Source organism: Miscanthus floridulus, chromosome 16 (genome assembly GCF_019320115.1).
Source record: "Miscanthus floridulus cultivar M001 chromosome 16, ASM1932011v1, whole genome shotgun sequence".
NCBI classification, from domain to species: domain Eukaryota; kingdom Viridiplantae; phylum Streptophyta; class Magnoliopsida; order Poales; family Poaceae; genus Miscanthus; species Miscanthus floridulus.
The window spans coordinates 105741168-105793979 of NC_089595.1; the positions used below are offsets into that span (position 1 = coordinate 105741168).

Consider the following 52812-nt stretch of genomic DNA (forward strand, 5'->3'; position numbering starts at 1 on the left):
TTTTCATAAACATTTTCAAGGGTGTTAGCCACTCAACTTGCCACGCCACTCGATCCTAGCGATGATGCAAGGTTAGATCACTCGAGTGGCACTAGATGACCGATATGCAAACAAGTTTGCTCCTCTTAATAGTACGGCCATCTATCCTAAACTCAGTCATAAACTTCTCTACACACCTATGACCGGTGAAATGAAATGCTCTAGGTTATACCTTTACCTTGCGCATTCCATTCCATCTCCTCCAACGTCGATGCAACACATGCACCAACATGATCAACAATGATATGATCCACTTCATATCATCACGTGATCATATTGGTTTATCGATCTTGACTTTACTTACTTTTCATCGTTGCCATCGTCTATCGGCGCCAAGTCTTGTTCAAGCTTCATCGCCACGTGGTCCATCACTCCAAAGCCTTCGACTTGCCCTTCACGCTTGCAACCGGTCCATCAAGCCAAGTCTTGTCTTGATCTTCTCCACCTTGATCACATGACTCAATGTCATGTCTCAGGTGCAATGAGCTCCTTCATCATCACATGTGTGAGCTTTGCAACATCTCCTAGCTATTTTCACCTTTATGGCATATGTTGCTCACACACATGTACCTATGGACTAATCACCTATGTATCTCACATAAACACAATTAGTCCACCTAGGTTGTCACTCAATTACCAAAACCAAACAAGGACCTTTCACCATGGCCAAAGCCACTAGGGGCTCTAGAAGTCCCTTCGACCTACCCGATGAGCCCGCTGGAGCACCGTGATGCTCACACGCACCACAAGTCCAGCCTTTGCCGCTGCAACCGTGCCATCCCCGTACATCGATGAGCTCGAGCAGGCATCGCTGTGGCCAGACCCCTAGGGAAACTTTGGCCACCACAATAGCCCCACCATTAGAGTCACCGTACATTGGAGAAGCCGTAGCACCACTCGAACGCACCCCTCCGCCTTCGGCTAGGCTCACCGGCGAGGTACGCCACCGGTGGGAACACACCGCTTGGAGAAAGGGAAAAAATTTCTTCCTTGGACTGCCCACTCATACACCCGATGCACGTAGAACATAGAGAGATGAGGAGAAAGGTGGATGTGGTTCACTGGAAGGAGAAGCGGTCCACCATAGACTGGCGCATGCGTCCACCATGGACCACGAGCTATGGACTCGAGCCTGGGCCGAAATCCGGAAGGTGCCGTGGCACTCTGTGCCGAGGCCACGTGGCGGGCTAAGCCCGGCCCAAATCTAGCCCTGTCTAGGCCCACCAAAGCCTAGTCGAGACCCAATCCGATTGACCGTTGACCGGTCAGCGTTGACTATTGACCGAGCCCACAAGTCAGCGACACAGAGCTGCTGGACCCACTTGTAAGAGGATGAAACAGCCGAGACGATGTTAGGATGATGTCATGATGATGTCAGCTACTGACGTCAGCAACTCTGGCCCCACCTGTCAATGACTATGATCCGTTGACCATTGACTTGCCCGTTGACTTGATGTTGACTTTGACTGGACCCAAATGTCAGCGACATAGAGACTCTGGGCTCACATGTCAGGAGGTGACGTCATGCTGATGTCATGATGACATCAGCGGGACCCACCTGTCAGACACGGTTTAGCTCTGATGACGTCATGCTGATGTCAGCATGCCACGTGAACCTGTCATAGTGTGACATGTGTTAGCCCTGAATTAATCAGCCTTAATTATTTTCAAAGATGATTTAAACTTCGGAAATTCATAACTAATTCATACGACCTTAGGAAAATACGAAACCAGGACCAAAATTCATCTAAAATCGAGCTTTACGCAATGAACCCATGATTAAGTGCATTTGACTCTTTTGAATTTTCATTGCTTCTTTGTGCTATTCTATAGACGTCGCTAACGCGACTAATTCGATCGTATGTAGACTCGGAGGAGAACCAGACGAACGAGGATCGTGAGTACCATGAGGAGTGCGGAGACGACTACACTGAAGGTGCCACATCCCACCCAACCTCGTAGCACCTATTACGCATGGCTAATATAGAACTGCTATTGCTTTACTTTATTATTATATTCACACTATGATAGGACTCGCATGGTAGTATGCTTACTTGATGGCCTTTACCTTGACACAGCCTTACCCCTGCTTACCCTGCTATTAGGCTAGACACACGCTTGTTGCTATATTTCATTGCTTATTACTTCTACTATGCTTGTACTACATTGATGCGTGGTGGAAACTAGAGTTATCTAGACTATGGGGAGAGTGCTGCGTGTGTGACTTGGGTGCGTAGAGGGTGAGGGTTGTGTCAACCAAGTTGGAATATACGATGAGCCTGGGGCAAGTCTTGTTGCAGGGTGCTACCTAGGCACCCCTAGAAATGGATACCTATGGTGGGTAAATGGTATATGAGGTGGCCCTGGGTGTGAACCTGTGATGGGAGGAGCCCGGGGTGGAGGTGCTGTGGTGGCACGGTAAATGGAAACCCTGATGAAGACATTCTAGCTTAGTCATCCCTAAGGACTTACTAGTACTCAAATTCACCGGGAAGCCTTGCGTATCACTCGCCCTATATGGTGCGGGACGGCCGGACTACTTGGTAGGATATTGCCACTACTGCTAGGTTGATAGCGGACAGTGCGAGGGAGGTACGGGGCGCGAAGGATCCCCCCCCCCCACCCTTCCGAGACTTCATAGAGACCTTGTGGACCCAGCTCATGACTCATAGTTTCAGCCACCATAAACTAGACTTGGGGTGTACTAGGGTTGAATGGTAAAGTGGCATTATCCTAGGCTAGCAAGCGGCCGGAATCAATCCAGTTGACGACGGTCAGCGAGGAAGGCGGATCTTGTGATTATGTAAAACCTCTGCAGAGTGTATGGTTGATCGATCGATACATATGCTGACTTGTCGGCTATGGACCTTTCCTGGGTTTCGCTTAAACTAGATAGTGAGATGAGTCCTTCTCTTCTTCCCCCGTGAGAGAGTGTCGGTCGTAGCTAGGGGTTACGGGCCTTGAGACAGTGCTAAGAGGGAGTCGGCCTGTCGACTGAGCGATGGTATAGTGATGGTGTGGAGATGGTGATATATCGATCCTAGGATTGAAACTTGGCTCTGGACGAAAATGGGGTGGAATGGGTGTGGGAATGGTGTTAAAAACTTGACCAACTATTATTAAACTCTTGATACGCTAATACATAGGAAACCCCAGCCTTATAGGTTCCTTTTGATTATATCCAACTTGCATCCAATTTCTACAAAGCAATGCTCATAGGGTGGGAGTGGCCAGTACAAATCATACTGATAAATTTTGACACACAGGTTCTGCTAAGGAGTATGGCTCTAAAGAGTTTGATGCTACACTTAGAATGTTATTAGGAACAATGTTCATGTTGACCATATTGCCTAATTACAATTCCAAGTAATAGTTTGACTTGTGTTGACCCCTGGAGCTCTGTTGTTTGAATGTTTAAAAAGTACAGCTTAGAGTGTTTGCATGTCTGAGCAACCTAAAGCAAAGTTGTAGCAAATTATATAAGAAACAAAAGTTATTTTATGACCAACTCATGAAAATATGTGGAACAGTCTCAAACATAGCCCACAAGTCAGATTTGAGGGCTGATTCCTGGTTCCTTCGTGAACACAAGGAGGACTAGGACCACCTCGTTGATGAGGCATGGTTGCATAGGGACATGACCACCTAGCTTCAACAGAGGGTGGCCGAGTTGACTCCCCTTGCCATGGAGGCTGACAATCTTCGACGGTGGGAGGCCGAGGCCCATCGGGATGCGAAGGACGCCGAGAAGTCTTTTGAGGAACTATCGGAGAGGGCGTAGCAGGACGAGGAGGAGGCCACCAGAGTGTGGAAGGAATAGGATGAGCTGCTCCAACGGGATGCCAAGACCCGCCAGTGGATCATCGACCTCCTGGCCGAGGCCGAGAAGGAGCGGGATCTCAGGCTAGAAGCTGAGGAGAGGTCCGCAGCCCTAGAGCAGAGGGCGAAACTAGACACCGAGCTAGGTCACCCGACTTCACAAGGAGCGAGATGAGCTATGCCAGACCATGGAGAGGCTCCACTCGGAGCATGGTGTGGCCCACAGGGAGCATGACCAGGCCATCCGAGAGCATAACGAGGCGCAATAGAGGATCAGCTCCCTCTAGGCCGAGCTTGGAAACGCAAAGGCCTAGAAGCTAGAGGCCAAAGGCGCTGCTGCCAGACTAGCCACGAATCTCATAGAGGTGAGGAGTCTTCTTTAGGCGAAGAGCGATGAGCTTGATGTTTTGAAGGTTGCCCTTGGCGTAGTCTGCGATGACCTGTAGGTGGTGCAGGCGGAGGGAACCAGCTCGCTTGTGGCCCGTGCCATAGATATCACGGTGCGGGTGCGCTAGCTAGAGAAGGAAGCTCTTTGCTCAGGGATCACCCAAGCCTTTGCCATCGCCCACTCGCATTACGATGAAAGCATCAACTTAGAGGCGATGAGCCTCGGTTTCACGCCTGGCTATGAAGCCTCCAAGCTAGATAAAATAGAAGCGGTGGTGACTCCTCTTGCGGAAACCCTAGTGAGCAAAGTTGAAGACATGGTTCTCCTCTAGAGGGGGTAGTTAGTCAAATAGGTCTAATGGATATTATCTATAATCTGTGGACAAGTGTCGGTGCTTTTATATTTTGAAAATAGATTCGTAATTTCATTTCGTTTAAACAAATTCGAAATTTCATTTCGTTTGGTTGAACTTGCTTTCTTCCATTTTTGCATTTCAAAAAAGGGGCTCATGCAATCTGCCCCTTCCATTCGTTAAGACCATAGGGCCCAAGGTGTGTAAGAGGGAAACTTCGATTATGCTAGTGAGCAAAGTTACCGTAGCCGTCGGGGCATGGTTTTTTGCAGTCTGACTAGGCACGCTCGATTATTTGTTCCCACAAACCTTGCCCCTAACCTTAACATGAGGAAGAGGTCCGATGCAGCGACTGTTTCAAAAAAAAGGGGGGTTTATACCTTTACTAGCCCCCGAGTGAGATCCGACCCCTTGCGGTTGCTGGGGTCGAATGTCACTGAAGACCGAAGAGAGGATAGCGAAACTACTCTTGTATTCACACTTACCCCTTCCTTAAGATTTTAGCTATCATTCTACAACCATGCATTTGGTCTCCTTGCTGTCCAACCTTCCTTGAGCCCCCGCGCGTGGTGGGGATTCGGTCAAGGGTTAGCTCATTTTTGTGATTGTCGTCCCGTCTGTGGTTTTCACAACCGGAGGGGTTGAGGCGACGTCACTTGCCTCGATGGCTCGAGTGATGCGCTTGATGAGCTTGCTAACGGGGATGTTCAAATGGAATCTAGTCGCGTCGCTCATGATAGGGTCGGCAAAGCCCTCGGGTGGCATTCCGTTGCTCCTTAACCTGCCTTCCAATAGATTCCCCCTCAACGGGGATTCTATGGGTTCGGTTAGAGGCTAGATCAAACAAGAAGGTTGAGATGACCCTATCCGCCTCTATGCAGGTTGGGCAAAGGCTGTTGAGGCTCATCTGCATTTTCTCCCCTAGCTCTTGTTCGATGTGAAGCGGCCTCGGGCCCTTCGTGGGCCAGCCTTCAAATCTCGGTCTCTCGATCTAGGATCAGGTGGTTTGAGCCCCCGAGCCCCTTGGGGTCTGATAGGGGTCGGCTGTGTTTCACGTGTCACCCCATCCTCAATTTCTGCAATTGGAGGGGCTGAGCTAACGACACTTTCCTCGATGGCTCGACTATTGCGCTCCATGAGCTCGCTAACGGGCACATTCGAGTGGAATCTAGGTCCGTCATCCGCTGACGGGATCGGTAGAGCCCTTATGTGACATTCCACTACTTCTTAACCCACCACCCGGTAGATGCCCGAGCCGTTCGATAGGCTCGGGTGGCCCATTGGCCTCTCCTCGACAGAGATTCTGTGGGCTTGGCTCGAGGTTAGAATCGAACGAGAAAGGTCAAGATGTCCCTGTCCGCTTCTAAGCGGGGTCAGGCAAGGCCACTGGGGCTGATCTTAGTTTTTCTCCCCTAGCTCTGTTTGACATGAGGCAGCCTTGAGCCCTTCATGGACTGGCCTTTAAACCTTAGTCAGTTGCCGCTCATATCGAATGAGGCGACTACCGCTTTGTGACGCGACGCGAAGCGTTGAGATGCAGCAATTGCATATGCAACGCTTGGATATATGGGATGAATGCATGATATAATGGAAACGAAGGCGAGGGTCGGTGATGCTACCTTGGTGGCATGAGGGACGGGGAGCTCTTACCAGACATGTCCATGTGGGGTTTGGGTCCGACGTTTGCGACGGGGCTGGTGTAACCTGCACGAGCATCGCAATTTTTTGTTTCTGTCTCTCGACAGCGATTCGAGCCGTTCGATCGACTTGGGTGACCTAACAGCTTCTCCTTGAAGGAGATTCCACGGGCAGAGCCCTCCAAACCCTTCTCGAGAAGGTGGATGCTAAAGCTTGGGGTGCGGGGACAAAGAATTCGATCACGCTGGTGAACAAAAATGACGTAGCTGCTGGAGCGTAGGGTCTAGCGGTTCGACCAGTTTTACTCAAAGTTTACACCCACACACCATACCTTTGGTTTTAAACGTAAGGAGGGGTTGAGTGAAGAGAATGCCTAAACAAGTAGACACTCTCAGCAGCCCCCGAGCGATATCCGCGCCCCTGCCGTTGCTGGGGCCGGAGGCTCGGTAGTGAAATTGATACGTAAAGTAAGTAAATAAGGGTGCTTATCTTTTGGCGTCCGTTTGGTTCCTCAACCCTATCGCTCGGCGTTCGCCTGGGCCATCCGATTGACTCAGGAGGCCCATTGATCTCCCCTTGATGGAGGTTCCATCGTTTGGCCCTTCCAGGTCCTATCTGGGAAGGCGAAGAGCCGCCTGCATGCGGCTGTGGCTTGTTTCTCGTGCCCGGCGTGTGGTAGTGGTGGGCCATGCCCAGGCCACGTCCTGTTTGACCAGGCACCGTCTCGTCGAGTAGGGCACGTCCTATCGGTCAGGACGTGTCCCATCAAATTCCCATCCACATTGAATATGGGAAGGGAGAGAGGTTTTCGCCTCAATCCTTCGCCTTTCTCCAACTGCTGCATCTCCTTCTTAAATAGGGGAAAGGAGAGGGTTCTTGTCCTGTTCCTCCACCTATTCTTGAGCTGCTGCTTGTCACTGGGCGGTTCTTGAGTTCTTGCGTCCAATTTCTCGGGGATTCTTTTCTCCTGTTCTGATAGAGGGCATGGGGTGTTCGATTGGTCCAGTCTTGGCTAATTTTTGTCTGAAAATTTTCCCAATTTGATTGGTGGGGGGAAACCCATAAACGAATGAAGAGAAAAAAAAGCAGTGCCGGTTCTTTGTCGCTGAATGGTGCCACTGCAATACCGAATGGGGGTGCGGAGCCTTTTGCGAGTTCCGGCCTGATTCTTGCCTTTTGAAGTTTTTTATAAAAAAATCTTTTTTTTTGAATGTCAAACGGCCACATGGTTCGTTAATTCTTAAAGTAACATTTCTTGTCGCTTTATTCAAAACCATGTTCTTCTATAATTTCCAGATTAGTTCCTTGTCCGTTTTGATGAACTGGGTTTCCTTGAGGGATTTGACCCACTTGCAGATTCGGCTTGGTTTTTACTTGGTATTTCGTGAAAAGAAAACTTGTATTTGTTAAGCACACTATTTGGATTTTTTTTGTGTGTCCTTGCTATAAATATGAACTACTAAATGATTGTAATTTTAACTTACTAGGATTTTGATGACTTTGATGACGAGCTTCTGGACGAGGATGAAAGAAATGGATATGGTTCTCTGTTCTTGAGTGATCTACAGAAACTGTCTCAGTTCTTGAGTGATCCACAAGATCTCCCTTTGGCCGGCAAAATTGTGAACCGCTCATCACACAGGATTATTTTTCACTGCACCACAATTGGCAACAGCTGCTAGATGGCAAGACGACATACCTCCGTCCGCCAAACAATAACCTTTTTCACGAGAAAAAAGTCTACATAACCTTCCGACTTTTGCCTACGTATCTATTTCACCCGTGAACAATAAAATCATTTATTCAACCCCCTAAACTACTATAAACTAGGCATTTAATCCCTCCTAGCGGTTTTGCATCCTGGTTTTGCCAACGTGGAAGTCTCCCATTGATAGCCTTGCAGGCGGGCTCGTTCGCGGCCAGCCGTGAGGATCACTTGCTTACCACTTCAAAAGTAACGAACCACCCACAATTAGAGTTATACTAAAATCAATTTCCCGGTTATTCTAGAAGTTAACTCTTTTAGTTGCGTGGCTTCGGGTACACTTGTAACAATTTTGACCGCCCAATAACCAATTTGATCCCAAGGAAAACTGTCATTGTTGAATCTGCATGGATTCACTATCCGCATCGCTTGCCGCAAAAGTTTATTAGCGGGTTTACGGCTAGCCACTAAGCTGCGGACCTTGTGGACAAACGCTCCGCGGACACAACCCGCAAGATCCGCAACAACTCTCTGCAAATACGTTCTTCCTAGGTAAACAAGAATTTTTTAGCCACTGTAAAATTATACAAGGCTAATTGAGTGTTCTTAACTTCTGTTTTGTCCTTGCCAATTGGCCGCGCCCACGCAGGCACCGCGGCATGCTGCTGCTGTCTGCCGTTAGTGTAGTTTATGTTTCTCCCACAAAAAAAACTGTTTCTCCCACTTGGTCCTCGTCCTGTATGAAATGAACACAAGGATAGCGGTCTGAAGCAGAGTTCCGAGTGTCATGCCCAACCAAATTTCCTCCAGATTTCATTTGATCAGAATGTCATGTAATTATGTACAGAGGTTACACACATTGATCAGAATGAACTTTCGAATTCCATTTCTTTTTTTTTTTGTTTTTATCATTGCATCCATGCTTACTAGCTTGAAGCCGAAGAGCGCTGCCAGCGGGATGCCGACGAAGTAGTAGCTGCCTATGTTAACGAAGGCGACGAGCGGCTGCCAGCTGGCTCCGATGGCCACGCCTGAGAGCACCGGCTGGATGCTGTTGAGGAAGATAGAGCCGGCGAGGAGGCAGCCTAGCCTGCAGGCCTCCCTCAGTACGTCGTCGTCAGTAACGACAGGTTTCAGGAGAGGAGCATGACATCGATAGCAGCGGCGACGGTACTTGCAGGTTTTTACGGGTCTGTAGCAGGCTTTCGCTTTTGTTGCGGGCTCGGCAGGCTCAAAGGATAATAGTCCACGAACAATTAGCAGCTTAACCGTAACAGCCACAGACAATTCTTTTGCGGGGCGATCCGGCGGGTAATGTTAAGAACCCGCCCCGCCTGCATTTCTACCCATTGATATGCCACGCGTGATAGAAAGGCGAGCCCGAGCCCAGGTACACGTACATCCACCTGCCGGAGCTGAACGGCCGCAACTCGAAGCGTTGGTCCCCTGAAGTCGACGGCGGCGGCGGCGGCGGCGGCGCTTCCCAGGAACCTCTTCTACTTGTCTTTCTTCTTCCTCTGTGCTTCTTCTTCCTCCCGCTTGCTGCTGTTTACGCATTCCAGGGACGCCAGCGCGCGCCAGGGACGCAGCGCGCGGTGCGGCAGCGCGCCCAGGAGGTGCAGGCGGCGCGCGGTGGGACAGCGCACCCAGGAGGTGGCGAGGTGCAGTTGGCCCAGCAGCGGGCCGGGAGGCGCCGCGACGACGGCGTCAGCGGCAGCCTCGGCCGTCGCGGCGCGGCGTGGGAGCAGCCGCACTAGCGGGCTTCTTGCTGTTGGCAACGAGGAGGAGGCAGAATAGCGGTGCGGCGACGAGGACCATGAGGCTGGACTCAAAGTTTTAAATCTTCCGCTATCTGTCGCTATAATCCGCTATAGCTTTTTAAGTCAGGGTGTCGCTATTTGTGTTCATATACAATTTAGCCGCTATATCTTGTATAGTCTGATTTAGCTCTACTATTAGCTGATTTAGAGATACACCGCTAAACACCTTAGCCCACTGTTTAGAACTATGGGCATTGAGAGCCAGGTTAGAGCTGCCCGACTGTGCATGCATGGAGTAAGTTACGATGGCAACATATTTGTACATGGAGCCCCTGGGCCATCCCTCCGTGGCGATGCCGACGATGAGCGAGACGAACGCGCACGCGGCAAGGATCATGAGTGTCACGTCCTGCAGCGCCTCCCAGTCTCCCAGAAAAAGATCAAGAAGCCACGGGACTTCACCGCCTCCGCGAACTATTTGACGCCAAAAACATCCCGCCGGGTCGCGAGCTTGTCCGCGGACGTGGCGAGGCCGTCACTGGAGCTGTGGGCCTTCGTGTACTGCGGCGCCATCGTCCCGCCGTCGTCGCTCCTTACCATGCACGTGCACGCTGCCCTGCGACCAGCCTAAGATATAGTTCTGGGCCCTCGACTTCTGCGGTGTGGAGCGCGGCATCGAGCTGTTGGGTCTCACGGAGCTCTTTGCCGCCGTGGAGCGGCTCCCAGACGACGCGCCGAGGTCTGAGACCCGAGCACCACCGCCTGCCGCAGCCGCCAAGTGTGCGCCGGTCCTGGCCAAAGCCATCGCCCGCCACCCCTGGCCGCAGCAGCCGCCCACCGCCCCTGACCGCAGGCTTGGACCGCTTGGTCGGGCCTCCGGCCATGGTTCACAGCGCGTATCAAGGCTTCCTCTGGGCTCCGACTGCTCCCTGCGCATCTACTCTGCTCATTGCCCCTCCTGCGATGGCGGCGGCAAGATTCGGTGGGACAGGACTACGCCTCGCCGCCGGAGGGACGGGTTGCCCGCACCTCGCCGCCTCGCCTCGACGCCGGCACGCGGGAACGAAGCCTCGTCGCCACTGCGGCTCTGCTCGCGACACAGCCTCACTTGGCCGCTGCTACCGCCGCTACGGGCCGGCACAGCCTCTCGCTGCCGCCGCTCTTGCGCCGTGCGCGCTCGCGCAAGCTAGGAGGCCGCCGCCGGGTCAAGGCGCCTGTATTTGGGTGCGAAGGGGACTGACAGCTGGGCCCCGCCACATGAGTCTCTTTTGCTGCCGGGTTGGAGTGCCAGGTAGGCAAAATCGGGTGCCAAAACCATCCAGGGGTTAATTAAACGGTATGTGAAACTTTAATGTGTTTGTTAGACGATTTTAAAGTTCGGGAGTGGAGTAGTTCTCGTGTGAAAGGTGAGAGGGTTAAATAGACATTTTCCTTTTCCCTTGAGTACAACGATGACTTCCCCTTTAAAATCCCAAAACCTCTTCAGAAGGCACTAGGATAGTAGGATGTCAGGTATAAATGTTGTGGCTTCATAAGTTATTCAAGTGGATTCACTTGTTTATTCCTTGAATTGTTTTTGCTTCAGAATGAAGTTTTTTTGTGTGCTCAATGCAATGGTCTGCCATGAAATTTCATATCATCATCAGTGACTATCACTAAGTATTCAGAAGTGTTACCTTTGTAAAATGTTCTCCGTTGAATACCTGTGATGTCCTTAACTCCTGATCATACCCTGTTTATTGTGTTTGTAGATAAGCTTTCCTCTTCAATAGCAATATAGCATGTGATGATGATATACACTAAACTTTCATTGAACTGTTTGCAAATTGATGTACTTTGCAACTAATGAATAATGTTTAGGTTATATCATGCAGAATCATCTTGGATAGTTACCCATTCATTGAGTCATCCCAAGTCATGGCTTAAACATTCCACTAGTGGTTTTTTAAATATATGTTACCTAAAAACAAAGATTTTGTCTTTCTCACTAAAATAAATCTTATTTTTATGTCCTGAAAAAAAATTAACCTAAATATTGCCATGAACAGATATATGCACCATGTGGTAAACAACGGCATTTGCAGAGTTAAAATATCATGAACGTCAAACAAAAAGTTCAGTGTGCCTCAAACAATGTTGAAAGCTTGGCTACCAGAGACCCTGTTATGGATTCATGATGTTTAGTGCAAGCAGTTTAATATAGCAGTTTAAATCTTATAAATCAACTATTATGCCAGTGATTCTAAGTTTCTAACTCTTACAATCATAGGAGCCACTATCTGTTTTGCTTCGTGAAGCTGCAAAAAATTCTATCATCCAGCAAAAGTAGAAGGTTTGTTTGTACCTAAGCTTCACTCTAGAAACATCATCATTGTTAAATCCTTTGTGCAGACCTAAAAGTCATTCTTTATGCAGATACTTAGTGAACATTATGTGTGCATCAGACAAATGCAAATAGATGGGTCGTGTTTTTACAGAGTTTTCCTTTTCTCGTACTTAGGTACCGTTTAGTTCCACTTCATTTTGCAAAATTTTTCAAAATTTCCCGTCATATCGAATCTTTGGACGCATGCATGAAGCATTAAATATAAATAAAAAATAAAACTAATTACACAGTTTAGACGAAATTCACGAGACGAATCTTTTAAGCATAATTAGACTATGATTGGACACTAATTGCCAAATAACAACGAAAGTGCTACAGTACCATTTCCCAAAAAATTTCACCATCTAAACAAGGCCTTGGTAACTATCTCAGTTATATTGTTCATGACAACGTTGTTGCTTTTTTTCTTCTGCATAAAATCTTAACATGCTTGGCTTGTAATCAGGAAAACCTTGGGCAAATGCAAGGTAGTCAATCTGAGGTCACTCGCTTAATGAAATGTGTGGCAAAGTCCAGAAAGAATTTCTGTCGTCTACAATGGAATAATGCGTACTTCTCAGACCCTGAAGCGTTTTTCTCAAGTGTTGTTTCTGTAAGTATTATCCCAGCTTACAAAAGCATGAATTTTTATTGCCTGATCATCGTTATCCTGACTTTTCCTAGTGATATGCTTATCCAGTTATGCACAAAATAATCATGTGGGAGTGGTTGCCAAAAGAGTTCTGGTACCCCATGGCCTGAACCATAGAGATTATATGTAATGTGTATTTGTTCAAAGGGTCGTATGTACTCTGATGAGTGGGGATGAGGCTGAGCTCTGTTTTATGGCTGGGGCTAGGGGCTTTCCTGCAGCTAGCTGCGGTCTTCATCTAAGTTCTCTGGGTATTCATGTTTGGTTGTTCTCTTGTTCGTGTGGTTTGTATGTAACTTCATAGAGGTGTAAGGGTGTTTCTAAAGTGTGTTTTACTTTAAATTTCTCTTATTAATGCACTGATACACGATTCACCTGGGTATTCTAGAAAAAAAATGTAATGCGTATTTCTCTGGAAGATAAGTCTTAAATAAACTGTAGTACCATAGAATTTTAAGTAGTTGATTATTCTCCATTTATGGTGCTGTAGCAAATCATATTTCATTAATGATGTGCTTGCTTTCCAAGTTAGCCTTGCGGGAATATACGAGCCCTAGAAATAAAACGCGGTCAACTTTTTTGTTTGGTTAATACTGTCAGAACCAAGCTAACCAATACGGCAATACTACTCTCTTCTGTTTGGTCTTCAATTCTTCATCATAGCCGCCGAGCCTGAGCGCCGCACTGCCGCGCCCCGTCCCGCGTGGTCGCGCAGGGACGCAGGCTGTGCGCCCACGCCGCCGGCGCCGGCAGAGCAACGCCCTCCGCGGCTCCGCCCTGTGTCGCTGGAGGACCGAACCTGCTCATCAGCCATGGACGACGCTGTTGGAGAGGAAGAAGGTTCCATCTGAGGCTCTCCACCGCCGCCGCCGCCTCCAGGTCCTCCGCTGGCCGCCGCCTGCAGGTCCGCTGCCTCCCCCAAGTCTGCCGCCCTCAGATCGGAGTAGTCTGCCCTCAGCAGGCCGCCGTCTCCGCGTGTGTCTGCGACTGCGAGCTGCAGCGGCCGGACTCCTTACGAGTTCCCCTTGCTGTGGATCAGAGGAAGGAGTCTGGGACTGGGGAGATCTCGTCGCTGGTTCCAATCCCTGGCCAGAAAGCTGTCATCGCCAGCTACGGAGCTCCAACAGATCTCCGGCATGTAGGCTCTGCCTCCCTCCGTCGAGGTGCCCCCTACAACACAGGGGCAGTCCGTCCAGGTTGTGATCTGTAGCACAGGCACCCGCCGTCATCCTCTAAGTCCAACCCAAGCACTCGCAGCCGGCATGTGCGGAGTCATGTCGTCCCCCTGTCCGCCGTGCTCCAAGCCTTCGGCGCCCTGTGTGGAGGGTCAGCCTACACACACCTCATCGTCCGGCCACTTCGTGCAGCCGACGTCGTCTCTATCATCCACGTCGTGGGCGGATCGCAGCCTTGCCTTCAAATCATGGGCTCATGGTAGATGTTACCGTTGTCTTGCCCGTAATCACTAGGTGAGCTCCTGCCGGGACTCCTTCCGTTGCATCCGATGTCGTCGTCCTGGGCATAAGGAGCGACAGTGCCACCTCCGATCCCCCATCGGCTGAACAGAGACCTAGCTCCCCTTCCCAGCGTAATTGTCTCCATGATGCTCGGAGCTGGGCAGATGTTGTGGCTTCGTCTCCACCAATCATCGTCCTCGATGTGCTACATGTGGTTGTCATTGTCGCGCCAGAGATGCTTGAGGAGGTGGTGCACCCACTCAAGGTTGAGGCTTCGACCATCAAGTTGTGGCTTGCACGGATGGCCAACCACTTGGAACGTGTAGAGCCACCAAACAAGGATCCCTTTATTACAGATATGGCTGATCGTTTTGGTCCTTGTTCTCCAGTTCGACATGTTTCGGCTCCATCTTTCTTGACTGCTTGCACGCCGACTAGGGATCTCATGGTACCTGATGAGAAGTTGATTACCAAGGCGGCCCCAGCCAGTCGAGATCTTCCCGTCACCAATGCTGCGGACGTTGCTCCAAGCTGTTATTTCCACCGGAGAACTTACCACTGCAAATGTTGCTGGGCAATCAACCACTAATATTTGTGACCCTCCTATCATCGTTGAGAGAGCATCAGAGCCCGTAGCTAACTCTGTTTTGCTGCACATGGGATCTCCATTGAATTTGGCCACATGGAACATGATGTGTCTTCTGAAGATATTGTTATGGTGGAAGATGCATCCGACGAAGACGAAGATGAGATAGACACAGATAGGATAGCTGAGGACCCTATTGTTGCCATCACCGCAGCAGATGGATCCACTCAGTCTATTGATGATATCAGGATAGAAGAGCCCAAGGCACCAAATGATCCACCAAAGGAGGACGTGGACACCATCGATTTGAAGATCGAAGATTGTACAGGCCCTCCTGTACACGCACCACCACTGATGACACCAGTGATGAGACGCCGACGCAAATCTTATGAGAAATCATTGGTTCGGCGAAGCACCCGCCTTGCCAAGAACAAAGTTCTAAAAGACCTAGGGATTATTACAAATGACGGGAAGCTCAATGAGAATGCAATCCTAGAATATGCAGAATGCATGAAAGAATTGTTGCCACCGGATCTCCTCGAGTCGCTCATGCGTACAGAAGGTCTTGCTTTCTGGGAGGTTGTAGCGGGGATCTCTTTGCCTTTTTCGCTAGACTGCACTGATGTTGTCGAGGCTTACTCCTTTTGTTGTTAGGTTATTTTGTTGTTGTTGTGGTTGTTAACCTTGGTGGGTGCTTTGGGTTGCTTGCTTTCTTTGTTGTAGTTGTTGCCTTCGTCGTCATCGTTGGGGATTGTTGATACTTCGTTGTATTGCCCAGTCTGGATTTCTACTTTTTAATATAATCGGCAGCTCTCCTACCTGATTTGTTTAAAAAAAATACGGCAATACTATGTTTCTCATTTACAAAGCGCACTCATTATTCTGCATTTGTGGCTTTGATAACAGTTTTGCACTGAAAAAGTGCGTCCCTTGGCGCTGAAGCTGGCTTTCTACAAATGAGGGCTCTATCCTTTGAACTTGGCATCCCGTTGCACGTGGCACTTGTGGACACAACCGTGAACAGTAATGGGACTGTGCAAGTAAGGTGCTTTGACTTCTTTATTCAATCAGAATCAAGAGTAAGCACAAGCTCAGGACCTCTCGGTTCAACCAGAAGTTACTATCTGTCAAGCATTACTGATAACCATCCAGAGCAAGGAAGGGGTAGCAACTCAGTCGGCTGGAAGCTTATTATCGTCTGGTCGCATGCCTTTGCTGACCTTACTGAGTAGGAATGGTCAATGTGACATTCTTTATCGCAAGTGAACAGTTCTGATTATGAGGCAGCCTCTAGTGAATGGTTCTAACAGGAACTCTGTGTGTGATAATATGGATTTAGCTTTGCTCGGTTTAGACAACCTTACCTAAGGGGAAGAACATCCACCCCTTGCGTCGCTCGTCAATCGCTACGGAGGGGAGTTAGCTCGAGGCATTAGTGATAATCTACTCTAGTATGGGTGTTTGATTGTGCATCTGCTTCGAAATTGTATCTGGTTATTACATTTGTTGGTCCAAAGACAAGAGATACTGCGGCAGCATCTCCAACAAGTGTAACCAGACCCAGGAGATTACGCGGGACCAGGATTGATCCGATTCCGCTTGTGGCTTTGCCGCACCCTTCGTAGAGCAGGCCAGTTTATATGATGAACAAGAGTGCACCTGTTAGCACATTAGACGGTACAGGAAATGAAAATGCTTTCTCACTTCATATGAAGGGAGAAACATATCCGTCGCTAACTTTCTTATCGAGTAGATATACATATATTGTGCAACACAAAATAATAGTAGCATATGAAACAACCATGCCATAAACAAAATTTTGGTTGTTAGTGAACATAATGTATGTCAGTTCTAAGTGCAAATTTGTTGTCCTCTGGTTCAAAGCCAAGGAAGGTATCGGTGTACTCCTGTACGGGAACATCTCTTTTCTTGTGGAATATGAGCAGAAACATTGACTTGCGATACATATAGACTCCCTTTTGAATAGCCTCATTTGGTATTGATAGTCACATACACTATCTAGCTGCATCGTATCGAAAGGAAAACCACAGTGTACTTCTCCCTGTTTTATTTGAATTTAGAAGCAGGTACATTCAGTTAGCTGGAAATGAACACCGTAAACAAGAAGGCTTATGTGAGAACATGCATGATAACTCTCACTCTAGCCTCTGGATGCAGTACTATTTCGTACAGGACAACAAAAGCAGACGACTAGTTTACCATATGCGGCAGATATTTACCTTGAGCACCTCTTGCTTGTCTTACTTCTTCCTTGAATTTTGATGTGAAGCACTGCATTAGAAAGAAACAACAAATTGATTCTCGTGGATCTAGTTCTAGTGGGATGATTGTGAGACATGATACTGTTAAGTGTAAATTTAGAAAAAATATGACATACAGAAAGAACTTTGTTAGAATCTAGTAATTACATCAATCTTTTTGTTCCCAATCTCATGAATATAAATGAGAAATGAGAGAGTAGCTTATAGTGATACAGTTTTGATACTATATGTGACAATGTCATAAAAGGACAGCAAGAGTACAGTTTTTCAAGTTTTTTTTTTTATCTTGTCCGTTTAAGAGTACAGCTTAATACTTTCCCCCCATGGCCTTCCTAGATCCATGTAAGTTATCAGACTCAAATTTTCATAAATAGGAGACAATTTTAAGCTGAACATGATGCCAACAGGAATATCTAAAGCTCCTACTTATATGAATAATGTCAGAATACAAATGAGGGTGGAATTCCATTACAACGAATTAAATAGTACATTTGCAGACCGTAGCATAGCTCAAGAAGTGTGGAACCAATCTTAGACGAATAGGGGCAGGCACTGTCATATATGAACTGCAGTTTGGTTTTCTTTTTCAATTTGTATGAAGTCAGGCTAAGCAAAATTTTGAATTCTTAAAATTCCTTGCCAAATTGCAAGCATGCCATTTGGATATGTATAACTAATGTTCATATTAGCCAAAATTTGGATATGTATGGAACTGATAATGATATTATTTATTTACTAACTGGAAGCTTTGGTTAAGGATAAATAAAGATAATTAAAAGACACCAACCTCATATTTACTAGACCTCCATTATGATAGCTCATATTCAATAGGCCGCCTTCTTTTTTATTGAAGAGATGGTGGAGACAGATGCATAGAAGGGGTTGATAGCAGCAGGGAACAGTGAGTAGGGACGGACCAGTTCAGACTTCAGAGAGTGGCTTGCTGCTTGTGGCACACTGGCACGGGACTACGTACGTGAGGACGTAGACATGCGCGCGTCGTCGGTCATGGACCCCTACGGCCCTACGCCATCACTTCACTGTGGCAGCCCAGCAGGGCCGGACCGTACGTCTTCCCCATCTCCTTCCCCAGGTTGCCTCCAGCCGCGGGAAAAGCTCCCAAGCCCCGGCAGCATCGGAGAAGTGGCGGAGCCGCCTGGGCCCTGGGGTGTCAGGACCATGCTCGGATGCTCCAGATCGCCGGTGACACCGCCTCACCCTCCGTCTGCCGTACCGCCCTCCTCTGTCTACCTGTCGCCGTCGCTCATCGTCGACGGCAGCCGCCAGCGGTGGTCCGGTACCAGGGCAGGCGCCGGCTACCAGCTACCGGCCGCCGCGTAGTCTATTGGACTCGGAACGCGCCGATCGCAGTTGGGCCGGCCCAACAAAACGAAGTTTTTTTTTTTAAATTCACATTATTTCTCTCAACTTTTGGGAAAGTCCGTTTTTTCTCTCTAAACTCTAAAACTAGGTAAACCACTTCCCTGAAAATTTAAAACCATTCCTTTTAACTCTCTGACCGGTTATAAACGGTATTTAAATATGGTTTTGTCTTTTTTTTCTTTTTTTTATTTCAGTTGAATCTTTGAAAAATCATACTAAATCACTGAAAAATCTTAAAATAAAAAATTTATTTTTGTTGGACTCCACTTGAGTATTTCTACATAATGAACATATAATATGATATGATTTAATATAAATTTATTTGTTGTAGCTTTAGATTTATGCTTTTCTATAATTAATTTATAGCTGTAGTTTCTATGATCCAATTATGGTGAAATTTTTTGGTGGGCTAATTATTGTACTTGAATTATAGTAAAAATTTCATACTCATTAAATTATGTATAACTTAGTTATAAATTTATAAATAGTTTAACCATATTTATAAATGGAAAAAGTTTATTTTTGGCACTCCAACTATGGCTGCAGTTTATTTCTAGCCCTCTAACTCGAAAACCAGACACGCACAGTCCCTTAACTCTCAAAACCGTTTAAAATTGACCCTCGCGCCCATTCAACAGTGGTTTCAGCCCCAATCAATCTGCCACGACCACGGTTTCGGCCCAGTCCTCGTCCCTTCAGGACTGTTGCGCGGTCAACGAACGAGAACAGAGAGGGAAAGAGAGAGAGAGAGTGTGCGCACAGGACAGAGCAGAGCGGAGGGGGCAGAGGGCACTGGGGTGCCGCCGGCGGTCCTGGGGCCTCGGCGGAGCAGGCTCCGACGTGAGCTGGGCGGCAACGGTGCTCGACATGGAGGCGGCGGCTTGCAGCGGCCCAAGGAGGCGTCTGTCTCGGCGCGACGGCTACGAGCGGGCATAGCGTTCCTGTGGCCTCGTCGCGTAGGGCTCCGTGGCCCGTGCGGCTCGGCGCAGCCCCCAGTGCCGCGTGGTGGGCCTCCTACGTGACGGCGCAGCGGCTCTGGCGCACCGTCGGCCTCGCGTACCCCACCACTCGCCATTGACGGCGGATGGCCGAGCTCTCCCCACCGCTCCGGGCTGATGGTGACGTTCTTTCGGCAAGGTCCCCGTCGACGGCCGCTCATCCACCGCTGGCGTGCCGAGACGCCCGACCACGCCACCGCCACCGTGGCCTTGCTAAGCCTCTCGTCCTCCTCGTCCTCGTCCTCGAAGGGGAGCTCCCACTGCTTCTCGGGCATGGAGCGCTGCAGCAGCACGATGGCCTCGAGCGAGGACTCGAACTCAAACTCCGTGTCTAGCTCCGGCGGCGGGTCCGCGGGTGGAGGCGGCAGCGGCAGCGGCGGGGCGAGGGCGAGCGCGGGCGCGGAGTGGTTCCTGAGCGCTCGGATGGTGTGCGCGCACGTGGCCGGCGAGGGAGGAGGAGGAGGCGCGGTGCGCGACGACGGTGAGCTTGGGCGCGAACCGCAGCGACGGGTGCGCGTCCGGGGGTGCGAGGTCGGTGGAGCCGAATGAGGTGGCGAGCAGGCGGTTGCCGGCGCTCAGCCCGATCACCGCTGGCGTCGTGGTCATGGCGTCCCCTTCACCTGCGCACGTCGTGGCCGTGCGTGAGTACTGAGTACGTATGTATGTAGCAACGCGAATGACGAGGAAGAGCCGGCGGCACGGGACAGCAAGCAACAGGAAGTGCGTGCAGTAGCAAGCGGGCGAAGACGGCAGCGAGGAACAACTGAACTGAGCTTACTAGCCTCAGTGGAGGAATAAAAAAAAGACAAGTGGAGGCAGAGAAGCTATGGCCACCACACGCCCGCTGGGAGAGAGACGGAGACTGACGAGGCGAGGAGAGAGAGAGGGAGGCGCTTGCTGGCCCGCTAGTGTTTTACTACGAGGCCGCAGGAACGCCGTGCCCGCTCGTAGCCGCCCTCGCCTGCCGCGCCGCCGCGACTGAAGTCGTCGTCCCGCCTTGGGCCGCTGCGAGCCGCCGCCTCCATGTCGAGCGTCGTTGCCGCCCAGCTCACGCTAGAGCCTGCTCCGCCGAGGCCCCAGGACCGCCGCCGGCGCCCCAGTGCCCTCTGCCCCCTCCGCTCTGCCCTGCTCTCTCTCCTTCCCTCTCTGCTCTCGCTCATTGACCGCGCAGCAGTCGCGAAGGGACGAGGACTGGGGCGAAACCGTGGTCGTGGCGGATTGACTGGGGCGAAACCGCTGTCGAATGGGCGCAAGGGCCAATTTTAAACGGTTTTGAGAGTTAAGGGACCGCGCGTGTCTGGTTTTTGAGTTAGAGGACTAGAAATAAACTGCAGCCATAGTTGGAAGGCCAAAAATGGACTTTTTCCTTTATAAATCTATAACTAAGTTATTTATAAATCTATAACTAAGTTATATATGATCCAATAAGTATAATTTTTTTATTAAAGATCAAGCATACAATAATAAATTCACTATAAAAAATTCATCACAATTAGATTATAGAAACTGCGGCTATGAATTAATTACAGAAAATCATAAATCTAATAAAGCTACAGCAAAACATTTATAGTAAAGCATACTATATTATATGTTTACTATATAGATCTATTCATATGGAGTCCAACAAAATTAGATTTTTTATTTTATTATTTTTCAATAATTTACTATGATTTTTCGAAGATTCAGCTGAAATAAATAAAAAAGAAGAAGATAAAACCATATTTAAAAATCGCTTATAACCTGTTAGAGGTAAAACAAATGGTTTTAAAAATTCAGGAGACGATTTTTCTGGTTTTAGAGTTAGGAGGAAAAACAAAATTTCACAAAAATTGAGAGGTAATGTAGACTTTTTTTTAAACGATCTGTTGAATAAGCCTGTTTATTTAAATTTATCAGTCGGTTTATCAACAGTATTTTACTCTCCTCGTAAAACAGCCGGCCAACGTCTCTAAATCAAGAGACTTTTACCTCTGTACCATTATAAAAGATGGTCGTTTCCCACATGCCACTAAAAAATTGAGCCGCACCCATACGTCATCCACCTAAACTTTCTTGTATCCCAGGCCATTCCATCCACTTTGCACTCTAACGGAGGGAAACGGCATGGAGAAAAGACCTGCTTGCCCTGAGGCCATAGAGGCGGATCAAAATCACCATTGTCCTTCTGTGCCACTCCATGGCCGAGCTAGATAGTTGTGTTGGCGCAAAAAAAAACTGAAGTATGTACGTGATGCATGAACATATGAATTAATGTGCATCTTTTTTTAATGCCAAAAAAACTGGAGTATGTACGTGATGCCAACACAAGAAATGAACACAATATATAATAATAATATTTAACACAATATATAATAATAATATGGTTCATAGACCAACATTTGGTCACTGGTTTTCAACGCATTAGCTAAAGTTTTTAACATGTCACCAGCATTACAGCAGGCACATAAGTGCTTCATCCAGACATTAAGTTCTAGTTAAGCCAAAATGAAATGATGCCAGCAGGCACAGCAAACAGCAGTAGCTCATGTACTACTCATCCAAAAGCAGGCACCAGGCACAGCTTTAGCAAAACAGCCACAAAAGCAAATGAGGCCAAAAGACATCCCCACACAACAATCAGGCAGACACCTTTCATTCCAGCATTACCTTCTTGCTCCTGGTATTTGAAGCTGGACTGGCTGGGCTTGCTGGTACAAGGGGAGGCTTCTTAGGTGTCAGCTTCTTCTTCACTGCTATCTTCTTCCTTGGTGAACTCTGGGGCAGAACAACCTCCAATGGTGGTGTCTGCACTGTTGCAGTTGATGCCTGGAGGGAGACTAGTTCATTGGAACCAGTTCCAGACCTGTTACTATCAAATACCAGTTATTGGAACAAGCTTCATTACAATGGGAAATTGTAGAACTATAGGAAAAACATACCTGCCAGATAGGGTGTTTGGAGTTGTTGATGGTGCAGTGCTAGCTGATGCCTTCTTTTTCTTGGAAGTTGTTGAAGAAGATGATTTGCTCTTCCTCTTCTTTTCTGCAGCATTGGCCACTGCCTCATTGTGTGGGAATACCATCCCTGTTGATGGAGTGGCCACCACAAGGCTAGTCTCTGTATTGGTACTAGCTGCTTTTTTCTGCCTTTTCTTTGGGAGACCTCTGCAAAAGACAATTATTAATAGAAAATGTAGTTTAGTTAAATGATAGTTTTATTTATGTAGATGTATTTGATTACCTTTCTGCCTCCATTGCAGCTATGTCTGCTGGATCCCCATTCTTGCAAGTGTACCAGTGATGCCCCAATTCATGGCATATGGGACACTCATGTTTTTTCTTCTTCTTCCCACTTCCTCCCTCCAGAGCCCCTTTCATCCTATTTTTCCTTCTTCCTGCTGTTGACTTAAGCAATGGAGGGTGCATGAAGAACCCATGTGTGGCTTTGGGCCACATGGACTTGTCAGGAATACATGGGACAGAGCCTGCATAAGCTTCTTTGAATTTCTGGATAGAAAAGTACTCATCTACATGGTCTTCTAGTTTTGCTCCAGGAATTGAAGTGATGTACGCAATAGCATGTTTGCAGGGTATTCCTGACCCTTGCCAAGCATTACATGAACATGTTCTATTACCTAAGTCAACCACAAACCTAAATGAACTGCCCCCCTTAGCACAAACTTCTGCAACACCTTCAAGTGAGCTTGTGATCACTTCTATGTCAAGGTTGAAACTGTCTTCTCTCAGCTTCTTCACAATATGAGGTAAAATCTTGCCTTCAAATGTCCTTGCCACCCTCTTCCTATGATTCCACTTGATTAATATCTTCTGTCTAATGGTGTCCATCAAGTCATCCAGGTGCTTCCCTTTCTCAGGCTTTATCCAATTATTGAAGGACTCAGCCAAGTTATTAGTGACATAGTCCACCTTTGAACTAGTGAAGAACTGGCTCCTAGTCCACTTTTTCTTGTGAGTCTCTTGGAGATATACCATAGCCTCTGGTTTGGCTTGAGCCATTGCCTGATAGTGTTTATTAAACATGTATGGGCTCCATGAATATGCAGCTGCCCATAAATGATCATCAAAAATCTTTCCACTGTATCTCTTCTTGAAATTTTGTACTAGATGATACATACACTCTCTATGTTCACATCCTGGAAAAACCTCACTAACTCCATGCATCACTGCCTGTCCACAATCTGTACTGAAAGTAAGTCCATCTGGGTTGCCTATTGCTTCCTTCAGCCTCTCCATGAACCACACCCAATTCTCATTAGTCTCTGAATCAATGACACCAACTGCTACTGGGAATATCCAGTTGTGCCCATCTACTGCACAGGCAATGCACAACTGGCCCCTAAACCTCCCAGTTAAAAATGTACTATCTACTGCAAGATATGGTCTGCAACCTCTAAAAAAACCATCAACAGAAGCCTTCAATGCAAAAAATAGCCTATTAAACCTTATCTTGTTGTTGATGGTGTGGTGATCAATGACAAAAAAAGTACCAGGACTGCTTTCCTCTAACTGAGCCTTAAGTCTAAATAGGTTATCAAAGCTTTTGTCCCAAGGCCCATACAGCTTATCCATGGCAAGGTTTTTACCTTTGTACACTCTCCTGTAGGGCACCCAGATCCCAAATTCAGCATTCAACTTCTTCTGCAGTTCTTTGGCACCCAGAGTCCCATCTTCCTTCAGCCAATCAATCACTTGATGACACACCCAAAACTGTGTGACTCCTACACAGACTTCAGTCCTCCTGGCACTCTGACAGTCATGGCCAAATGGATTCTTCTTCACCTAAAAAAACAGTCCTTACAATCATTAGGCCCTAAAAAAATAAATGAATGTACATTTGGTAAAACAAAATACCTTTACAGTACGCCCATCCTTGGTAGTTGATGCATGAATTCTCCACCGACAGCCCAATTCTTCCTTGAAACTGCAGCTTGCCCTAAACCTCCCTGTGTCACTAGCCTCAATGTCATAATGGATCTCACGTCTCACAGCATGAGTAGCTACAGCCAATCTAAAAGCATTAATGTCTGAATACACAGTGCCTACTGCCATAGGAGGGTCCTTCTTATCATAGTCAGCATCAGGCATTTGTTCAGGCTGTTTATCTTTAACAATATCATCTACATCCTCTATTTCATAATCTTTCTCATCATCATGATCATCAACATCAGACTCTTCATCAGTGTCTGATTCATAGGCCTCAGGGGTAGCAGGCTGTCTTGGCTTATGAGGATTGGAAGGTTCGGGATAATCAGGACCAAGGTCGAGATACAATCCTTCATCATCAACACCCACATGCTCATAGGATGGATTTGGGTTTTCAAGTGATTCATGTTCAGGCACTACAGACACACTCCTGGGTGTTTTTGCTTGGTTCAGCTATGCTAGGACAGTGGACTGAAGGGGTGACTGGGGCTTGAACAGAGTGGGCATTGTCACCAAACTCCCAATCAGAAAGATGAGGCTCACTAGTTGGGCTAGTATATGCAAATGTCAAGTAGCAGCACTTCGAAGCCTTGTTTTTGGCAAACATTTCAACCAAGTCTTGGTCTTTGCAGACTTCAACATGGAGCTTACTGTCCAGACACAAATAAAACATTCGAGCTACATCACCATGCGTGGGAGGACACTTGTCGACAATGGACCCAAACAAATCTCCGAAGTTAGTCCGGTCAGCATTCACAACCATGTCCAACGAGTACCACCGACCACGCGCATTGGGAGCAACAATCCGGATTTCTAGGTTGAAGCTACTGTCTGCGTCCATCTTACATAGGAGCACGCAATTTTTGGACACACTAAACATTCAGAGTAGAAGCCGTGTAAATTTCCTCATGCAAATAAATTAGCTCAAGCTAGAGGAAATACGTTGAAGCTTAAATCATTAGATAAAGATCGTAAGAAAGGATATTCATTATTGCATCACTATAGCTTGACAATGACATGCATATTTATCATGACTAAAAACCTGTTGCCCTACTGCTTACCTGCATGAGCAGACGAACAGAGTACACACGAGCTCCAAAAATCGACGCCACAAGCACCTGGGATGGGTATTCTTGCCTCCCAGCCGCGACGCCTCTAGGGTACTGCCACCGCCGCTGCTCACCCGCCGCCGCTGCCGATCCGAACTCCGCCGCTAGGGTTTGGGGAAGAGACGAGAGAGAGGAATCGAGAGAGAGAAGTGAGATGGCGGTCAATGCCAGTCAATTTGCCCACCGTATATGCACTCCAGTCTCAAGGGGTAAGATGGTCAGTTCTCCTGCTCGGTCCCACATGTCAGACCTGTCAGATGTTACAAACCGAATAGAAGGTGGACGGAATGGCATGGGGGACAAGAAAGTTTAGGTTTTAGTGGCACGTGGGAAACGACCATCTTTTATAATGATATAGAGGTAAAAGTCTCCTAAATCAAGCCCGAAGCCTCAAACTTCAGCTTCCTTTCTTCCCCGCAAAGAAAGAAGGCAAATAGTTCTAGCGTGAGAGGCGGAGTTGCGGTCTTGCGGAGAGCATCGACGATGCAGAGCAGCAGCATGAAGAGGGAGATCGGCGAGACCCACGACACCCTCCGCTTCGGCATGAACGCCGGCGTCAAGGCCGACCTCGCGCCGCCGCACCCGCTCCAGTCCACCATCCAATCGGTAAGGATTCGTCGCCCTCCTCCGTTTCCCTTTGTCGGTGCCCTCGAAACCCTAACGCTGAGCCTGGGATCCATGTTTGGGTGGGACGCGCTCCCCCCGTACAGGAGACCAAGTTCTGGGCGGACAAGAAGAAGTTCGGGACAGATGCCATCTACGGATCCGCTCTCAACATTCGCAAGGATCTCGATGCCCAAATCCTCTCCAGGTTCTTCACTTTCCCCTTTGCGGCTGTTCTTACCGGAAAATAAAATTTCCTTCCATCAATCCGTTCGAATTCAATTTAGGAAGTAGTTAGTGGTTGATGGGAGCACTAAAAAAATGCTCATCTGGCTGCTGGAATTGACAGTCCCGAGGGAAGTTTAGGTGAATTCCTGAAGCTTTGTTACCTTCCTCATGATATACATAGTCACATACTAGGAAGGTCGGCACACTTTGCTGCACCCATGTTTGTTGGCATCCAAAGAAAATTGATTTGATTACTTGCGTTGTAGGTTGGGTAGCTTAAGAATAAAATTGTGTTAATGCATGTATTGTGTACAGCTGTTCTGATATTAATTGCATATTTAGTACTCCATTCATTCCAAATTATAAGACGTTTTAGCATTTTAGATACATAGATTTTGCTATGTACTTAGATATACATTATGTCTAGATACATAACAAAAACAATGTATCTAGAAAAGCCAAAACGTCTTATAATTTGGAACGGATGGAGTACTTCGGTATTAGTATAGCAGTAAGTAAATTCATACAGATCACAATATAGCAGTAAGTATAACAGTACTTTTGAATAGCTTCATTTTGTGTGTGAGGTTTTCTGTTAAGTCTTAGTATCGTAAGTACCACTTTCTCACAGATAAAATACGCACGTTTGGTTGATAACTTGATATTCACTATAAAATGGGTCTCTGAATGTCTAGACCTTTCTCTTCTTCAATGTGCAATCATATGTTGCAATTCAGCAATTGTTTGTGTTCATCTGGTCCTTCTTAGTTCTCACGCCAACTGTGAATGGACGAAAGAGGGAGGCAACTAAGGAAATAGGAGTGCGCCTTTTATTTCATTTACCTTCATCCGTCGACAACTTAGGACATTTAGCTTAAATTGTTTTCTTGGTGATTAACCAGTTTAGCTCTCTTGATGCCTTGCTGATGGATATTCTGTGATGCCAGGTTCCAAAGGCCCCCTGGTGCTTTGCCGTCATCTCTGCTTGGATATGAGGCACTGACAGGTTCCCTGGATGATTTTGGATTTGAAGATTATCTTAACAGTAAGACATTCTATCATTTGTTATTGATGTGTCATTTCCTTCTCTATCACATGTATAAGCATTTTCGCAATAGTTTATGACCACCTTAATATTCTTAGCCAGAGAGTGCTGTTGTTTTTAATCATCTTAACCTTCTATAATTCGCACTAATTTTGTTGTACTTAGGAAGACCCTTTGAAGTAAAACTAATTTATCCGGCTTAATTGAAAGTTAGGAGTTCCTATAAATCAGGAGTAGTAAATTTACCAAACCAATTATATAGCTGTTGGATGAACTTTGAGTCTTGGAGAGGTTATCAGTAAGTTTTTTTGTTGGAGAGGTCATCAATTCAAGAGCCTTCAGATTACATGATTGTTTGCTATTGTTTTACTTGATTTAATGATGTATGTACTAGGAAAAAGTGTTATATGCTTTGTAACACAGTCTGACCTGAGCTTATCTTTCATAGCTATAAGCCTACAATAACTTTCTTTGTAGTTAGGATCAGCATCTTTGATAAGTGATAAAATCTTGTGTTTCATTTGTCAGTGGTCATTTGTGCTTACTGCTTTATAGTATTTTATCTATGTATATTTTGGTCAGACGCAATTAAAGTATAGCACTGAACTTTTCCCCCCTTTGTAGTATGTGGGTATTTTTCCTATTGCCACAATTGTCTTTGAGTTGTGCTAATTTCCTTTTTCTGTTGGCTTGCAGTGCCTCAAGATTCTGACAGTTTCCGTCAACATGACATGCACCACGGAATGGAGGTTCGCCTTGGTTTGTCCAAGGGACCTATCTGCCCTAGCTTCAATTGTGGCAGAATGTAGTTCTGCTGCACGTTCACCTCTCAGTCCAGTACTTTGGTCAATAGACCATACCATATTAAGATGGTGAAATATGATAACTGGTAGCTTGCATCTGTTCAATGTTATGTTTCAATGAACACCGAATTTAATATTTGTCCAGTTTGAACTTTGGCACCACCGGAAAAGTACCCGTTCGGCTTACCCCATATTCGGCTTGTTCGGCTTCTTTTTTCAGCCGGAACAGTATTTTTCTTTCACAGCAATTCAGCCAGAACAGTGTTTTTTAGCCAGTTTTAGCCAAAATTCTGCCAGCCGAACGGGGCCCAACCACCTACTTTTTTCGGATTTCCTTGCCCCTGCAAGCCCAGCGACCCCAAATTTCTGTTTGTTTGATGTGGGTTGTCCATGGTTGCCAAAATGTTTGTTCTCTAGGGCATGGTTTTATTTTGGGACACAAATGGAACACATTAAGCATGCAGTCGATTCCTTGATGTACCTCGGTATCAATCTTCACAGGGGCTTAGGTCGTGCTGAGACTGGTTAAACAACGCTACTGCAACCAAAGCCCTAATATATTTTTTAGTTGTGACACATCAGAGATGGGGTTTGGATCATCCATCTTCAAGGAAGAATACTACTGTGGTTTGCAGCATGATGGAATTGTTTCGAGAGTCCCAGTTACTGAAGGCTTTCTTTGGTTAGTTGCTGTAATTGATATTTGCATTGGTACAAAACTACAAATAGGGTTGTTGAATAGAAATTTTATTTTACAATCCATCTGGGAGATTAAACTGAAAATACAGACTTCAAGTGGAAGGCTATGGACTTGCAACGCCACCTATTTGACACGATGAATGGTTCGTAGCATTCCAACACAGACATAATAAAAGGAACATGTGTCATTTTATTTGGCCAGTTGCTGGATACCAACAGTTAATCCCAACATCACAAATTAATCTGTCCATTATGTTAACTGTAATGTTGGTGCTAGCTTCCTGATCACTGGACTTGTGATCAGCATAGAAGATAGTCAAATAGGAAGGTCGCTTAGACAAGATCACATATGTGGCAGGATAATTCCCATTTGCCCACTTAGTTTGATTCTCATCATTTATCCCCTCCCTCACACAAATATGGAGGAATTACAAATCACGGCATGTACTCATGCAGTGCACAGATTTTGTTTCCTTCCCTTCACCTGTATGGTAGACATGGTATTGGCTGATGGCCTCCTTCACTTCACTTGTATATGCCAGTTGTCAGATATGCTACAGACGTACCTGATGTTTGCGCTGCAGCCTGCAGGTGCCTGTTGTAGCTTGTTCGTCAGGCAAAAGCGCTGCTTGACGAGGGGTGTGGTTTTGGGTTCTTCCATATCGCTACCTCTGCCGGAAACGGAGTCCATTTGCCAAGCACTTGAGCAGCAGCAGCAGCACTGCCTTCCTTCACCAAATTCGTACCCCCAAAGTATTCGAGCGACAACAGCATATTGCCGAGATGAAGCAACTCTGGGATCTCTGGGAACAGTGGTGTGTAGTAATCGATAATGTAGGTCATTATAGCTGTGAGACATTGACACAAGGTAAAATTTGCATTGTTCTGGTAGAGCTAAGCGATACGCTGTTAAATACGTGCACTTTAGTACTCCAAAGTCCAAATGTGCCATAGTAGTTTAAACGGAGCTTTGGACATGGTTGGCTGGTTGGCGATTCAGCACAACCAGCCTGAAATTGCTTTGGAGAACGAATGTTTACCGGTTTGCATTGGCCCTGTTCGCTTGAGCTTATTCAGAACTACTTTTCAGCCATGGAACAGTATTTTCCTCTCACGACATTTCAGCATAAGTCAAATTTCAGCATCCGCGAACAAGGTGGATATGTTCTAATCCCAACCTAGTTTATCCTTGTGAGATTAAAATTTAGCTGCTCTCCACATAGCAGAGTGTTAGCAATTTTTAGAACATAAATGCACTTGAGATCTTTTTTTTTAGGGAGTGGAATCAGTGCATATAAATAATTTTTTTTGAGCAAAAGTGCATATAAATAATTGACACGTTACATGGTGTGTATGGCCCAATAAAGTGTGATATGTGATAAATTCAGGCCCAATCAATCTGTCGACGGGCTATAAGAAAGGTCGATAGCAACCGCCTCAACAATAGGGCCCGACTGGAGGATGAACTGATGAAGCCCAGGTAGATGATGCGTATAGAAGCGGAGTGGGGAGGCCCACTCGCGCAGCGGCGCCACTGCTAATCATCTGTTTACCACCCGCCGCCGCCCTCGCTGACATCGATTGGCACCGCCGCCGCCTGGCAGGAAGGTAATCCCTCCACCGCTCTCTCTTCCCTCTGTTCCTCCCTCTCTCTGTCTCTCAGCATGGGTTTAGCCTCGGCCTCAGGGTTTAGGCACGGGTTCCAGCTATTGTACTTGCGGTCCAAATCTCACCTCCGCCGCTGCGCCTTCCCCGTGGCTGTGAGAGTGAGACCGGAGTTTGGGGGATTTGGTATAGACTCGCAACGAGATCCATTGCCGGCGACGAGCCCCAGCTGGCAACACCCGCCGGCGACGCACCGTGAGCCGCTGACGTCCTGTTGAGTCCTGGACGCTTGCACGCGCGCGCGACGAGCTCCGTGTTGAATCCTGTGGGGTTCTTCCTTCTGGATCCCTTTTTTTTTATCATTGTTGGATCCCATTTTGATTGCCTGCGAACTAGGGGCCGCGTGAAAATCATCCGTCAACCGTACCTGTTCTGCTGTGAGGTATTCTTGCTCATTGAACCACAACCACCTACTGTTCTTCTCTGTCGCAGGGGCGGCGGAGTCCAGTAACACTTCCTATCCTCATGTAGTTTCGGTCCACGGATATTAGGCCCAGCAACAAAGGGACTAGGGCACCTGCTGCTGCTCCTCGCACCCGCACACGGCGCACGCACGGGAGTCCGCTCGTGGCTCCTCCGCCGCCTCCACGCCACGCCGCCATCGGCCGCTGGACGGCCAGAGCGGTGGTGACCTCCTCCTCGCCAAGTCTCTCGCTGCAGGGTGGGAGCAACCGAGCGGCAGCTGGCAGCCACGTTTCCCTTCTCCCTCCGAGTCCGGCCCTTCCTCAATCCCTCTGGAGTCCGGACTCTGGTATTTCTCTCGATCCCTCACCCTCTGGTAGGAGAACACTAATCTACGCATAAATAGAATCTCTTTATCTAATTCATTTGTACTTGTAGTCTTGTGGATAGTAGACTTGTATGTCATATCTATTTTAATTGGATTGAAAATTGAAAGTGCAATCATGAATCTAAAAAATCACAAGAATTGAATTCCCGTTTGAAGAAGTTATCTAAACTACCTAGTAGTAGTACTGGTGGTACTGTAATGTTACATTCAAATTAGAAATGTTTGCTCAATATTTAATCTTCGTTTTTTTGTCCCTTTTTGAATTTACATTTTCATCTTATCCACATCCACGTGTAATGTTCTTAACAATTGTATTGCATTATTAAACATGTAGTTCAATCGTTGTATCAACTAGAAAATTTTTCTTTGTTGGGTAGTTTTCGCCGCGGGGTAAAGGCGGGTATTAGGTAAATCCTGGGTCCACAACTGTGTGTCCCAGTGGTTACAAACCGAATGTTTTACTTCTTTATCAATTGTACTTGTTTCTAGAATTGGTACTTGCCCAAAAAGGCAAAAACTATTCCTCACCTGACGTTTGTCCTGATTATAGGAATGATGTGAGGGCAGTATTTTCTGCTCGATTTTTAACTGTGTAATCTTAGAGGAGATCCATCACTTGTTGGCTTATGTATCTCCACCCAACTAAGCAAACCTTCCTGCTAGGCTGCTACTGCCGTTACAATTTTAACATAACCTTGTTATTTATTTAAAGTCCAAATTACTCCCCTCAATTTTGACATATGTCCTGATAACCATCTAAACTAATATTTGGTTCAATTTACTCACTCCAACTGTTTCAATTGTTCCAATTTACACCTTTAAAAGATTGGCACATCCGTCTATCCTCAGCAACCTTCTTTTGTACCATTGGTAGTATGAATTGGTGGAAGCATCGGTAGTACTATAAAATTGGTGGAAGCACTGGTAGAGTGAATTTGTGGAGTCACATTGTGACTGCAAGAGCTGAAACATTTGGTCTTTATTAGAACTGCCTCTGTGATCTGTGAATCATCTATTTGAGCAAGTACGCAAAATATGTTGATGTTGATGGTCAGATTAATTTGATATGTGAGTGCGAGTTGTATGCAGTGGCCAGCACTTGTCTTGCCTCTGGTATCAGATTATGTTTCATTTGGTTACAGTATTTGGTTTTCAAGATTTAAATTCACAGTACAGCCTTCCCTTTGAATAGAGAAATATGTGGATGATTTAATTTCTTTCTTTGGACTCAACTTTAAATTAGTTAGGTAGTATTGTTTCTATTTATTTTTGGACTGATAGTTGAACTAAGACCTTGCATTTTCCTGAAGGGTATTTTAAAAAGAATGTTTATACACCCTTGAATTGTTGCTGTTGACATATACTTCCAATTCCAATTGAACTTGTGTTACCGTGTAGTAATTAAAACATTATAGAAACGATCTTCTGACATGGTTCACTTGTGTGCAATCCTTAGCTAGGAATAAATGTCAGCCAGATCCTATGCATAGTCTGAACTCACATTGGAGTAGTTCTTACTGAATTCCAACGTTGTCCCTACCTTTTCCTTGATCTTGCAGATATAGGGCAGAGTGTTTTGTGTGAGACTACCAAAACTTGAAAATGAACAAGGGAAAGATTTTTAAGCTTGCTAAGGGATTCAGAGGAAGGGCGAAAAATTGCATAAGGATAGCAAGGGAGAGGGTGGAAAAGGCACTGCAATATTCATACAGGGATCGACGCAACAAGAAGAGAGACATGCGATCTCTTTGGATTGAGCGCATCAATGCTGGTACACGCCTCCATGGGGTATGCATCATTTACATTCGAGGCTCATTTTCTATTCTTAGCCCAAAGTTTCTTTTCTTGGTCACGCTAAAACAAACAATTCTCAGAAAACACCAGCTTTGTTCATCTCATACAAGTAGAATAAGCTGCCAGAGCTTTGAATCGTTCCAAATGTAGACGCTGCAGTGCCCATGCTTATTATAGCTTCTTAATTGTTTGTCCAGGTGAACTATGGCAATTTCATGCATGGATTAATGAAGGAGAATATCCAACTCAACAGGAAGGTACTCTCAGAGCTGTCAATGCACGAGCCATACAGCTTCAAGGCTCTTGTCGATGTATCTCGCAATGCATTTCCCGGCAACAGGCCTGTTCCTGCTAAGGAGGGGCTAGCAAGCATTCTGTAAACGTTTCGTTCCCAATAATTAGGTTACATCGACATCTGAAAGTACCTTTCTGCTTGTAACGTAACGAGGAGGTTGTCACGGGCATTGCACGTGTTATTCCCTGTTTTTTTCCTCGTTTGGTGAGCTGTTGGGACATATCTAATTACATGTTTTGTACCTCATGCCCCTTACTTTTTAGTTTTCTGAAGAACGTGTTCCATTCGCTCATGAAAACTTTGAGCAGAATCAACTGTAGATTACGTTTTGTGCTTCGTTGATGGGCTTAGATTCTGGGAAGAGGCCAGAGTAAGTAGCCACTCATTTTCAAGCTCATGGAAAATGTATGTGGTCTGATACTGCAGAACGCAGCCGCGGAGTAGGTATTTTCCTACTGAAAATCGTGGCATTATCACATCTCTTAACGGCATGTTCATTTTGGTTTATTCGCTCGTATCTGGCTTATAATTCACGACTTGAATAGTGCTTTTCTCTCACACCAAATCAGTCAGCGGTACTTTCAGCCATGCTTATAAGCCAATTCAGCCGAAACGAACATGCTGTAAAAATTCGGCCCGTGGGCTGCCTCATCGTCTTCTAGAAGAATCATGGCCCCCTTCTGAAATCGTGGCATCATCACATCTCTTGCATTATTTTAAGCTCTCTCTCTCTAGCATGGAAGGTTTTGCGCGTTCACATAATACATTTAGGCCTTGTTTGAATACATGTGTATACATCTCAATCCACATGTGTTGGAGTGAAATTGAATAGAATTTAGTTTAATTCCACTCAAATCCACTTGAGATGAATACACGGGCATCCAAATCAGGACTTAATATCATGCGAAACCTTTGCATGAAAAGGTTATTCTCCTTCCTTCACATTTCTTCTGATTTACACACTTTCTCTTTGGTCATTATAATTAGCTCTTCTTGATATAAACCTTTTCCTTTTTCGGCCATATATATCGCCATTTCTAAATTTGAAAGGTTTTGACTTTTGAAGGATATCAGTATATCACCATGTTTTCATGTCTGCTTTTTAAGTGCGTTACAATTAAATATATTGTATTTAGGGCATGTTTGGTCGTGTCGTCTAACACCGTTTGCCTATCGGCCAGCTCCCCAAGTCTTGGTTTCGATCATCGACGGTCTGGATTGATGCTAGCGGAGGAGCTGCATGTCAGGCCGCCAACCAAACACACACTTGGGTCTTCGTTTTGGTCCCAGTAAAGGAATGATCGCACCGTCGTCAACCTTAGGCCGAAGGCCCTTGCCATCTAGTCCGTCTCCATCACATGGGACCGGGAAGCTCTGAGTGAGCTTCGCGTGTGAGACCAATCAGTCTGGTCGTCACTGGTGTTAGGTAGGTCGATGACCATCTCAGATGGCCCAAATGAAAGAAAGAGAGTCTTCCTCTCGATAATCCTCGTTGTATTTGTCTGTGCGGCGTGTATGGTCCGTCGTTCGATGGGCTTCTATCGTACCCCGTTGTACGTGAGCTGCATGCAAAGAAATCTGCCAATGACAGGCTGCCTGAAGCTGGTCAAGGTTTGAACGAGTGGAGACGGGGCAATGCTAGGCCGGCCGACGGTACCGTAGCAATGCATGGTCCAAACAGCTTAACTGCGCAGCTTATGACAGACTCGAGACGTTTTTGGGGTACCACCCCCGCTACACGCTAATCTGGACCCGGAAAAGCAGACGTGGGGGCTGCTACGTGCTACGTGCTACGTGCCTACTCGGAGTACATCACAGCTTCACAAGACTGACATAAATACGTAATGTGGTACCAAAACTGACCAAAGAGGCAGAGAACAGTTGCCATTCAATTGGAACATGGAAATTCTACAGAAGGTTCAAAGGAAAAAAACAAATTACTAGTAAAACAGAATGCGATGGGAAGGAAGATACGTCCCTCTAGCCTCTAGCGATTGGATGGACCCTAGATCCTACTTCTTCGGGTCCCAAAATAAGTGTCATTTTAGGTTCTGAATAGGTCAAACTTTCTTAAATTTGACTAGATTATAGAAAATATTATCAATATTCATAGCTCTAAATAAACTTATTATAAAAATATATTGAACAATAAGTCTAATAATACTTATTATGTACCATAAATATTAATGATTTCTTGTATATCTTTGGTCAAAGATAAAAACTATTTGACTTCTCGAGAAGTGAGAATGACACATATTTTGAGACGGAAGAAGTGGTTGGTAAATGGACCATACAAATGACTTAATGGCTGCACATTTTGTGGTTTTACTTTATTTTAATTAGTCCATGAAGTTGTGTGCTCCTACATGGCTATTGATTAACATCAAGAGAGCTATGTCTTAGAAATTCAGAAATAAATTTAGAGCCATCACAACTTGATGTGTTTACTTTTGCTCTCTCTAATTTATTTATATTCAACAGCGATATTATATTCTTGTAGATAGTTTCTTATCTTTGCCCAAATGAATAAACTTTAGTTAATGATTACTCTATATACCTTTCAACCTCTATTCATGGAATCATATGGGTGGTTGGTTCTTTAGTCGCTCCTAAAATTTATGTCACATCGAATGTTTAGATACTAATAAAGAGCCATTAAATATAGATTAATTACAAAACCAATTACATAGATGGAGGCTAATTTTCGAGACGGAATTTTTAAAGGCATAATTAATCTATCATTAGCGTATATTTACTGTAGCACCACGTTGTCAAATCATGGACTAATTAGGCTTAAAAGATTCGTCTCGCAAATTAGTCATAAGTTATGCAATTAGTTTCATAATTAGTCTATATTTAATACTCCATGCATGTGTCCAAACATTCGATGTGACAGAAATTTTAGGAGTTCCTGTAGGAACCAAACAGCCCCATAGTGTGGCAGAATCGTCTAAAATAACATATTTACGGAGGCGCTTGTCTTCCACTAGACAATAAGCACCCTGAAGGTGAGCTACATCAGGCAAGTTCTAGTCGAGCACACCCCATTAAAGAACCTGAAAATCCACATTTTTCAACATGATCATAAATGGGAGAATAAAGATTACAATATTTTAGCCATTTCTTAAATCACTTTTCGTGCATCAGTCAGAGTATAATATTTATTGTTTATAACAATGGAATATAACCATGTTATCAGAGTTTCAGCGAAAATAAAATCATTTAATGACAAGTCAAATATTAACATGATGATTCGTTATATACATCATAACAGGTTATAAGTTTTTTCATTGTAAAACATTTTAGGTGGAAGTTTCAAATAAACTCTATGTCCGCAACGTTAAGGAAATCCTCGCTGAGCCCTACTAGGAGGTTTCCACACACTCGTGTCAGCTCCACATGTTCCTGTCACCTGCAACAGGGTAGAACAAACCCTGAGTACTCAATTGTACTCTGCAAGACTTACCCGTCAGGAGGAAAGAAAAGACTTCAAGGATATGCAAGGCTATCTAGCTTGTGGGTTTATTGCATCTGCAGGAAGCAGTTACTAAGCGTGCATCCTTATATTCAATTTCATTAGCAGTCATCATTAGTTCATTAACTAACCATTCTATGTAAGCACATGTGCTACTTTAAGCAGGATGGTAAGCAATCAGAATCATTTTACCATATTTCATATTTCAGTTCTTACTATAGGTGCTAGACTGTAGACAAGTCGTACCGGATTACCCGACGATTCATGAATCAATGTGCCCAGCTAGGTACCCTCGAAACACACACCCCTGCTTGTACCCCAGGTACAAGCAGGACCAACCCACCACTCTCCTGTCAAGGGGTCCAGGTCCCCGTCCAAACTTAGGACTCCAAGCCCCCACATCTGAGTCCCGGACTTCAGTGTGGTGCTTAGACCTTCCACCATCCTCGCCTCCAATTAGTCGGTCCGGAAAGAGTCAGGAACCCACGATAAGAGAGCAACGAGCCTTTCCTGCTCCCATAAACAAGTATATATTCAGGATAATAAGTCTGTGACCTGACTAGAATCTAATGCAGTGGATGGTCCTTAACCGACACAGGCGAAACAAGCGCAATTTGAGGCCTCGCTCGAATGCCAAACCAAGTCCTAGATCCAAGAACCATTCCGCCCGATCTCCAATTATCATTCATATATTTTCTATGTGATAGTAATATAATAACAACAATACTCGACTTCTACCGAAGTCCTATAGCATAGCAATATACACAATCATGATCATACTAGTAAAACTCATAGGATAAGGTATATATATATATGTAAGTGGTTTCATTTAACTCCTTAAACTTAATGCACAAGCATAAAATAAAGTGCAGAATAATAGGGGTTATTCATCGGGGCTTGTCTGAGTAAGATATAACCAAAAGTTAGCATTTCATCATGGTGACACGATCATCAAGGCACCATCTTTATTGCTACCTCGGTCAACTCCACGATTCCATCATTGTTCCTAGTATGATATATGTGGATGCAACGTAGAGACGCAATTAATCAATGGTAACAGCAACTCTATAATATGATTACGCTCCAGCGAGTTAACGAGCTAGCTTAATGACTAATGTACTAGTCTACGTATCCACGTCGCCAAGTAATGCTTATTCCAAAAAATGTTTTCATTCTACAAACCCTCAATTATTTTTGATATTTGATTGATTAACAATATATTTTCGGACTAGGGCTCATTTAGTTACCTTAACAAACTAATTCCTATGGGGCTACAAAAATTACAGTGAGCACCTCATATTGTTAGCAATCTACTATAAAAATTTCAAGGCCTAGTACTTCTACCAATTCATCACTAATAATTCCTACAAGTTCTTGTTTCACCCATTTTAAGTGCTTCAAATTAATTAGTCTACTCTAAAAAATTCTATGAAACTAAGTGAACAAATTACATTATCAGATAGGTCATGATTTTAGGAACCTAACAAAATTAGTTTCACTAATTTTTGGTCAGCTATACAAATTGATATTGAATTTACAAGTTTCTCTTAGAACTAAATTAGAAAATACTCGAGAAAATGAAAAGGGCCAGTGGCCAAACGATTCAGGTCCAGTGGCCCTGACTTGGCCCATGCGAAACGCGGCGCACTGCGCAATAAGCTGGCCCATGATGGGATCCCACGCGCCCATGGCTATTTTGCATAAAAGACCTTGATCTATTCATTTATTACGTGGCCCCCATGCGCACTATTGCAGAAGAGACACGCTTTGCATCTAACACCCTCTAAAACTCATCTTTACAATGGCTCGCCCCCTAGCGCGTGCGTGCGGGCGACGTAGGCCACCGACGGCCCACAGTGGTTACACCGATTAACCTAGTTACACTCTGATGAGATAGGGAAGCCGATCCGGGCTCTATGGCCAAATGCACAAGGGAGGGTGGTGGTTGGGAGCTTAATGGTGCACTACCAAAGCCGGGTCTCGACGATGGACAAAACCATGCGGCGGCGTGACTGTTCTGACTAAACTATGTGCATCCAATAGAGTAGGGGTGGCGGACGAGTATCAATGGCTCACCGTGGTGCCCGCTGCGGCGACGGTTGGGGTAGAGGAGTGCCGAAGAGGACTAGCCACGTGCGTGCAGTTAGGTCAATGGCGCTCTAAGTGTGACACCATCGCGTCACCGTGCCATCGACAGGCTGCCAGGCCAAGGTAATGCGAGCATTGGGTGAAGGGAGTCAAGGCGAGTCCAGAGACAACACCAATTGGAGCTTTCTCCCCACGTATTGGGACTTACCCTAGCCCATCTACTACGGTGGCTTTCATGGCCAGCGGTGAGAAAACGCCAAATTGGCCATCGATAGCACTTGGCCGAGGATAAGGAAGATGGAGCACCTAATTGACTTCCTAAGTCACTCTCATGCATGAAGGCCCGGGCTGTAAACGTCTAGAGCTAGGTGGACCGGTGGGCGGCGACGCGATGCTCTGGCTGGGCTATGTTGTGGACAAGGTGCACGAGTGGGTTAAAACGGAGCGGCACGGCTCGGTTAGCAGCAGCATGCACACACGCTCATAGAAGACGGGACCTATAAGATCGACATGACACATTTGAACCGAAGTGACCGGACGCGAGCGAGGCTCACCCACGGCTGTTAGCGAGTCAAAGCAAAGCACGACAGCGAAACATCCTATTGCTTCTATGGTCAGCCACCATTGTGACACGGCGTACAGGGCTCCAAGGCACAGACGGGCAGCGGTAGGTAGAACGAGGGGCAGAGCGAGCGCCATGTCAACCAACGACGGCTACCAAGGCACTGGCCTGCCCCTGCACGTGGTGCAGCGGCACAGCGGTGGTTGCAACGGCACGAACAGGGAAGGACAACTCTTGGGCGACATGACAGCAGCGACAGCGTCGGCCAGGCAGCAGCCAGCCAGGGCTAGGCCAACTGCTGGCATGCAGAATAGTTGCAGCCGGCCCTTGCACGGCACAGCCGACTCACAGCGCAGGCCAAACATAGTGACACCAGGGTAAAGGGCACGGATGACCGTGGCCACAGGGCTGAACAGCCTAACTAATGATGTGCACTGAATTTTAAAGCTCCGACCAAAACCAACCCAGCTCGGTTGAGACCAAACAAATTTGCCGAGGCTCAAGAGGGTCCTAAAGGCTATCCCAAGGAACATCAAACACAAACTTAGATGAACTACCGAGAGAGATAGAGACACGCCAAAATAGGTTCGTCAAGCCTAGGCACTGATTCACGAACGGAGCTGCCTAAACCTGACCGCAACGTGTTCTAACGAAGTTTAGGCAATTTTTATGAGAGCAACGTGATCTCCAACATGACTTCGACCTACACCATGCTCATGTACTCACTTTGGTACAACCAACAGTGCAAAATTATGAATCTAGTGTTTAAGAAATTTAATCAAAATTTAAATGCCAAAACAGTCATCGTCATTAGGTTTTCAGACTCAATCATTTTAGTTCTAGAGGTTGGAATTAAATTCCAACTTCAATTCTTGAGCTATCAAAAATACTATTGAACAACATTTATTTATTGAAACAAAAGTTGTTTTGCCATCTACCAAGTTTGTACTTCCAACTTTATTTAAGTGTCACATACATATTCTGTAGTATTTTTGCTTAATAAAAATTGGTTTTAAACCCTAAGTGATATAACATGACTATTGAATCAACTTTTGTTTAGCACTTTTGTTGATCATTTTGAGTTACGAAAATTGATCTACACACTTTATCACATGCATTAACACATAAATATGATGCTCATGATATAGTTTAGCAAGTTGTTTAAGCGGTAACACCGAGGGTGTTACAGCTCTACCCCCCCTTAAATAAAATCTTGTCTTGAGATTTGAAACACGAATCAGAAAGGGAGAAATACGATTACACTTCGCAGATCTAAAATTACATGAAAGATTATACGACATCGAATGCTAAACCACACAGGGATTTAGAGCTATATGGTTAAGAGCAACCTAGTACCACCAAGGCTTAATCTAGAAGTCAAGATAGACGAGGGCAATAGGAGGAACAACAAGAAAATGATTATCCAAAACATGGCGTATGTCCAATAGATCTAGAAACATGAGACTAAGAACTCAAACATAGTGAACCCTGAGACCAACTAACCAAAGGGGACTTGAATTTACTTAATAGAAATCTAGATCCCTTCTTCTTCCTGGATTACGCCATCACCTCTGACTACGACCCTAGTTCCATGAACGACGACTGGATCTCATAGCTCTGCTTCAGGATTCGAGTGGATGGGGATGAAGAAGAGAGCAAAGGCCAAGGGCATCTTATAGTGGTGAATGGAGGTGGGGTGTAGCGTATCAGGAAGTGGAGGACGACGTGGAAGGGAAACACTGACTGGTTCACGCTGTGGGGATAAAGTTGGCCATGGTGCACTCCCTAGCGCGAGCGAGCGAAGGGAGAATAAGGGAGAGGGGAGGGGATTTGCTCAGTAGGGAAGGCATGTGGGCGACCATGTCCCCAAAAGAAGAAAAAGGAGGGAGAGGGGGTTCGGTATGGGGATGAGGGCGTAGGATTCGAGAGCCGATAGGAGGGGAAACACACAGTACACGAGGGTGATGAGTGCGGCACTGATGTCGTGGCCACGTGAGAACGGGGTGCTAAAGGGGCCCGACATAGACGGACGTTCGCAGGGCATGCGGTGACAGCGACCTGACGTGCGTAGCATGGTCTATCTAGACATAGAGCTTGGGACTTGACATCCTCTTAGGCTTTTCCAAGCACTCACTACTACCTTGAGGCTAACTTTCCATGCTGCTCTTCTTTTTCTTCCCTCCCTTATCCACAATATGCACCAACCTTTTGTATGAACTGAGATCGTGACATACATGCTTCCTCCAAAACCACATTCTCTTATTTTCTTTGAGGAGGACACTATTTCATCAACCCGTTGTGGATTTCCTATTCAAACACTCAAATATTTTCCAAGGAGAATAATCTATAGCAAGAGTGGTACAGCGGTGTAACCTGACAAAGGTACTGGTCAACAACCTCAATACCAGCGTATGCCAAGCAGCGTCTCCCTGTGGCAGCTGTTCCATAGGGGCCCTCAGTTTTGTCGCGGCACCATAAACTATTAACTAGGCCCCTTTACCAACTTACACGTAGTGAAGAAAAAAATAGTAGGGTCATAGACCACATAAATAAAGGAGTATTGCAAGGGAAGATTCAGACAACAAGGGTTCCTTTCGCAACAAGAGACAAGAAATTCAAATTCAACAACGGACTTGATTTAAAAAGATTCATGTGTTCTGCTAGGGACATCCACAATTAGTCGATACAGTGTCCTATGTTATCCAATCAGGGCTGGTCTACTGGCATCTAATGGTAACTTCTCTTATAACCCACTTAACATCGTTCTTGAAAACCCTAAGCGCGTCTAATCAAGACTTAAGGGTAGATGGATGCAATAAACACAGCGAAATAAATAAAATGCACATTCTGAATGTCCTGATGCTGGTACAACATACATGCACTTACTCTCCTATTCTCGACACATCATTCACCTTCCCTATGATCGGACGACCTCAACAACTACGGATGAAATACAATGAAAAGATTACAATACTAGAGGACATCGACGAAAGATACTACTAACTATAGGTACATCATCCCAAGACAACTAATCTACTTTGCTAGATAATATATCTTCATTTCTGGGCTCGACAGATTCTCCTACCACCCTGGCTATGGATCTGCCTCCTCTCTTGGCAATAGCTGAGTGAGAGGAAGCAAGGGTTCTACTTTTGACACTTTTGAGGGTGGAGGTGCTAGCGGTACTGCAACATTAGTTCTCCTTCTGACACTTCCAAGGGTGGATAGGGATTCCCTCCAAGATCAAGGAATCCTGCCTTTCAGCAATCAGCATCCTCCACTTGGCCCTAGTGACAAGGTAGGCCTCTCCCAACTGATGGGCATGCCGATCTTCAGCCTCCTTGAGGGCTTCTGATATGGTAGTCTCTCGACTCTCTGCGGCTACCATACTTGCGTGCGCTTTGGCAAGCTACACCTAGAGCATCATGGAGAAGATCTCGACTTCCTCGGCTCATCGAAGGCACTTCCTTAGCTCCGACGCTTGCCGGTCATACTACTCATCCAGAGCAAGCAGGTATGTGGTCAAGTGCACCACCATTGGACTATCTTTTTGTGCATTCTGCCCTTGCAAAGCCTCCATTTGAGCCCTCCATGCTCGTCGATTCTTTTCCAAAGGTGGAAAGAACCTCATGGGGGTACGAGCAATGGGCTCTTCATAGATCTGGCAAAGGTACCATAAGGCTTTGTGGGCCACAACCTGGTAGGTGTCGATGAAGCAAAACCTAGTTGTAGTCACATTCTAGGCTTCAGTGATGCCGGGGAACTCCTCACTCTTCCCAATGTAGACGGTAACTTCACACTGCTCAGTGCCATGCTTTTCATACTCACAACCCTCATACTCAGGATGGTCTTTGACTTTGAGCTTTTGAAGTATGGCATACAGGATTTTGGGAAAACCCTCAGTGTTCAGGTAGTAACTGCTAACTCAGACTCCTACCATCCCTGGTGGGTGGTTACAAGGAAGGATTGAGCAAAAAGCTTACTCAAAAGGAAAAGCTAGACGAGCTGGAGTACACTAGGTGGTGGTACCACTGGCTAGGCCAGGCTCTGCTTATAATGGCAGAGCGGTCAGTGGTCCTAGCGCGGTCCACCAAGGTTCCTACGCGAGATCACTATGAATGAATCAACCAAATTTTTTGCACATTTGAGGAGAGCGATGTCCGATGCCATTAATGACTAATACGGTTGTAGGACAAGAGTTTGGCAAGAGCGTAGAAAAGAGTACGAGGAGACACGGATCATGGCAGGCATGAACCATAGGTGAACGCGGAGCATGAAGCCACAATGCTATAGTAACTCCTGAACAGGAAGGAGTTAGTCGTGCACCATACGACTCGCAAGACATCTACGAAGGACGCATTTACCAGCAATACGGTCATGACGATTTAAAATAGTAACATCGTGACTGACTTAAAGATCATATACTATGCGAGAGTCAGTCCACCGTAGAAAGCCTAGTTAAACCTATTCAGGATGCTTAACTATTGCAATAGGGCTACTTACATACTTCGTGGTTAAACACCCTCACTTTTTGCAAAAATAGGTTGTTAAATTTTAGTTTAGAAAATGATTTTAAAGCTTTATTTCCTCATTTATGCTCTGATACCACCTGTGGCAGAATCACCCAAAATAACACTTACGGAGGCGCTTGTCTTCCACTAGACACTAAGCACCCTGAAGGTGAGCTACACCAGGCAGTTTTCTCAAGCACACCCCATGGGAGAACCCAAAAATCCACATTTTTCAATAGGATCATAAATGGAAGAATAAAACATACAATATTTTAGCCATTTCTTACATCACTTTCTGTGCAACATCAGACTATAATATTTATTGTTTATAACAGCAGAATATAACCATGTTATTAGAGTTTTAGTGAAAATAAAATAATTGAATGATAAGTCAAACATTAACATGATGATCCGTTATATACATCATAACAGGTTATAAGTTTTTCCATTGTAAAACATTTTGGGTGGAAGTTTCAAATAAACTCTATGTCTGCAACAATAAAAAAAATCCTCGCTGAGCCCACCAGTAAGTTTCCACACACAGGTGTTAGCTCCAAATGTTCCTATCACCTGCAATAGGATAGAACAAACCCTAAGTACTCAATTGTACTCCACAAGACTTACCCGTCAAGATAAAAGAAAAGACTCCAAGGATATGCAAGGCTATTTAACTTGTGGGTTTATTGCATCTGCAGGAAGCATTACTAAGCGTACATCCTTATATTCAATTTTATAAGCAGTCATCATTAGTTTATTAACTAACCATTCTATGTAAGCACCCGCGCTACTTTTAAGCAGGTGGTAAGCAATCAGAACTATTTTACCATCTTTCATATTTCAGTTTTTACTACGGTGCTAGACTATAGACAAGTCGTACTGGATTACCCGGTGGTTCGCTAATCAATGTGCCCAGCTGGGTACCCCAAAACACACACCTTCTTGTACCCCAGACATAAGTAAGACCAACCCACCACTCTTCTATGCAAGTGGGTTTTATTCAACTCCTTAAACTTAATTCACAAGCATAAAATAAAGTGTAGAATAATATGGGTTATGCACTGGGGCTTACCTAGGTAAGATATAACCAAAAGTTAACATTCCATCATAGTGACACGATCATCAAGGCACCATCTTTTCTGCTACCTCGGTCAACTCCACAATCCATCGTTGTTCCTATTATGGCCCTGTTCGCTTCTCTTATAATCCATCTTTTTTAGCTTGTTTTTTTAGTTGGAACAGTGTTTTTCTCTCACAACAAATCAGTCGGAACAGTATTTTGACTTGTTTGTTCAGCGAAGCGAACGATGCCTATGATATATGTGGATGCAACGCAGAGACACAATTAATCAATGGTAACAACAACTCTATAATATGATTACGCTCCGCGAGCTAATGAGCTAGCTTAATGACTAACGTACTAGTCTATGTATCCACGTCACCAACTAATGCTTGTTCTAAAAATCTTTTCATTCTACAAACCCTCAATTATTTTTGACATTTGATTGATTAACTATATATTTTCGGACTAGGACTCATTTGGTTACCTTAACAAACTAATTCCTATGGGGTTACAAAAATTACAGTGAACACCTAATATTGTTAGAAATCTACTGTAAAATTTTTAGGGCCAGTACTTCTACCAATTCATCACAATAATTCCTACAAGTTCTTATTTTACCCATTTTAAGTGCTTCAAATTAATTAGTCTACTCAAGAAAATTCCATGAAACTAAGTGAACAAAATACATTATCAGATACGTCATGATTTTAGGAACCTAACAAAATTGGTTTCACAATTTTTGGTCAGCTACACAAATTGATATTGAATTTACAAGTTTATCTTAGAACTAAATTAGAAAATGCTCGAGAAAATGAAAAGGGCCGGTGGCCAAACGACTTGGCCCACGTGGAACGTGGCGCGCGCGTAGCAAGCCGGCCCATGATGGGATCCCACGCGCCTGTGGCTATTTTGAATAAAAGACCTTGATCTATTCATTTATTACGTGGCCCCATGCGCACTATTGCAGAAGAGACATGCTTTGCATCTAACACCCTCTAAAACCCGTCTTTACAATGGCTCACCCCCTGGCGCATGCGCGCGGCGGCGTAGGCCACCGACGGCCCATAGCGGTTACGCCGGTTAACCTAGCGACACTCCGATGAGACAGGGAGGCCAACCGGGCTCTATGGCCAAATGCGCAAGGGCGGGTGGTGGTTGGGAGCTTAATGGTGCACTACCAAAGCCAGGTCTCGACGATGAGCAAAACCATGCGACGGCACGACTGTTCCGGCTAAACTACGTGCACCTAGTAGAGTTGGGGTGGCGGAATAGTATCAGTGGCTCACCGTGGTGCTCGCTGCGACGGTGGTTGGGGCAGAGGAGTGCCGAAGAGGACTGGCCACATGCGTGCAGTGAGGGTCGGCGATGCTCTGAGTGTGACACCATCGTGTCATCGTGCCGTCGACAGGCTGCCAGGCCAAGGCAGTGCGAGCATCGGGTGAAGGGAGTTAAGGCGAGTCCAAAGACAACACCAATTGAAGCTTTCTCCCCACGTATTGGGACTTACCCTTAGCCCATCTGCTGCGGCGGCTTTCATGGCCGACGGCGAGAAAACACCAAATTGGCCGTTGATAGCGCTTGGTGGGGATGAGGAAGATGGAGCGCCTAATTGACTTCCTAAGCCACTCTCATGCGTGAAGGCCCGGGCTATAAACGCCTAGAGCTAGGTGGACCAGTGGGCGGCGGTGCGGTGCTCCGGCCGGGCTATGTCATGGACAAGGCGCATGAGCAGGTTAAAACGGAGCGGCATGGCTCGGTTAGCAGCAGCACACACACACACGCTCATATGAGATGGACCTATAAGATCGGTGTGACGCATTTGAACCGAAGTGACCGAACACGAGCGGGCTCACCCACGGCGGCTAGTGAGTCAAAGCAAAGTGTGGCAGGGAAACGTCCCATTGCTTCTGCGGTTGGCCACCATTGCGACATGGCGGTAGGGCTCCAAGGCACAGACGGGCATGGTAGGTAGCGCCACATCGACCAACGGCGGCCGCTAAGGCACTGCCCTGGCCCTATGTGCGGCGTAGTGGCACAGCGGCAGTTGCAATGACATGGACAGGGAGGGACAACTCTTGGGCGACATGGCAGCAGCGACGGCGTCGGCCAGGCAGCAGCCAGCCAGGACGGGCCAAGGCTGGCGTGCGGAATAGCTGCAGCCAGCCCTTGCGCGGCATAGCCGACGCGCAACGCGGCCGAACACAGCGGCACTAGGGCAAGGGCGCGGTGACCGTGGCCACAAGGCCGAACGGCCGAACTAATGCTGTGCACGAATTTTAAAGCTTCGACCAAAACCAACCTAGCTCGGTTGAGACCAAACCAATTTACCAAGGCTCAAGAGGGTCCTAAAGGCTATCCCAAGGAACATCAAACGCAAACTTAGATGAACTACCGAGAGAGATAGAGACATGAGAAAATAGGTTAGTCAAGCCAGGTGTTGATTCATGAACGGAGCGTCGAAACCTGACCGCAACGCGTTCTAACGAAGTTTGCTCAATTTTTACGAGAGCAACGTGATCTCCAACACGACTTCGACCTACACCATGCTCATATACTCACTTTGATACAACCAATAGTGCAAAAACACGAATATAGTGTTTAAGAAATTTAATCAAAATTTAAATGCCAAAACGGCATCATCATTAGGTTTTAGACTTGATCATTTTAGTTCTAGAGGCTGGAATTAAATTACAACTTCAATCCTTGAGCTATCAAAAATACTATTGAACAACATTTATTTACCGAAACAAAAGTTACATTATCATCTACCAAGTTTGTACTTCCAACTTTATTTAAGTGTCATGTACATGTTCTATAGTATTTTTACTTAATAAAAATTAGTTTTAAACCCTAGGTGATATAACATGACTATTGAATCAACTTTTGTTTATCACTTTTGTTGATCGTTTTGAGTTACGAAAATTGATCTACACACTTTATCACATGCATTGACACATAAACATGATGCTCATGACATAGTTTAGCAAGTTGTTTAAGCGGTAACATCGAGGGTGTTACACATAGTTGTCCCTTTGCATCGTAGCTCCGTGTTTGTATGACATGTGTTTAAGTAAAACCTATCTTGAGCTATGTATTCGATATGAAAGTAGATATTAGTGCCGTTTATGCATATATGTATATGCCATGTGAATGGTTCGTGATACATTTCATGCATGGTCTTGAGTTAGTTTTCTACAATTAACAATAGAAGAAGTGGATACTCTAGAAGCCTATATTTAAAAGCACTTAAGGCTACAATTCTCTATAATGAAGATTGTAGATAATTTAGCTGCAGACTTAGCGGTTATATTTTGTTATTTTTAATATTGGTGAAGATGGGTAAATTTAAGAGGTTGCTTTGTATTATTTTTCATAAGGGCATAGGTGATGTCATTCTCGATTAATTTTAGTAATGACGAATATGGATATTCAAAATGCAAATCTATGGAGTTATTTTAGATTCTTTTCATAATAATAGGTGGGCGATTTATATAAACTTTAGGTGAAACTTTATGTTATTTTTTCGCAATGGAGAGTTGAATAATTCATATGTAGATTTAGAGGTTACTATATACTCCCTCCATCCAAATTATAAGACTTTCCAAGAGTATCCTAAAATTTTCTCCCAAAAAAAACCCATGTTTTTGAACTCCTAAAATGTATTGGGAGAAAAAAAAGGTCATCTCCAATACTTTCTAATAATTCATTCCTAAAATAAAGAAGACAATTTTACATCGGGAATCATATACTATTTCTAAATTATTTTAACTAATTTTATATATTCTTTCTTTCTTGTACATTTGCATCTAGAACCATTTTATACTATTTATTCTTTTTCCGCCCTTCCACCTTTAATTGGCTGATGAATACGCGTGTATCCGCACGGTCGGGACTCCACGCAAAGTTACTTGTGACGAGGGAGGATTTCCCAAGTGCGTAAATTCTAGGATGAAGCATTAGGAGTCGTTGGAGAGAGATTTTTTCTCATCTTGCTAAAAATCAAGGATTAGGAAGCGAAATATGGTACTCTTGGAGATACTCTTATATTTCTTCATCCATCCCCAAAACATTGCAATTCTAGCATAATACCAAGTTAAAATATCTCAAGCTCAACTAACTATATAAAAAATGTAAATAGTTATAATATCAAATAAGTATTATTAGATTTGCCATGAGATATATTTCTGTAATATACTTATTTAGCGCCATAAACATTAATACTTAAGTTATATATTTGGTCAAGTTTTAGGCACTTTTAACCAAAACAGATGAGGTAGGTGATTTGTTCAGAAAGCTTTAATGATGAGCATTAACCAAACTAATTCCAACTTCGTACTTTTTGCTGGTTCTTGTAACATTTTTTTTAATCATGGACAGCTGCAGTACGTATCAACAATCTATCGTGAACATGCACGCATGCTAGATCATGGGCGAGCTAACTGACATAATTCGGGAATTTTCAAGCGGACACCACATGACTTTACCCAGAGGTCTTCCCGTGGAACATGGTTGTGGTAGCTAGGTCAACTAGAAATTTTACTTTATTCCCCATCCAATTTTGTTCTTATATGATTACTACTAGACGGCCAATCATTTCCATTAATCGCGCTCATGCCACTGAGAGCAAAGAACACCCCCTCCGTTTCTGTATCGTATCGTATCAGAAGCTGGTGGAACCCAATAATCAAATCGGAGCAAATCATACGCAAATTAAAAGAGGCGTGAGTTCGTTATAGACTTGGTCACCCAGCTGATTAGCTGAAGGTGTTCTCCAGTTCTCTACTACCTCGCACCGCTAGGTTACATTTCGATCCGTGCCTTCTTCTCATCTTCTGATCAAGCACGGGCATTGACATAGAAATCCATTGACCAAGCTCGCCTAGCTAGCAGCCCGTTGCCGAGTTCTTCAGGTACGTTAAGAAATGTTCGTGACACGGTGTACGAACGAGATCTTTTATTCGAGGCACGTATCTAATCCTTTTGCTGATGAGCTGGTTAATCATTGGGCGTTCGTTGCGTACTGCTAATCAAATGGGCAGGGCAGATCATTGGTGCAACACAACATCAACTCAACTCATCTCGTCAATATGCAGTTCCCTCCCCTATACCTTGGCCATGCAGCACGAGGCACGACGGTACGACACGAAGCACGAAAAAAGCCCGACACGAAACCCTGGTACTGGCCTAGATGAAACTCGGGCCGGGCTGGCCCGGCCCGCTGCTGCAGGCCAGTGCTTGGGCTGACCCCCAAGCCCGTGGGCCAGCACGGCCCGGCACGAGAAATGGAGGGAGGCCCGACAGCGGCCCGAGGCAGCCAGCCCCCCTCCAACGGCTACCCGCCACCGCCAGCCCAACGGCCATTTTGGCCCATCATCAGCCCACACTCGGCCCCTTCCTTCATATATAAGGGACACGCTGCGGCCGTCGGGCGCCCCCTCTCCTCACCTAACCCTAATCGGCTAATCCATTCGACTCCACCCGCCGCGCAGCGCTCACACCGCTCTCGTCTTCGCCTCGCCTTCGCCACGCCGCTGTCTCCTCAGCATCCGACCTCATCGACTCCGATGACCTTGATCTGCCTTCCGCCGCCGGCCAGCCTTTCCCTTCTCCTCCCTGATCTCCTTCCTCTCCCCCTCTCCCTTCCCCTCTTGGTGATATGTGAGTTCGTGTTCCTGTCAGTGTCATCCCTCCTCCGCCGCTCGCCGTCCTTGCTAACGGTCTGTCATCTTCTCTGCGGGGATCGTCGTCTTCTCCGGCACCGGGCTCCGGTTGCGCAGGTAAACCCTAACCCTAACCCTAACCCTAACCCTAGCATCTTCTTTCTTGATCTGATTCTGTCATCTGATGTGTTTCTTGATCTGCAGGTCAGTAGCCGATGCTTCCTCTTCTAGCTGCGGCGTAGAGCGAGCTCGGCGACCACCCACACCGTCGAGGAACGGGGCCGGAGCGGTCACTGCCATGGCGGATGACGATGCCGTCCTACTGGGCATGGCCCCCGAGGGCGAGGACGACGACGACCTCCGAGAGGACGCAGCTCCCTTGTTCGGTGTCGATCTCGGAGCCAGCCAGGCTCCGATCGATCTGGACGGCGGCGGTGGTGAAGGGGCGACGACGGCTGGGACTGACTCCAACACCAACAGCTCTGCTCCATCTGTTTTTGGTAATGCAACCAGAGTTGGTAAGCGCAAATCTCCTGTCTAGGCTGACTTTGATGAGATCTATGAGGATATGAACGGCAGTAGAATTTGCACTAAAGCTGTTTGCAAAATGTGTAAGGCTACTTTATCTGCTAGATCTGTTTCTGTAACTGGACACTTGAAGAGGCACCAGAAATCATGTATGGAAAAAACTAATCGACGTGCTGCTATTTAGTCTAGGCTTGCGCTTAATCCTGATGGTTTGCGCAACTGGGACTATAAACCTGATGTAGCTAGACAGGAGCTGTGTCGCTTGATTGCTAGGCTTGGTCTTTCTTAGGTATTGGTGACACTGATGCATGGGAGGAGTACATTCAACATGCTCATAACCCTATTTTTACTAGGGTCTCCCGGCAGGCCACCACTAGAGACCTAAGTAAGTTATTCACTGAACGTCAGTAATATGCTTAAGAATCATATTTTGCGTGAGTGCTTCATCTGTTGGTTTGACATCTGACATTTGGTCTGGTAATGCTAAGGAGGACTACATCAGTGTAGTTGCTCATTTTGTGAGTGCTGACTAGGAAGCTATAGAAAAAGGTAATTGGGTTGAGATTGATTAAGGTGAAGCATACTGGTCAGAACATTGCTGAAAAAATTAGTTCTGTGATTGAGGAATTTGGTTTGATTGACAAGATCTTTTCTATTACTCTAGATAATGCTTCTTCTAATGCAAAAGCAATGGAAACTTTGACACCTTTGTTTGCAGGATACTTGGGTTCTGATCCTAGCCCCTATACCTTCTGATCCTAATAAAAGAACTTATCACCTTGTTCATCAATGTTGTGCTTGTCATATCATAAATTTGATTGTTAAATCTGGTTTAAAGAGGTTCAAACCTTACACAAAAGATTTTAGAACTGCTATTAACTTCTTGAATTCTTCTAATCATAGAATTGCCATGTTTAAGAACTACTGCAATGCTCAAGGTTTAAGACCTATGAAGTTTAGTTTGGATATGGATGTTAGATGGAATGCTACATACCTTATGCTTAAACACCTTGCTACCATATAAGGAAGTTTTTTCTATGTTCATTAATGCTAATTTTGGGGCTGAATTGTTAACTCCAAGGCATTGGCATATAGCTGCAAAGGTATTGGAATTCCTGGAAGTATTTTATGAATCAACTGTTGTTCTTTCTGATGTGTACTATCCAACTAGCCCTCTTGTTTTGCATCATCTGCTTGAGATTTCTGCTCATTTGCATGAAAGTGAAAAGGATCAAAATCTGATAGCTGTTGTGTATCCGATGAAACTAAAATTTCTTAAATACTGGGAAAATATACCTCTGCTGTAGTCATCTGCTTTCATTCTTGATCCAAGAGCTAAGATGAGAGGTTTGTTTAATGTCCTGGTAATTCTAAAAGAAAACCTCGATGTTGATTACAGTTCATATTATGCTTCTGTTAAAACTAAACTTTATAAGTTGTTTGCCAAGTATGACAGCAAGTTTGGTGCAGCTAAGAATAGAAGGGCTGCACATCCTACAAGCCAAACTGGTAAGAGAAAACGGGCTTGAGGAAGAATATTTGGAGGCCCTG

General features: G+C 45.6%; 3 protein-coding genes across 3 annotated transcripts; 1 reads left to right on the top strand and 2 right to left on the bottom strand.

Annotated features, from left to right (window-relative positions):
- Window positions 1–16854: 16854 nt before the first annotated feature.
- Window positions 16855–20030, bottom strand: LOC136511201 (RNA polymerase sigma factor sigA-like). Its single transcript, XM_066505367.1, has 4 exons — window positions 19924–20030; window positions 19487–19835; window positions 17002–17053; window positions 16855–16862 (listed from the first exon to the last, which is right to left on the bottom strand). Exons 1-4 carry the CDS (start codon window positions 20028–20030, stop codon window positions 16855–16857), a joined length of 516 nt encoding a protein of 171 aa, XP_066361464.1.
- Window positions 20031–22639: 2609 nt separating this feature from the next.
- Window positions 22640–25413, bottom strand: LOC136511202 (uncharacterized). Its single transcript, XM_066505368.1, has 3 exons — window positions 25408–25413; window positions 24275–24643; window positions 22640–24202 (listed from the first exon to the last, which is right to left on the bottom strand). The coding sequence occupies exons 1-3, from the start codon at window positions 25411–25413 to the stop codon at window positions 22640–22642; spliced, it is 1938 nt and encodes a 645-aa protein (XP_066361465.1).
- Window positions 25414–25834: 421 nt separating this feature from the next.
- LOC136512682 (cyclin-B1-2-like) lies at window positions 25835–28295 on the top strand. Its single transcript, XM_066506657.1, has 4 exons — window positions 25835–26061; window positions 26166–26266; window positions 27234–27331; window positions 28028–28295. The coding sequence occupies exons 1-4, from the start codon at window positions 25939–25941 to the stop codon at window positions 28138–28140; spliced, it is 435 nt and encodes a 144-aa protein (XP_066362754.1). The 5' UTR covers window positions 25835–25938; the 3' UTR covers window positions 28141–28295.
- Window positions 28296–52812: the final 24517 nt, after the last annotated feature.

Excerpts from the sequence above, each read along its gene's own strand:
- LOC136511202 (XM_066505368.1), bottom strand. Across the intron at positions 24,203-24,274 it reads AGGATGGGCGTACTGTAAAG|GTGAAGAAGAATCCATTTGG; the intron begins GTATTTTGTTTT and ends CTGTTTTTTTAG.
- LOC136511201 (XM_066505367.1), bottom strand. The coding sequence starts at position 20,030 with ATGACCACGACGCCAGCGGTGATCGGGCTGAGCGCCGGCAACCGCCTG. Across the intron at positions 19,836-19,923 it reads GACGCGCACCCGTCGCTGCG|GAACCACTCCGCGCCCGCGC; the intron begins GTTCGCGCCCAA and ends CCGAGCGCTCAG. Across the intron at positions 17,054-19,486 it reads CGTCAATGGCGAGTGGTGGG|TGCTTCACATCAAAATTCAA; the intron begins GTACGCGAGGCC and ends TTTCTAATGCAG.
- LOC136512682 (XM_066506657.1), top strand. The coding sequence starts at position 25,939 with ATGCAGAGCAGCAGCATGAAGAGGGAGATCGGCGAGACCCACGACACC. Across the intron at positions 26,267-27,233 it reads GATGCCCAAATCCTCTCCAG|GTTCCAAAGGCCCCCTGGTG; the intron begins GTTCTTCACTTT and ends CTGTGATGCCAG. Across the intron at positions 27,332-28,027 it reads ATTTGAAGATTATCTTAACA|TGCCTCAAGATTCTGACAGT; the intron begins GTAAGACATTCT and ends GTTGGCTTGCAG.